Raw genomic sequence first — 72,089 nt, 5'->3', positions numbered from 1 at the left:
GCCATGGATGGGGGAGGGTTGGGGAGGGGATAGGGTGACCTTTGGGTGCCCATGGGAGGAAATGGGTGGGGTGCCCATGGGGGAAGGGTGGGGGTAGGGAAAAGGGTGTAGGGGGGTTGCACATGGGGGTGCCCATGGGAGAGAATGGGCGGGGTACGCCCATGGGAGGGAATGGGCGGGAGGGCCATAAAAGAAAGGTGTACCCCTGTCCCGCGCGTGTGCGCGGGGCGGGGTAAAAAAAATTTGCAGTGACGGGATCGAAATAGAGCCAAGTTTGCGGTATGGGCACATGGACGCGATGGGGCGCGTGGAGATGCGTGAAATCGAAAACGGGCACGTTCACGCGCGGGACAAGTCGCACGAAAACACAAAAAAATAAAGAAAAATGAAAATCTCCCAATCCGGGCATCAAAACGAAATGTCATAAAAACAAAAAGTGGGTAGGACGGCAGGGGGAAGACAGGGAAAAAATGCAACGGGGGTTCCGGGGGAAAGATAGACCGTTCACATGCAAAAAACGCAAAAAACGGGTCCAAAAACGCAATTAAAAAGTAATATCGAAAGATTCATGCAGCGAAATGAGGTGCAGAAAAAAGGAAAAATGTGCAAAAAGATGTGCCTGACAAGTCTATCACGTCAAAACATAGGTCCGACTGAGCTAAGACGTGTTCACGTGGGAAAAACCCAAAAAATAGACCTGAAAATGGAATCGGAAATTAATATTGGACTAACCGCTTGCCGGAATGACATGCAGTAAAAAGAAAAAATGTCCGTTGGAAGGGGAGGTACATGATTGTCATGTCAAAACGCAGTTCCGGTGGAAGTAAGAGGGGTCACATGCAAAAAACACCAAAAAGACGTTCGAAAACACATTGAAAATTTAATAATTAAAAATCCAGAAGGCGAAAGAGGGTGGAGGATAAAGGAAAAAGGTGGGGGAAGGCACAAGGGACACAACTGTCAAATCAAACTGGAATTTTGATGGAAACAGGGCAGGCTCACATGGAAAAAGGTCAAAAAGACGCACGAAAAAGTCTCGAGAAACCGCAAAAATTAATATTGGACAAACCGTGCATCGGAATGACACGGAGTAAAAAGGAAAAATGTCAAAGGAAAAGTGGTTGGCAGGGCTATGATGTCAGATCACGGTTCCGAAGCAAGAAAAGTACGTTCACATGGAAAACCGGCTAATGTGTGCAAAATGCTTCAAAAATTAATAACTCGAGAACCGTGCATCGGAACAAGGGTAGGTAAAAAGGAAAAATGGTCAGTTCAAAGAGATGAACAGGGATATAGGGTTGGATGTGGAATTCGGTGAACGTAGGGTGCATGCACATGGCAGGACAACAAAATCAGGGGATGAAGGAAAACTGCAAGGGAACAGCCCTGAGGGTGGGTGGAAAATGGACGGGTGGGTGGGAAGGAACCCCATCAGGGTAAAAGCAAGTCATGGCATAGAGGCATTAGCAGGTGGAGGCATATGCAAAGGGGTATGCAATGTAGACGCATAGGGACGCGTCCCCACACTTAAAACCTTAACGGATAGGGTGAACCGAGCAACAGGGACCTAATACCACACAACAGACCAACCGCTAATGTCCCCACACTTAAAACATGAATGTCACGGAGAAATAGAAGGTGTAGGGTTAGAAATACTTGGCCCATATTGTTGAGGATCAAGGTTGATTGTCGATGGCACTTCCACTGTCGTTGTCGGCTGCAGGAGGTACCAAGGCATCTTCTCAGCACACATCCTTCATGGCAGGGACCACGCGGCAACACCCAGGGAGGTAGCTGGTTGAAGGAATCACATCGAGTCGATGTCGAGGGATATTACACTCAACTCACAATCTCTCATATGGAATGAAAGAACAGTCACTCGCCCCATGACTAATATCACTCGAGGAAGAATGATTGAAACCCATATCTCGTACCCGATTTAGAAATCAACAAGGGGGATGGTGCAGAGGGAGTATGCCAGGGTACACAGTTGATGGTGCATTAGTGCATCCAACCCGTCTGGCATAAGTGCAAGGAGGAAGGCAAGGGAGCCTGACAGTGCAGTGTACAGAATAGGGTGACGTGTCCTGTCATGACGGTAGAGACCCATCCCGTGGATGCATAGGGAAACGGGAACATACCTGACTCCAAGTGTCGTAACGTCCCTCAATCTCACCTCTCGGTAAATGATTGAAGAAACTCCAGTCACACTCAGTCCACCCTCTGTCTCACGCTCTGTTGATAGATACAGGAGGGCAACCATGTCTTGAAACCCATTGATGTTATCCTCACGGTCACTTGTGCAGAGGTTGTATGCCTTGTGCGCATTTGATGGTGCAATTGTGCATCCCGCCCTGTGCCAGCATACGATGCAAGAAGGAAGGCCAGGGAGCCTAATAGTGCAGTGCACAAGAACAAATCGTGCTTTGTGCATTGAGAGGGCCGTCCCGTGCGTGCAACACTTCATTCACACTGCTCACCTCTCATTTGATTTGAAGGAAAAAACTGGTCACTTGTCCCACCCTCTGTCTCACTCTCTGTTGATAGTTACAGAGGGCAACCATACTCACTTCCCCATCCGGTTAGGATGAAAGCTCGCGTCACTCAATTGTTTGTCGATGAAGATCGTGTCGTCAGTTGTTGAAGAGGCATATCCAGGGAGGTAGCCATCAAATCAAACGTTGTGTTGGATAGGACATGTCGTCTGCTAGAGCACAGTTAAACGCTCTGCAGAGAGACCCAGGACACAGCGTACCAAGGAGGTAGCTTCGGAACTGGATCTTGGGGATATCAATTGATGAATCCACTTTCTGGACTGTTGGGTGTTGCCACCTTTTCCACAGCCAGCTTCTCGCCCAAGGGTGTTGACCACCTTTTCTTGGAACGAGGCCTGCTATGACAGGGAATTTCTTCCTTTTCTCCCATAACAGTTTTTTTTTCTCTTGTTTATTTTCTTTTCTTTTCTATTTCTCCTACTCCCAAGGGTGTTTCCACCTTTTCTCGAAGAATAGGGCGGCATGACAGGGACCTAAGTCCTTTTCTCCCATAACCGATATGTATATATTTTTTCTTGTTTTTTTCTTTCGAATTAAGCAAGGGAATGGTAGGAATACCACTTGCTAGAACCATTGCCGCTGGTGGAAAATAGAGGATAAGAGATCAGGGCTGGAAGGTGGGGTTGAGGGGACAGAGGGTTGTGTCTACCTCATCAGAAGTGGCTGAAGAACGGCTATCAGAAGTAGCATCATAAGAGTAATAGTGCCACGCCAACGAGGGAAAGGATCAAGTGACCGTGATTGTCAAGATCCCCAAGGAGGGAAGTACTTCTTCATGCGATATCCATTGATCAGGAAGGGATCATTAGAGGCATCAATGGTCTGCACTTGGACAGAGCCATTAGGGTTGACGGCAAGTACCTTATATGGGCCCATCCACCACTGTTGAAGCTTGCCAGGAAACTTGCCAAATCGTGAATCATAGGCTAGGACCAAATCACCTTCTTTGAACTCCTTGTGCTTGATGAAGCTGTCAAGGTAAGCCTTGCGTCGAGCTTGCGTGGCTTCCATGCACTGTAGAGCCATCCTGCGAGTTTCATCCAAACATTCCAGGTGCAGGAGATGGCGTTGCAGTGAATCATTGTCTCCCAAATGCTCTTTGATAGCCACTCTCAAAGAGAGCAATTTCAGTTCAACAGGGAAAATAGCTTCTGTACCATACACCAGCTGGAAGGGTATCTGTCCTGTTGATGCTTTATGGGAGGTTCTGTACGCCCAGAGGACCTCTGTAAGTCAATCATCCCAGTCACGACGATGTGCGGCAATCGTCCTTGTCAAGATCGAGCAGAGGATTCAATTCGTGACTTTGACTTGGCCATTGGCTCTGGGGTAATAAGGAGTGGACTTGCGATGGCGGATCTTATATAGTTCTGTCAGCTCTTCCATGACTTTATTAATGAAATGAGTGCCTCTGTCACTTACCAGCTCTAAGGGACTGCCAAAATGGGTGATGATATTCTCGTACATGAACAGGGCCACGCTGTTACCATCGTCCCACTTTAGGGCTTTAGCTTCACACCACTTTGTGACATAATCCGTACATACGAGGATGTATATGTTCTGCTTCCTTCTGGTGGGAGGATCAATCGGGCCTACGAAATCAATGCCCCACTTCTCAAAAGGCTTCAAAGGAAGGATAGGTTGCAGTGGCATGGAACTTGTTTTGGTGGGTTTCCCCATTCTCTGACAAGCATCACATCTTTTACAGTAATAATAGGTATCCTTATGAATGGTAGGCCACCAGTATCCTGCTAGCAGAGCCTTCCTGGCTGTGGCTTCTCCTGCAAAGTGGCCCCCACATGGCTCGTCATGGCAAGCCTTCAAAACAATCCCAATCTCATCTCCTGCAACACATCTTCTGAGTACTTCATCTTTGCCTTTCTTGTACAGTGCACCGCCTAACAGGGTGTAGGAGGCTAATCCTAACATAAGCTTCTTCCTTTCTCGACTAGAAATACCATGAGGGTATTGTTGGGTTGCCAGCAGATTGGCAATGTCTGCATACCAGGGGGTTATAGTTTCTACCAAGAATAGGGAAGCATCAGGGAGGTCTGGATCATCCTGCTCCTCGTCTGCAATTTGTGGGATACGTGACAGATGATCAGCCAGAACATGGGAACGACCAGGTTTGGTAATTACCTCAAAGTCAAACTCCTGGAATAGAAGGAGCCATCTCATCATTCGTCCTTTCACATCTGCTTTGTTCATCAGGAAGGACAAGGCCTCGTGATCCACATAAAATTTAAAGTGGGTAGACAACAGATAGTGGCGGAACTTCTCTAGGGCAAACACTATTGCCAAGCACTCCAGCTCTGTCACTGTGTAGTTCCGCTCTCTATCCGTGACTTTTCGGCTTGCGTAGTAGATGGGTTGATCCAGCTTCGAGGAGCCCTTCTGGCATAGGACCGCACCTAAGCCTTCAATAGATGCATCAGTGTGTACATGGAACTCCTTCGTCCAGTCAGGAGAAATAAACTTTGCATCTTTCCTCAGAAGCTTGTGCAAGGAGGTTGCCTTTGTTGCAAAATGAGCTATGAACTTTCTGTAGTAACCCACATGGCCTAGGAATCCCCTCAGCTGTTTGAGGTTGGTGGGTGCTATCAAAGCTGCGATCTTTTCGATCTTTGCAGGGTCTGTTGATATCCCTTGTGCAAAGACAATGTGGCCCAACAGAACTCCAGAAGAGACCCCAAAGATGCATTTGTCAGGGTTGAGGGAAATCCCATACTCCCGGCATCAGTCAAAGCATTGTTCCAAATGTCCCCAGTGTTTCCGGATCAAACTATAGACATAGAAGTCATCCAAATATACCTCAATAAAGTCGTGCAGATGATTTTGGAATGCGACCGTCATGACTCGCTGGAAAGTAGCAGTGGCATTGCAGAGCCCAAACGGCATCACTCGGTAAGCGTAGGTCTCCCATTCTGTGGTGAAGGTTGTTTTGGATTGGTCTTCTTCTGCTATCTGCACTTAGTTGTATCCGCTGAATCCATCTAGAAGGGAATAAAGCTCATGTCTTGCCACTGTGTCCAACAGTTGGTCTATGAAAGGAATCGGAAAGTGATCCTTCTTCGTCTTCGAATTCAACTTGCGGAAATCCACACATATACGAAGCTCGCCGTTCTTCTTGGGTACAACCACGATGGGTGAGACCCATTCACTATTTGCCACTGGATAGATGAACTCGGCTTCCAGAAGCTTCAGCAGCTCTGCTTTCACCAATGTGGAATAGTTCGGGTTCATTCGCCTCTGTCGTTGCCATAGTGGCTTGGCATCAGGCTCCAAATCAATATGATGCTGACATATTGTGGGATCAATCCCCTTTAGGTCTTTGTAGGACCACGCAAACACGTCCAAATTCTCTTTCAACAAGTTGTACAAAGTTGACAACTCCTCTTCTGGGAGGCTGCTACCCACCTTCAAGTGGCATTCAGTGCCATCTGCATCCACAAAAGTTAACTGCCTTTCACCTTCTACTTCACGGATGAAGGTCCCACGGACTACTTCTGGGTACAAATCCGACTCCTTAAAGGGGGTGGTATCCTCTTTTGATGTCCCACTAGAACCAACTTCTTCTTTTGGTGGAGACTTGGGTTGCTCCTTGAGATATTGAAATGGGATTAGAGCTATTTCGGGTTTGGTTTCAAGATTAGTTACCTCTTGGCTTGAAGACTCATCTTCTAATGACGAGTCTAGGAACATCACATAACAGGGACCCTCTAATGCCTGTTGGAATCGTGAGACTGGTGCTTGTTGACACGGTGCATCATCATCATCTTTTCTTGGCAAAGGTGGGTGAGGGCGGCAAGAGCCACTGCTAAAAGATGGCTTGTTCTTCTTAACCCATTTCTTATAAAGCTTTTGCATATGAGAAAATCCATTTACCAGACCAAATGGTACCATCGCCATTCTGTCCCACAGCATGAGCTCGTCTACTTCTGATGCTTCTGGAACTTCTTCTTCATATGTATCCTCTTCAGATGGGATAGACTCTTCCATCTTGCTTTCATAACCTTCTTCTTCCATATCATCTCCTTCCTCTCCTGTTTCTGTTTCTGTCTCTGTCTATGTCTCTGTCTCTGTCTCTGTCTCTGGCTCTGTAGGAGCTCTGTAAGAGAAGAACAGGTTTTCTATTTCATCTTCTGCCTCTGTCTCTGGCTCTGCTATGGCCATGTAACAGGGAGACCAGTACATCCATGCTTCTATCTCACTATCAGAAGTGATTTCGAAAATCATTCTTGGTTCAGGTAGGAAGTATTCACCCATTGATAATGGCTTGGCATCTTTTGGGAGTCGGCTTACAGTATCCACTGTTAAGGAATGTGCCACTATTTTCTTGGGAAGGATCTATTTGACAGCATCTTCGTCTGCTGATGTTCCATCTGTAGCCTCATTAGGGGAGTCAGAAGATAATTCCAAGGAGGTGGATCCATGTTCTTTTTAAGCACCATATAGCTTTAGCACCACTTTATTGGGTCCTCTACCCAAGGTCAAGGTTCCTTTGAACCAATCCGTCCTTGCTCTGGCTTCAAAAAGCCATGGTCTGCCTAGTAACAGAGGGTAGGATGTACCATAAGAATTTGGCTTCACCACCAGATAGGTTAGCCAATAATCGTGTCTGGCTACTGTAGTCTTCATATATGGGAGAATGCCCAAAGGCTTGGTTCTACTCTGATCCGCCAGTCTGATGAGCCATTGGGTTGGTTGCACACCTTGTAGGCCTAGATCCTTCATTGTCACATCCATCATAATGTTCACTGATGAACCACCATCAATCAATGCATTTGCAATAAAGCAGCCTTCTATCCACACGCCAGTCTCTGGGGTACCCGGATCTAGAAAGGCGTTAGCTATGTCCACTTCTTTTACAGGCTCTGAAGCTTTGTTGGACTTTGTTGCTGTTGAGGGAGAAATCCTTAATCCACGTCTTCTTGTCAGTATACTTTTGAATCTTTTTCGGCAACTGGGAGACAACATCAATAATTGTCAGAATGTGAGGTTTGGTTTAAAGGTATCTAGATCTCTGACCAAATCATATTCCTTAATAGGATCCACTGGCTTCTCTAACCGGTTAGGAAATGGGGCAACACCCATTTTCATTTTCTTGTTTTCTTCCAACAGGGGCATCATGGGGACTTCTTCTGCCACTTGTGGCACTTCCTCCTCTTCTATCTCCTGGACCTCTAGTCCTGTCTCTGGAACTCTCTGTGACTCTCTGTGGCACTGTGGTGCTTTGTACGGCACTGTTAGGCTCTGTTCTATTCTGTTCTTCTGGTGGAAGATTAAACTTCACTGTTCTGGCAAGAGGATTATTTTCTTTCTGGATCGGTGGTTCCTTCTTCTTTGCACGCGTGATGGCAGCAACTTCCAATTCCACTAAATTGGAGGTAGGCTCTTGGGCCTTGGCCTGACTATCAGTAGCACTGTTTTTCACTGGGGCTGGGCTCGGACAATCTTTTGCAGTGTGGCCTTCTCCTTTGCATCGACTGCATAAGGGCTTGTAATCCACTGAACTTCTGGGATTTGGACAATTTGGTGAAATGTGTCCCTTTTCTCCGCATCTGTAATACTCCACTTCTGATCTCTGACCACCGCCAAACTGTCTTCCTCTATAACTTTGAGAGGGAAAACTTCTGGGTCCGAAATTAGGACCAAACTCTCTAGGCTTGGGTCCAATATCCTGTGTTGTCATTTTGGATTCCAACAAGTTGAATCTTGCGTCTTCTTCCTTCCTTCTCCTATCATCCATCTCCTTCAGAGAACAAATATCCTCCGTATGGTTCTTCCGTAAACAGTAGGAATAGAAAGCTCCAAGGATGGTTGGTTTTCGTGTACATTCAGTGGCTAAATGGCCTGCTTAATGACACTTACCACACCAAGTATTTGACCTCATCACATCTCTTCCTGCTCCTGCAACGTTGGATATGCTAGCAGTATTCACTTTCAATGTCTGCAACTACTCTGTAATCACATCCATCAACTCCTTTTTGATATTTGCAACTGAGTTGGATAAATAATCCTTCAAGCTTTCTCCTCCTAAGGCACTGACAGTAGGGTTTTGAGGAGTCTCTGTAGTCACTGCATAAATAGGTTGGGCTGGCGTAGAGGGGTCTCTAATCTAGTTCTAATTCAGAGCTCCTATTTGAACTGTTGGTTGTTGGCTCTAGTTGGTAGGGTTCCACTATTGTTGCTAATTTGGCATTGGGGAAATTGGTTGGGACCATTGTTGTTGTGGTTGAACCATCATTTGAGGCATTGATTGTGGCCACTGTGGATTTGGCGCATTGTATTGTGATACTAGGGGCATCTGTTGGTAGGGGTAAGGGAAGGTCCCTGGGATTGCATTTGGTGGGTACATCATTCCTGGCATCAAAGGAGGTAGGACTCCTCTTCCTGGATTCATCGTCAATCTAGCTTCCACCTCATCATACAGTCTTGCACCTTCTGTTGCATCTTGCAGTGTGGCTGGTCTTTGCAGTTCCACAAACTTACAGACTTCTGGTTGTAATCCTCTGAGAAACACCCCCTTCTGAATGCCATCATCTAGATTATGGTTAGTCCATCTCTTTGGGATGGATTCCATTCGTGAGACATAAGCTTCTACTCTTTCTCCAGAGGACTGACTTAGGTTCATAAATTCCTCTCGCATCCGCTCTTCAAAACCTTCACGCCTGAATTTAGTGAGGAAGGCCAACTTCAGGTCGTCCCATGTGCCAAAATTTCCTGCTGCTTGTCTCTCATACCACTGAAATGCCGCGCCCTTGAAAGTGGCGGGGAATATTGCTAACCAATGCTCAGGGGTTCTGGTATTGTTAGCCACACATGCTACCATAAACTCTGCTACATGAAGATTGGGGTCTTCATTGTACTCTCTCTTAAAAACTGGCAATGGAACTACATTCACTGGCCTGTCATCAATATTTCCAGGACGGATCTAGCTTGGAAGTGGACCTCCAGCAGGAGGAGGAAGGGCTTGATGTGCCATTGGGACTTCTGTAAAGAATTTCGCAAGGGCGTCAAAGGCAGCTTCTACTGCGAGCTCATTCTCAGCTTTGATTTTTGCTTTCTCTCTTCTCACGTACCTCTGGACTCGTTCTAACGCTTGCCTCTTTATTGCGTCATTCATCAGGGGGTTGGATCCACTATGTTGTTAGTGCTCCACAGAGGGTTAACAAAAGGCTTCAGTCTCTGGAGGACTCTCTTGCCAACATTTATTCTACTTCTTCCTTTTCAATGTCTCTGAATTCTGCTTTCATGCCACTGCACAGAGGAAGGTATTTGGTTCTGAAGGTGTCAAAATGCATAGGTCTAAGCATTGTGGTGGTGCCATCATCATAGTAATGCCAGCTTCTGATGGTTTCAACAGTGTATGTTGTGAAAAACACTCTATCTACCAACTTCCTGTGGGTTGCTAATTGAACAAACAGAAGATTGTTAGAACACCAAGCATCCCATGTATCTTGCTGTTGAGCATCCACGAACAAATTCCAACTCTTTTCCTTCTTGACTTCGTGAACTTCTACAGACCAAGACTCCTGAAGCTTCTTCACAATCTCCCACTTGATGATGTCTGGAAACTTCTCAATGAATGCCAAATCTTCCATGGATGGTCATTCTCTTTGTTTCTGCTCTTCAGTTTGTTCCCAAACAATTTGCCACCAAGATGCAAGTTTCTGCTGCTTCAACAGGAAGAGGAAACTGCCCACCACATAGAGCATGCACCATGATGGTGATGTGTTTCCGCCATTGTGGGATGAGCTTCTTGTGGAAAGTGGCTTTAATTATAAGAAATTCCAACTCTTCAGTGGAAGAAGGAACTTTACAAACATCCATTGAATTCTTCTCTTCTTTGCAATGCCATTTCCTTCATTTTCAGCCTCTTCTGGTGCTTGATGGCAAGATTCCTCTGCTGCGCACCAAAAACATGGAGCCCCAAGAGGAACACCAAGGAAAAGGGAATTATCTTGAAAGAAAATCTATCTTGTAACATCAACAAGCTTTTTTATTAGGTTTTATATGATCACAATGAAGAAAAGAACACCAGGCACAACAAATCTTCATGCAGCATCATGTAGATCTCCCACGGATTTGATAGAATCAACCATATTCTTCAACAACTTCACAAAATCCATCAATAGAACAAAGAAAGAAAAGGAATACACCATCTTTGAATGGAAATACATCACATAGTATTCATCTTCAATGTCTTCATTGTCTTCTCTTTCAATCTCTCACATACAATCACTCTATTTTAGTAGAATTGGCTATCTTTGACTCTCTCTCTCTCCCTCCATCAATAATACATCATATCCTCACTACAATCTCTCATAATCACTCTCAATAATCCTTCTTAGGTCGTGGATACCCCTCCCAAGAGGTATGTCTGATATGAAGAGGCACCAGAGCCACTACAGTGTCCTTTCGTAGCTTACCACTATCACTTCACTCGAGTCTTTACTTGAGTCTTTAGCAGCTACTTCTTTCACTTCTTTTAGCTCTTTTGCACTTGTATTCACCTCTTTCCAAGACTAGAAAACTTTCCCAAGCTACACTCTCATCCAACAGAACACATACAAAAGCATACAGAAGGTCTACAGAGGCTCATCAAAAGCTCATCAGAGAGTTACAGAAGGTCAACAGAAAGCATCAAAACCACATAACTCATACCAAAACCATTCCAAACCATCAAAAATCACTCAATAAGCTTTCAAACAATCTCAAACCCTTTCAATCAATACTCCATCCCTCCTTACAGAGAGAAAACATAACAAAATAGAACAAAACAGAAGCTCAACAGAACCAATCAGGACCAATCAGAACATATCAAAATATCATCAGAACTTCACATCTCTACTAATAAACATCATGAGCTTAATAAAACCATTCCAACCTATCCAAAACACTCCCAAAACACTTCCAAACCAATCAATCATCTCATAAAATCAACCATTCAGCTCTCAAAAACAACAAAATTCAGCTAAAAAATAGGTCGTTTCAACACTCAACACTTTAATCCATTGCTTATACAGATTCTACATACTTTGTGGTCCATTGATCAACCCAAACGGAACCATAATCATTCCATCCAACACCCTGAGATATTCGGCCTCTGAGGTCTCTGTAGGGACATCAACAAGATCATTCTCTATCAGAGGGAATTCTTCATCTACACTTTCATATCCTGCTTCATTTTCTTCCTCATCATTTTCATCCTCTTCCTCTGAAGGCTCTGTCTCTACTTCTGTAGAGGCTCTGTAGGAGAAGAACAAATCTTCTACCTCTGCAGCTGCTTTGAACAAATCTTCTACCTCTGCAGCTGCTTCTGCTTCTGCTTTTGCTTCTGTCACCGCTTCTGACTCTGCTTCTACCTCTGGCTCTGGCTCTGTATCTGTTACTGTCTCTGTGACTGTCTTTGTATCCACTCTATCTCTGTTCTGTAGCCGCTTTGTCTCTATTCTGTCTCTGTACTGTCTTTGCTCTGTAACTGTACTGTCTCTGTACTGTCTCTGCGACTGTCATGTAACAGGGAGAACAGTATATCCATGCTTCTATTTCACTACCAGAGGTGATTTTAGAAGTTAATTCTAGTTGAGGCAGGAGGTATTCATCCATGGACAAGGATTTTGCTTTCCTTGGCAGTTGGCTTACACTGCCCACTATTAGGGACTGTGCCTCTGTTTTCTTAGGAAAGATTTGCTTAACAGCCTCTTCATCTCCTGATGTACCATCTGTTATCTCATTAGAGGAGTCAATTATGACTTCAACGGATGTGGATCCATTGCCTTTTTTCGATCCATACAGCTTCAATACCGCTCCATTGGGTCCTCTGCCTAGGGTGAGGGTTCTTTTGAACCAATCCATCCTGGCTCTTGCTTCAAAAAGCCAAGGTCTTCCCAACAGTAGAGGGTATGAGGTCCCATAAGAATTGGGTTTGACCACCAAACATGTCAGCCAATATTCTCTTCCTGCAAGGGTTGTTTTTACGAGGATGCCCAACGGTTTGACTCTGCTTTGGTCTGCCAATCTGATAAGCCACTGTGTAGGTTGACTTCCTTGCAACCCTAAGTCCTTCATTGTGACATCCGTCATTATGTTTACTGATGAGCCTCCATCAATCAATGCATTTGAAATAAAGCATCCTTCTATCCATACACTAATCTCTGGGGTTCCAAGATCTACTTCCTTTATAGGCTCCGGGGCCTTATTGGTTTTGGTCACTGTTGAGGGAGCGATCCTTAGTCCATGCCTTCTTGTCAAGATGCTTTTGAATCTCTTTCGGCAGCTAGGAGACAGCATCAGTAACTGTCGGAATGTTAAGTTTGGTTTAAAATTGTCTAGGTCTTTGACCAAGTCATAATCTTTGATAGGATCCATAGGCTTTTCTAGCCTGCTGGGGAATGGGGCTACACCCATTTTCATCTTTCCTTTTTCTTCTAATAATTGCAACATTGACACTTCTTCTGTTTCTGGAAGTGCTTCTGTATCTTCTATCTCCTGGGCCTCTGGTCCTATCTCTGGGAGTGTCTCTGTAGCTCTCTGTGGCACTATAGTGCTCTCTACTGCACTGTTCTTTTCTATACTGCTCTGTCCCTCTGTAGGTAGGTTGAACTTCACAATCTTGGCAGGAGAATCATTTTCATTCTGAACCACTGGTTCCTTCTTCTTGGTACGCGTAACAGCAGCAACTTCCAACTCGACCAAATTGGAAGCAGGCTCTTGTACCTTCTGTTGGCTATGAGTGGCATTGGCCTTTACAGGGGCTGGACTGGGACAGTCCTTTGCAGTGTGGCCTTCTCCTTTGCATCTGCTGCATAAGGGCTTGTAATCCACAGATCGTCTAGGGTTTGGATAATTCGGGGAGATATGTCCCTTTTCTCCACACCTATAACATTCCACCTCTGATCTCTGACCACCGCCAAACTATCATCCTTTGTAACTTTGAGAGGGAAACCTCCTTGGACCAAAATTAGGACCAAATTCCCTAGGCTTAGGTCCAATATCCTGTGTTGTCATTTTGGATTCTAGCAAGTTGAATCTTGCATTTTCATCCTTCTATCTTCGTTCATGCATCTCTTTCAGAGAGCAAATATCCTCTGTATGGTTCTTCTGCAAACAGTAGGAATAGAAGGCTCCAGGAATGGTTGGTTTTTGGGTACATTCAGTGGCTAAATGTCCTGCTTGATGACACTTTCCGCACCATGTATTAGAGCGCATCACATCTCTTCCAGCTCCCACAGGAGTGGATATATTGGCGGTATTCACCTTCACATTTGTAGCTGCTCTGTAATCACATCCAGAAGCTCTTTCTTGATACTTGCAACTAAGTTGGATAAGTAGTCCTTTAGATATTCACCTCCTGAAGTACTTGTAGTGGGATTTTGGGAAGTGTTTGTAATTACTGCATACACTGGTTGGGTCGATCCAGAAGGTCCTCTGTTCTGGCTTTGATTCAGAGCTCCTGTTGAGACTTGGGGTTGTTGATTCCAGTTGGTAGGATTCCACTGTTGTTGAGTTGCCATTGGAAGAACTGTTTGAGGCCACTGTTATTTTAGCTCTATGATGCCACCAGCAAACTATGATGAATATATTGCTGAACTGCTCTCTCAGCTAGAGAAGCCAAAGGAGGAAAGAAAGATAACGGTGGCCGAGTTGGAAGAAGAAAAGGAGTTGGTGGCAACCTTCCAGCTTGAAAAGATGAGGCAAATAGATATGCAAAAAAAAGAGATCATTGATCTAAAACAAGAATTAAAGGCCAAATATGACAAGGAGGAAATCTGGCAGCAACGGCTTGAAGATGAAAATCAAGAGCTAGTGGAAATGCAAAGAGAATATAAACTTTTAATCATGCAACATGAGGATTTGGCAGCAAAAACAGATTGGATCGAATGAGGTATGGAAGAGATTGTCGCAAGGGAAGAAGAAAGGAAGCAAGAAGAGGAGCAACACCATAGAGAGATGGAAACCATGACGGAAAAGTTGGTCCTTGAAAGAAAAAAGCAGGAGAGAATGAGTAGGGAATTGGAAAACCAGGAGGAGCAGAGATTCACGACCATGGCACAAAGACAAGGAGAAAGTATGGAGGAGATGAAAAAGAATGCCGAAGAGTGGGCAAGCCAAAATGAATGAAGAGTGAAGACCTTGGCGCATCACCTGGCTCTCATGGAAAAAGAGAAAGTTCTAACAGAAAGTAGACTAGAGGCAGCCCAAGTGGGCTTCAATACTCAACAACGAGCTTTCCTAAAAATACTCTGATGGATCCCACTCACATGGAGGAAGGGGAGTCCCTTGAGGTGGTGAAGAAGAAGCTAAGCATAGCATGCAGAGCTCTGCAAGCAGGGCTACACATGCCACCACAACCTGTTACAGTCGGGTTGGGCCTTAATGAAGAATGCAAGTAATTGTTGTTGGCCGGCCTAACCCCCCAAGAGATTGATGCACTGGGGTTTGTAGAGGAGGTACAGCAAGAATATCACCAAAGGGGTGAAGCTGAACTACAATTTAACGTGGGCAGATTTGAAGAAGAAGTGATCCCATAACCCCCTTCACCCCACTTTGAAGAACAATAGCAGTCAACAGACACATCCACTGAAAGAAAAACCGCCCTGAAGGAAAAGAGAAAGAAAATGGTGAAATAAACCAGACAAAGATTGAGGGCCAAACCTATGGCACAGTCATCTGCACCTCTTCCACCATGCCCAGGTGACTTGCCAGCCAACTTTCATGAAAAACTCGTATTCTGGGAGAGACTAGAAAAAGAGAAACAACCTTTTAACTTCAGCTTCCTCCTCCCCAACAGCCTAAGCATGAGTCCTTCCCCTTAAAGTAGCAGAAGAGGTAATGGGCATTGGAATATGGCTAGTTCAACAATGATTAAAAGAAAGAGAGAAGAATCCCACCCTCTGGGGCACCAAGGATGCACAATATTGGCAAAATAAGGTTTTTTAAGTGTCTTGGTCTAGCTCGGATACGAGTGCCAGCCACCTAGGGGTCCTTAAGTTAGGCACGTTTGGTGGCCTCGGTCGATCAGCTCCGTTCCTAACCCCCTATCCCTTTTTGACTCTCCACTTCACGTTTAGGGAACCTCAAGGGCAGGACATACCTAAGGAGGTAACACTCGCAGACCTATCACCCTAAGCTACACACACTGTACCTCCCTTTGCATGAACGAAGTCCTCAAATGTGGGACATCACCTAGGCTTACTTGTGGTTAGACCTAGCTCTCTATTCCACCAACACGAGCACAAAGCATTGCACGGTGAGGTAGACACTCCCCTTAGGTAGAGCACTTTCTCCTTTCAAGTCCAACAAGATGCTGCAAAGCACCAACTTCGAAGGCCCCCATCATCCACTCGACGTACCTTGAGTTCTTCATCCAAATCATTACCAAAGCTTCCCAATCAACACAATCCGCATGTGGCCCTATCATCACCCCACCAGCCACTTTCCTAGAGCCCATACCCTTTCACAACAAAGAACTTGAAGTGCCATGGGACTAGCACCCATCTCGAGGGAGATAATGTTAACCTCAATTCGAGATTGTGGAAATATGAAGCAAAGAGCAAAAAAAGGATAGAAAAAGAGCAAAGGCACAGGCAGTCCCTAAAGTTAAGCTGAGGCAAAAAGTGTAATTTTAAATGGAAGGCACCTCAATGAACTCTAAAAACTCTTATAAAATAGTGCCAGGCTCCCTTCTGTGTCATTTATAAAAGAATAGATGGGTGTAGGCTTAAGGCATGAGGCAAGAAGAGGGAAATAGGAAAAATGACCTTGCCACAATGGCCGGTCATGTAAAAAGGGGTGGGTGCCCATGGGATTTTAGGACTTGTATATAAAGTTCAAAAAGTGAATGGAAGCTCATTCTTTGGTGTGTGGCTAACAAGAGTCTGCTCTTATTCTCTTATTCTCTTCTTCCTTCTTCTCTTCACATTTCTTGTGTGTGTGCTCTTGAGAGGGGGAGTGTGAGAGTATAAGGAAGTGAGTGTATGGGAGTGAGGGATCAAGAGGGTGAAGCTCTTCACCATCTCCTCTCATCTTCTCTTCTCTTCTCTTCTCTTCTCTTCTCTTCTCTTCTCTTCTCTTCTCTCACACGCACGTGGCTATAGTGGATGGAGCTCGATGGAGGAGGCTTGAGGATGCTTGAGCTAGCATCTAGGATCGTGGAGCTATCGATGTGTGTAAGGGAGGAGGAAACTCATTTTGGCATCGAGATAAGCTCACTACACTCGTAGGTTTGACCGGCTAGGTGAGAGATAGCCATTAGCGCTCGCTTGAAATGCTTGAAACAATAAGCGGTCCGTGGGTCTTGGCGGTTAAGTGTTAGCCCACTCCACATGGACCGGACCTAAGGGTGAGATGTTTGCTCTCTTTGATGCATGATCTTGGTCCTGTGCTCATGCCTAGACCTAAGCTGATTATTTCCTCTCCTTGATGCACTCTAGCATGGCATTAGGAGCAAGATGTTGCAATTCCTATTGGATATCTTGGCATGGCACTAAGTGCAAGATAGTTTTCAGAATACCAATACAAATTCAAGACATGGGAGTTCTCCTAGTATAAGATAATTATCTCTTTTTTTGAATTCTCTTAAGTGTAGATCTTGGCCTTGTGCTCATGCTTGGAACAAAGGGTGAGATTTTTTGCTCTCTTCAATGCACGAGCCTGGCCCTATGCTCATGCCACAACCTAAGGGTGAGATTGTTTTATCTCTTTGATGCACTCAAGATTGGCACTAGGGGCAAGATATTCTAGATCTTGTTGCATATCTCTAACATCATACATGGCATTGAGTACATGATAGTTTAGAAAACATCAATATAATGTTAGGAGATGGGAGTTCTCCTTGTGCAAGATAGGTATGTCTGTGGCACTAGGGGCAAGATTTTGTAGATCTTATTGGATATCTCTAGCTTGGCATTAAGTGCAAGATAGTTTAGAAAATACCAATACAAATTTGAGACATGAGAATTCTCCTTGTGCAAGATAGTTATCTCTCTCTTGGACATCTCCTTGGTGTAGAGCTTGGCTGTGGGCTCATGCTTGGACCTAAGGGGGAGATTGTTTCCCCTCTTTCATCCAGTCAAGCATGTCACTAGGGGTAAGATGTAACTAGTCTTATTGGATATCTCCAGATTAGCATTAAGTGCAAGATAGTTTAGATTCGGGACATTGAAGTTCCCCTTGTGCAAGATAGTTATCTCTCTCTTGGAAATCTCCTTGGTGTAATGCCTAGACTTGAGGGTGAGATTATTTCCTCTCCTTGATTTTCTCAAGCCTAGCACTAGGGGCAAGCTATTGAAAATCTTATTGGATATCTCTAGCCTAGCACACTGAGTGTAACATAATTTAGATAATAAAAATAACAATTCAAGACATGGGAGTTCTCATTGTGCAATATAGTTACCTCTCTCTTGGAGATGTCCTTGGTGTAGAGCTTGGCCTTACGCTCATACCTAGACTTGAAGGTGAGATTGTTTGCTCTCTTAGATGCATGAGCTTTTCCCTACACTTGTGTCTAGATCTTAGGGTAATATTTGTTCCTCTCTTTGGATATTTCAAGTCTTGTCGGATATCTCTAGCATAGCACTGAGTGCGAGATAGTTTAGAGAATACTAATATCTTTCGTAGCAGAGCTAGCCCTACACTAAAGCCTAGTTTTGAGAGAAAGATGGTTCAGAGAATACCAATATAGTTTCTAGAGGTGAGCTCAAGCTCAACCACCAAGATCCATGGACTACTTATTGGTCAAGCATTTCAAGCAAGCACTAATGGCTACCTCTCACATAGCCGACATGCTATCCCTCTCTACGAGTGTAGTGAGCTTACCTTGATGCCCGATTGAGTTGCTTCCTCTCTCAAGAACTCCGATAGCTCCACGATTCGTGATGCAAGCTCAAGCATCCTCAAGCCTCTAACTCCAAGCTACATCCTCCATAGCCACACATGAGATGAGAGAAGAGGATAGAATAAGAGAATATAGGAGAATGAGGAGGGCTTCTCCTCCAAGATCTCTCACCCTCACAGACTCACTCCCTCACTCACTCACACTCCCTCCTGCAAGCACTCATAAGCAAGCAAACAAGGGAAGAGAAGAAGAAGAGTCAACTTTGCCACATACCAAAGAATGAGCTCTCATTCACTTTTTGAACCTTATATACAAAACCCTCTTTTTACATGGCCGACCATAGCCTAGGCTCTTTTTTCCATTATTCTCCTATCTTCTTAGCTTCTTTCCTACCACCCATCTACCTTTATAATTTGCATGGGTGAGATCCCGGCACTATTTACCGAGGTTTTGGCTACGCCTTTATATTTAAAGGTGCGCCTTCTTACTTTGTGACTTCCATGGTTACATTTTGTACTCTTGGTAGTTGTTCCCATGCTTTTAGATTTCTTTTGAGCCCACTCTCTTATAATGCGCCTTTTCCTTTTTTTCACCTTACACTTTTCATGTTGATGCTCGTGTAGAGACGAGCACAAGATCAACCACCAAGACCCATGGACCACTTATTGTTCAAGTGTTTCAAGTGAGCACTAATGGCTACCTCTCACATAGCAAACACGCTATCCTTCTCTACGAGTGTAGTGAGCTTACCTTGATGCCAGATCGAGTTGCTTCCTCTCTCAAGCACTCTGATAGCTCCACGATTCTTGATGCAAGCTCAAACATCCTCAAGCCTCCACCTTCAAGCTCCATCTTCCATAGCCGCACGTGAGATAAGAGAAGAGAAGAGAAGAGGAGAGAAGAAGAGAAGAAGGTGAGTCTTTTGTTGCCACACACAAAAAAGAATGAGCTCTCATTCACTTTTTGAACTTTATATACAAAACCCTAATCCCTTTTGGGCGGTCATCCCTTTATCCCCTTTTTTACATGGCCTACCGTAGGCCCTTTTTCCCATTGTTCTCTTGTTTTCCTAGCTTCCTTTCTACCGCCCATCTACCTTTAAAATTTACATGGGTCAAATCCCGGTGCTCTTAAAATAAATCATGGTGGGCCTTATGCTCTTTTACAAAATTTTTGACTTGCACTTTTCCGTATGGGCCTCTTCTTAATGTAGGGCTTTTTCACACTTCTTGTGTTTTTTTATTTTTGTTAGCGTGCCTTCACCCTCTATTCCGCTTTTGCCTTGGCCTTATCTTCTACTTTAGATTTTCTAGATTTTCCACCTTGTTTATTTGAGGGTCAACACCTCATTTTTTGCTTCCTTTGCTTTGCAATAAACATTAGCCCCTCTTAGTTGAGTGCCAGTTCCATGGCACTACTGGGTGGTGAGTTGGATGGTGTTGTTGGGGTAGTCAGGTGGCATTTGGAGTTTGTATATGAGCCTTGTTGGAAGGTGTGTTGGAGGGATTTATGGTCTTGGGAGGCACTTGAGTTGGCTATGAGTCCTGGTGTTGGAGGGATTTATGGACTTGAAAGGCCCTTATACGAGCCTTGGTGGAAGGTGTGTTGAAATTGAAGATAAAGTTAAACGAATCCCTGTGTGGAGAGAGGTGGATGTGCAGATCCATCTTTAAAATTGAAGATATAGTTGGATAGATCCATCATTTGGCCCTCCATGGCTGCCTTCTCCTACACTATTTCAAATAAGCTTCTTTATTCACTTTTTAACTGGGGCTTGCGTCCGCCCCTTGCTTTGTTGTGCTTGCATGGTGACATGTTGCATAAGATAGGGAGTGCATTGCATGGATGATGGGGTGTTTGAAGCTGGTGATCGAGGCCATTGGTTGTACTTGGAAAGAAATAAAGGTGCACTACATGAGGGTGCCTCTACCTTATCGTGGAGTGTGTGGTGCCCATGTTTATGGATTTGCGAGATGGGTCTAACCTTCTGCAAGCCGTTGGTGGTGTCCCACACTTGAGGGCCCAGCTTGTGCCTAAGGGAGGTGCGGTGCAAGGGACTTAGGGAGACAAGTCGAACCATAGGCAAGAATTACCTTGCTAGGTATGTCCTGCCCTTGATGTGCCCTAAGCATGGGGCTAGGTATGGAAACCCTAGGTGCAGTGATTGTGGCACTCAAGGTGCTTGTGGGGGTTTAGTGTTTCCACTTTTTCTTTCTTTCTTTCTTTCTTTCTTTTTGGGATGTAGATGATTATAGCCGGCATTTGGATGCAAGGGGTGCTCTTAGGCTCTACCTTGTTCTTCCTCAAACAATTCGCAAGGTGGTCTTAGAGAGTTAGCCAAAAAGGCATAACTCTACAGGTATTCCTTGATGTTAGCCTTTGCATTAAGAGGTGTGGTTGACAAGAAAGGATGATTACACCTTATAAGGTGGCAATCGCTCATGTCTTCAAGGATCCTCATACAAAAAAAGGGAAGCAAGGTTACCCTCATCATGAGCCTAGCCATAGCCCAACTATCTATTCCTAGGTTAATGTAAAAAAAGAGTGGGGGAAAGTGGGCTTCCTCAACTTTGTTGGCTTTTGTTTAAGTAAGAACCTAATGGTCCTAAGGTAATTGCAAGTAGTTATGAAGGCTAGTTCAGGGAGGAAGAGAAATCCTTTAGGAAGCAGTTGATGGATGGGCACAAGTCCCTTGCTCTGAAGGTTATGCATTCCTCGAGAGTGTTGCATTGATATTGTAGATCTTCGAGAAGTCGTGCTTGCCACGCATCCCCCCATCATAATCCACTCCATGTCTGCAAGGGTAGGGCATGTAGATAGGATTATTCCGTTCTTCCTATAGCATGCCGCAGAAGGCCATCCATGCATCAAAATTTGTGTCTCAAATCCTCCTCTGCCACTTTGGTTGCACTTCATAACCTCAGACAGTTTTGGCAACCTAATAAACCTTATCCTACCAGTAGTCCATGGGTTCCCACCTCCATTGTGTGATTACAATGCTCCGCTTCTTGACCCATCGGTTCGCTAGAGTATTTCCCAAACAAATGATCCTTTCCACTACCTTGGAGGGTAAAAATTAATCCAAGGCTTGTTGATAGAGGAAGGAGAACTCGAAGGGTCAAGATTGGAGCTCCCGCTGTTGCTAGATAGTTAGCTTCTGCAGTGCTAATTGACAGGATGGTGATCCTTGCATGGTGGCATGGGCTCGTCAAGAAGCTGTTGTGGCCATCGTGCTCGTGCTCTTTGCTGGGCTTGCTCCACAAGTTCTGGTCCTCTTCTTCTTGGAGCAATAACGGGCTCAAGAACCTTGGCACCTTCTAGCTCTTCTAGGGGTAGATTAGGCAAGGGCAGACCAAGCTCTCTAATTTGCGGTTCTTCTTCAAATGCATGCTCGAAGTTCAGCCCTTCTTCTCAGTGTCTTGTTCCATAGTGGGTTGGATTGGGGATAGATGGGATTGCTCTTGTTTCTTGAATCCAAGTTCCTTGAGCTCATCGGCAGTGGAGAGGTCGGCTTGTCGCAAGTAGCTATGTTGCTGCTCCTTGGTTATCCTTGGGCGGCCGATTAGGAGTGTGCATCCTTGCAGACCATACCTTAAAGCTCTAGTTGTCAATTCCAACTTCCTTTTCATTCTCTCCACCGAATCCTCGCCTTCAGCTTATGTGACATGAAGCACAGTGCTAAAAAAGGCTTGCCTCTACATGTTGGAGCACACTTCAGCGGCTTCAGCTTTGGATTCTACGAGCACCCTCTTGCACTCTTGCACTACAAGGTGCTTTGTCAACCCTCGCACTCTTTCAAAGTTGCACCTCTCCCATTGTTGTGCCTTCTCTTCCAGATCTTCCTTGCCCCCTTCCATCTCCTAAGATAGCATCATTACCACCTACTACTGCTGCTCATCCCATACTTTTAGCATTTGGGTCTTCTCTTTATCCTGGCGGTTTAACTGCTCTTCGGCTATTCTTCTACCTTGATCTGCCATGAAGAAGTGCTAGTGGGCCTGTGCGAGCCTTTTTTATAGATCTTCAGTAGTTTATGCATGGCTTTCTAGCTCCGCTAGGTGCAGTTTTCTTTCAGTCATGGCCATGGCCATTAGTCCCTTCACTTCCTGCTGGGTGTTTTGCAAGTTGTCCTACAAGCTCCTGGTTGCTTCTTCTATGGCCTCTTCCTTTTCCTTTAACATGACTCCTATTTCTCTCTCTAGGCTTCCTTGCTCCTCCATTTCTGACCATAATTGTAATACCAAGGCATCCTCCTGTCCCTGGTGTCATTCTTCTAATGTATGGTCTCTTTCTTGCAGGATCTCCCGTAGTTCTACATGCATAGCTTCCATCCGTGCCATTCGTTACCCATGCACATCGAACTACATTAATGAATAAAGACTTTAGTATGGTTAGTAGACTTGGATATAGGTTTGACAAAGTTTTGAAGCCTCTTCCATCAATTGATCAAAAGGCATTTGAAATCCTCAATGTTCAACTTAGGAGAAAGCAAAAAGAGCCACCAACACCCAAGATTGAAGAGGTTACCCATTTCGGGTTTGATGGGAGAGTTATTTATCTCTTGACTCAAGGACTCATCTTCTAAGGATGCCTCAAGGAACATCACACAACGTGACCCTTTAGAGTTCTATTTGGGTTGTAGGATTGGTGGTTATTGGCAAGGTGCATTATCATCATCCTCTCTTGAAAAGGGTAGATTCGGGCGATAAGAGCCACTATTGAGGGAGGGCTTATTTTTCTTAATCTACGCTTAGGTCGTATCTCATTTGTTCTTCCTCCATGAAAGGAAGCTTGCCACCTTTATCTTGCCCTGCCATTGTGGGTACCTGTCATTCATCATAATCCAACATTAGTATTCCTCAGATGACTTTTCAGTAAGGAGGAAATTGATTTTACTTCCACGAAGAGAATGAACAAGCTGAATTAAAGACATGAAATTTTTAGAGCAGCATCCTATTCATTCCAAAACATTTTCAACATTTTCTTTCCAACCCTTTTTCTTTCTCTATTCTTTCTTGCTTTTAACTTTGATTAAGGCTTTTTGTTTCCTTCTTGCCTATGTTTTCTTGATCACCTTCTTAATCACCTTACCCCCTCCCCCCTCGAGAAGAAATGATGAGAATCCATCCTAGGATTAGACATGGGAGAGGCAAGGGTAGTTGAGCACAGTATGATGCTATCTATTTTGGCATAAGCCAATCATAGAAATCACGGTTGTATTCCAAGTGGCCATGACGATCGAGATTACGAGGGTTAACGCATACTTGGGTAATGTAGGTTAGGACATTGGTTAGAAAATCACCCGAATTAATGTGGCTAGCCACATGTAGCTCCTCTTATGTAAGGATGCGATCAATGTAAGGATGGGCCAAGACCTGGTCATCTAGGTGTTTGTTTCGGGTGATGGCCAAGACCCTGAAAGAGGTTAGTGCTACATAAGTCGGGTCATACTCACTTTTTTTAATGGCACATCACAACCCAACATTATTCATTACTTGGCAACCCCATTTCTCCCACTGGAGACGTAGGTTACACCATTTTTGTAAGAACAATGAGTCAAACTCAATGAGGCGAGTGAGCTCCTCAAGCTCAATGGGTGAGTAGGCCTTTGGGGCTTGCGGTATAATGTTATTAGTTATCTAATGAACGTGTGCTCTTTTGAGATTTCACCATTATCGATCAACTCCTTTGAGACCTTGGGGAATGTTACGGTCATGAACTCGTATTCTTCCCAAGTGCAGGATAAGGAACGAACCTCACCGGCTGGTTGGGGTGGACTTGAGGTAGACAGTAATGATTCGAGGGGTGGCATACTAAACAATTTTGTATCTAACGATAACTCTATAGCCTGATCCACGTGTGCAGCGTTGCTTTGGGGTACTGAGGGTGGCTCTAATGGCATGGACGGTGCATTTCTTTCCTCTTACGCAGCCACTGGGGTGCCAAGTTCTCTGGACTTAGATGATTCTGGGTATCAAGCTGTTGTTTCGGTTGATATATTGGTTGGGGTTTTTAGACCGCAACCATCATGGGTTCTGTGGGCATTGCAGCTCGAGTTTCCTGGGTGTTCCCTACCTTGGCAGGAGTGGGGCTTCCTGGAGATGGGGTGGCAAGCGATGGTCGTCGTTGGGCCATGCTTCTAGGATCTCTCTTCTTGGGCACCCATATCCAAGTGTTGCCTTTGTAGTATCCTTGAGCTTGCAACAGATCTTTGGGGATCCATCACAACTTGATTGTGTATATTTTTCGATAGCCTCCGATTGGTCGCTTAGGTTTTGAATGATAGATGTTAGCCCTATGGCACTGCGTTTGATCACTGTGCGTAGGCCGTTTTTGGTACCTCGGCACCCATTTAAGCGTGAGCTCTGTGGCCTTGGGGATGGCCTTAGGTGGTGGTGGTTTTGTGGTATGGTTGGGTTGTGATAACTCATGAACCCCCTCCTTAGGCTCGGTCCTAGGTAACTCTATCGGTGGCATGGCAGGCTTGGGTGGAGCCTCACTACCCTTGCTGAAAGCTGTCATGATTCGAATGTTGCCAATGGCAAGGTAAATACAATTTAGATTGTAGTCCATGTTGCAATGTTCTTGCTTCTTGAAAGTGTTTCCTAGCAGTGATTCTTGACCTGTATCCTTCGTATTTGGAAATACATAAAAGAGGACTAGTAGGCTCTCAGACTCGATAGAGACTGTGATCTTGCACTTCCCTAGAAGTGCATATGAATTGCCCCCGAATGGGCTGAGTTTAGTGTTGGTGGGATGTAATTGTCGTTGTGTAACATGCATGTGCTTTCCCCCCCCATAGGAACTCTCCCTCCCCCTTAATTTCAAAAAAAAAATATTGATTAGTTCAAAATTTCTTAACTCCCCCTCTCTCTCCTCATTGACAGCACGTTGGGGAGAGAAAGATAGAGGGAGTGATGTCGTGTAATGGGGGACATGCAACCCCCCAGGTGGCAGGAATGGCCATGCCACCCACCTCCTCCCCCTCCTATATAAGGGGAGGCTCCTCCCCTCCCTCATTCATGGAGAGAGAGCCCCCCCTCCCTGATGCATCACCTTCCCCCCCTCCGCCAATCAACTGCGCAGCCCCTTGGGGCTCCCGGTTGGGTCTTCCCCTCCCCCCTCCAACCTGTTGCAACAGTGCCCCCTGGGCCTTCAACTGAAGCCACGCCTCCTCTGGGGCTTTCGACCGAAGCCACCCCCCCACCTGCCTCCTCGAGTGCCAGTTGGCTGCGGCCTCCCCCGTGAGCAGAAAAAGAGGAGTGGAAGAGGAAGAAGAGAGGGAGCGAGAGAGAGGGAAGAAGAAGAAGAAGAAGAAGAAGAAGAAGAAGAAGAAGAAGAAGAAGAAGAAGGAGAGGAGAAGGAGAGAAGAGAGAAGAAGAAGAAGTGGAAGAAGAAGAAGAGGTAGAAGGAGAGAAGAAGGAAGGAGAAGAGGAGGAAAAGAAGGAGAGGAGAGGGAGAGGGAGAGAAGAAGAGAAGGAGAGAGAAGGAAGGAGAAGAGGAGGAAAAGAAGAAAGGGAGGAGAGGATGTACAAATACACTAAACACACCATGTGCATGATGGGTAAGGATGATTGGGAAACTCCGCATAGTACCACACTAAGAGAGAGATGGAAGGGACGCATGCATCAAGACTGTATCATGAAGACCTAGATGAAGAGTCATGTGTTGCCAAGTGTGTTAACTAAACTTGTTTAGAACTGGAAGGATAAAAGACCCTTTGTTGGGTTGTGAATAAGGCATGTTTGTTGCCTTGATTGTCCAGTTAATGCTTGGGTTAGGTTAGATACCATAAGGTAAAACCCAATGAAAAGAGCAAGCCAAAATAGAGATAACTTACCAAGAACATTTGCTTGCATGATCTTGTTGAGAATATTAGGATCTCGCCAAGTCGTGAACGATACAGGATAGGATGCTAGGAGCATCCGGGAAAAAGATCCAAGATCGGATCCTGGGAGCATCCGAAAAAAAGGGAGTCACACCTTAGCAGTTGGTCATACAAACGACCTCTGAAATGTTCGTGCTTGTACTTAGGTACATTATTTGATCTCTTTGCTCAAGGAACTAATTGAAGGAAAACACTTAATGCTTCAAGTTAAAAGCCTGGAGGAAGAGATAGGAATAGTTACCTTCGACTATTTGCCTGGCCCTATCCAAGGGGGTTGTTAGCAGCACCGTATGGACCTAACCCGCCGTAAGAGGTCTCTAGTGGGTGCTTCTTGGAGTGGGAGGATGTTTGGGTGCCAGGGGAGGCTCTGGCTGTAAATCCCTTGCCTCTAGATCCGGCACAAGAGGCCAACGTGACTCAAGATGGGATCTCGAGGCCCGTGTACTAGTCAACGAGCGAAACTTGGAGCAGCAATCTTGTAGATTGCTGGGATAGTCTTCGGGCATGATATTGGATATACTCTAAGATTATGATAAATAAAGAACATATATTGGAGGAAAAGGAACTTGCTTGACATTGTTTTTGTGTCAGTGCCTAAGTTAGGTGAAGGAACCCGTGATTAATTTGACTAATTAAGGAAGCTGCTTTTGCATGTCAAACGTAATGTGGTAGGTAATTAGATAACTAAAGAAAATTGAGAAAAGTGCAGTGGACGTGACTTAGGTCCGTCCAACGAAAGGGTGGTCCCGGTTAGCTGGGAAATTTTCTCAAATAATGAGATAACAAGACTATGAAGATCTAGTGTCAGTAGATGTAGAATCTCGGTTTATTCTATTTTAGGGGAAAGGAATGGGACTATGCCGTATGGCATAGAGGTCGAGCTTTGCATCCCTCTCGTTTCCCATTCTCCATGAACCAAGTGCAGCATGAATCTGCTTTGACTCTATTGTTTCTACGAAAAGTGGTTCATCTAGAGCTCGATGATAGCTTCTTCCTAGAGACTTTGCTGATAGGAAAGGAACCCTGATCTCACGTCGATCCCAATTGGGAATGACCGGACACTTTCGCTCGGGGCAGACTTGGGAAGACCTAGATCGCAAACCCTTTGTCATTCCTTGCGAGTGCCAAGTGAAGCCTTCTAGACCATCTTCCCGATGGGTTGCTAAGACGTGTCCTACAAGCAGACGAGTGGACATGTTACAGTTGGTATCAGAGCGAACCAACGAGATTCAAAGATTACAAGGGAACTTTATGGAGGAAAATAAAGGGAATAAGGAGACATTAAGGGGAAGATGAGTGGAATAGAGAAGTGTTTTGTGTTGAAAACATTTCTTTACTCACTTATGGATGCTGGGTTGTAGAGTCACGAAGCATGGAGCAAGTTCTTGGTGTTCCAGATCATGTTCATGACTGCAATGCATGCTTTAGATTATCGACAGAGACTAGGCATGATGAATATTTTGGACCGCATCTATAATCCTTCACCCCTATATACCGAATAGAGATGCACGGGAGAATCAAGAATATACTACATAGCAGCCCACTGACTCGCGTACCTTCAGACCAACTTGAAGAGAATCAACTAGATGGAGGATTTAAAGATCGTGAAGCTGTTCATCTTTATTGAAGCTCACGCGAACGCAACTTTGCATGTTGGTGGTCGGCAAGTCAAGTAGAACAAGTATGTCTATGAAGAAGTGACTCGGGTGATCCCTGCCAACAGGATCAAAGTATTAGGGTGCTATGAGAAGAACGAGTATCAAAGGAAGGGATACCCCAAGCTTCCTATGACTTATCGTTTCCTGAAAATCCATGACCCCACTCCATATTATTATTCCATCCCTGTAGTAGCTGATTGTAACACAATCCTATTTTCTCCAAACTGATGTATCAATCAACTTGTCCTACGTTTCCAAAATAAAATGTACACAAAGGGTTATGCCCTCATGAATAAATAAGACTTTTTACTATTGTCTATCCTGATTGTAAATGTTGGCAAAGGTGTTAAGTGATTAAGTCACTTGGCTAAAAGCTATGCAAGTCATAATAATGTGATATGGGGAACGATTGATAAGATGTTAACATAAAGAATCTTATTGTCCAGATGCAACCCCAAGCGTAGGTTCCAAGTCCGACTCCTACACTAAGTTCAGCTGTGATTCAAGAGAAGAAGTTCCTTCTCAAATAAATTAAGCCATCCGATTTTGATGGAAAGGAAAGGATTGTTCAAGCCGATGCCGAGATCTGGATTGAGTCCATGGAGGACTACTTTGAGGTAGCAAGAACTGCACCTGCTAACCAAGACATGCTCGCCAAACTTAAGCTTACAGGCAAAGTGAGACTTTGGTGGAAACAGTGGTGCAGAGACCAAGCGATCTCAGAAGGGACAGTCACTTGGGAGAAGCTTAAGGAAGCTGTGCGAGGGAGGTATTTGCCACCTGCCTACCGGATACAAAAGATGAACGAATTCTATGACTTGAAGCAGCTAGGATTATCCCTTGATGCATATTATTCAAAGTTCGTTTCACTCCTAAAGTGCATGCCTCCAATGGATATGACACAACAAGTGTCAAAATTCTGTGTTGGGTTGAATCCACCCATAAACACCCGCTTGGAATCAATGCATCCAATGGACCTACAAGACGCACTCATTTGAGCTGCTCCAATAATAGAAGAGGTGCAGACCAAACCAAGGAACAACAAGACTTGGCCTTATAGAAATCAGAACAAGGGTATGTCCAGGGCTCAAACTAAGAGAGCGCAGGGTCAGAATCAGGGCAAGCTAGGGTCAATGCTATCAACGACTTTGTTCCTACACAAGGTAATGACCGCAATCTACGTTGCTTCCATTGCAACGAGCCCAGACACTTCAAGAGGCAGTGTCCCAAGCTTAGCAGAGGACATCGCCAAGGGCAAATCCAAGGAGCTGCCCATGGCCAAGGAACCATCATCATGGCTAGAGGGAGAACCTCTAGTGTTTCCAACAATGAGTTGGGCTATGAAGAAGATCCATCCATGGATGCTGACATTGAGAGGGCAACGGTTCACGCCGCTCTTCACAAGAAGAGTCCGAATCGCCAATTCTCGGTGATTCAAACTCCATCAGATTATGAAGGTAAAAGCTTCAAAACCCCAATTGATTGTGGCAGTACACATTCCTTCATTTCACCGATCTGGGAAAAAAGGTTAGGGATAGCCACAATAGATGCACCAACTTTACTTGTGGAGTTAGCAAATGGTCGTGAGGTCTCTTGTACTAGGCAAACTGCTAAGGTGAAATTCCTACTGGGTGGGAAGCCAACTTCGGTAAGATTCAGGGTAATGAACCTAGGTGTCCACGAATGTTAACTCTGAATGGATTGGCTAATACCCAATGATGCCCACATCCACTGTGGAAAGGGCCAAGTCTCCTTCCAAAATTCTGAAGGGGAACTAGTCACGACTCAAGGAGAGGTTGGTAAGCCAAAAATACAGCTGGCAAAAGCAACCCGGATAATAAAAGGTGTTAGAAAGGGCCTACCTATCTATCTAATTAAATTGAATAAGCTAGATCAGAATCAGGAATGTGGGGAAGAACCCTCATGGTTAAAAGAATACGCAGATGTATTTCTTGAAGAGCTGACAGAACTTCCTCCTCAAAGGGAAGTCGATCATGAAATCAAACTGGTACTAGGAGCCGAACCAGTCGCAAAGAGGCCGTATAAGATGTCCATTCCGAACTGAAAGAGCAACTCAAGCAACTGTTAGACCAAGGCTACATCCATCCTAGCAGTTCACCATGGGGAGCTCCAGTGCTGTTCCAAAAGAAGAAAGATGGAACACTTCGTCTATGCATTGACTACAGGGGGTTGAATCAATCAACCATCAAAAATAAATACCCCATTCCAAGAATAGATGAATTACTTGACCATCTTCAAGGTGCGAAGATCTTCTCTAAGATAGATCTCAGATCTGGATATTATCAGATAAGGATCAAGGAAGAAGATATCCCAAAAACTGCATTCAGTACAAGGTATGGACACTTTGAATTCCTAGTGATGTCATTCGGGCTAGCGAATGCTCCTGCTACCTTCAACAGGTTAATGCATGATATTTTTAGGCCCTATCTTGATGAATTTGTACTCATCTTCTTTGACAATACCCTAGTCTACTCTAAACAAGAAATAGATCATGAACCCCGGCTTCGCATTGTTCTTGAAACAATGAGAGCACACAAGCTTTATGCCAAGAAGAAGAAATGTGCCTTTTTCAAGCGACAGATTGAATATCTAGGATTCATTGTATCACCAGAAGGAATTTCAGTAGATCTAGCTAAGGTCAGAGGCGTTCTGGAATGGCCAACACTAACTTCTGTCAAAGAAATACGTAGCTTTCTTGGATTGATAGGATGGTATAGGATTTTCATAAAAGATTATGCTTTGATTGCAGCACCTCTGACTGATCTACTAAAGAAATAAGTAGCAATTGTATAGTCACCTACCGAACAGACCAACTTTGACAAACTAAAGCAAAGCTTAGTATCAGCACCCATCCTGAAACTTCCTGATCTTAGTAAGGAGTTTGAAGTGGTAATTGATGCTAGCGCACTTGCTTTAGGATGTGTGATTATGCAAGAAGGTCATTCGGTAGCATATTCTTCAAGGAAATTGAAGATCCATGAAAGGAATTATGCTACCCACGACTTGGAGCTATTGCTGTCATCTATGCCCCAAACTTTGGAGGCATTACTTGCTAGGTAACAAATTTTCCTTAGTGACGGACCACAAGAGTCTTAAATGAATATTCACCCAGAATGAGATCAATATGAGGCAACGTTGATGGACTATGCCAAGACCCTTAATGCGGTCAGGAAGAGATATTATTGGGATAGGCTCAAGGGTGACGTTCTCAAATATGTCACGGAATGTTTGTCTTGTCAACGCATTAATGCAGAACATGTCAAAATGCCTGGGAAATTGCAACCACTTCACATTCTCCAAATGAAATGGGAGTTCATTAGTATAGACTTCATTGTTGGCCTACCCCAAGTTCACGGAGGATACAACTTTATTATGGTTGTAGTAGATATGCTCACCAAGGTCGCACATCTCATCCTTGTCAAGACAAACTATAACGCTTCAAACATCACAAGATTATTCATTAAGGAAATATTCAAATTGCATGGGTTACCTAGAAGAATCATTAGTGATCGTGACTCTCTATTCACATCACACTTTTGGAGGGCTATCTTTGAGGCTATTGGAACTCAGCTCTGTTTCAGTACAGCTTACCATCCCCAAACTGATGGTCAAACAGAACGAGTCAATCAAGTCATTGAAGATATGCTTAGGGCATGCTGCTGTCTCGAACCCAAAAAGTGGATTCAATATTTGCCACTGGTTGAGTTTGCCTACAATGCTTCTTACCAACAGAGTATTTAGATGACCCCTTTTCAAGCATTGTATGGGCACAATTGTCGTACCCCTGTGAGCTTCTCAGATCCAACTTTGAGGGTAGAAGCTTCAAGGCAGAATGCTGGAAGACATGGATGATCAAATCAAGTTAATAAGACAAGACATCCAAGCTACCAAGGACAAACAAAAGGCTTACACGGACTTGAAACTGCAAGACAGATCCTTCATTGAAGGTGATATGGTATTCATCTGCGTATGCCCTAAAAAGACTTCACTGTCCTTGGGAGAGTACAAGAAGCTAAGTCCGAGGTATTGTGGACCTTATAAGATGGGGCCTAATGCCTACAGACTACAGCTGCCTGCAACCCTAAAGATTCATAATGTATTCCATGTTAGCCTATTGAAAAAGTATCTACCTAATCCGAACCATGTACTTGATGATCATCAAATTGCAATGCCTAGCCAAGGAGTCCTTGACCTATGGCCTGATAGAGTCCTAGATGTTAGGAGAGGCATTTGAGATCAAGGACCTTGAGAGAATACCTCATTCAGTGGAAAGATTATCCTGAAGAGGATGCCACCTAGATGGATGAAGATACTCTCAACCAACAATACCCCCAGGTCCTCTCAAGATGAGGACATCTCGATTCCTCTAAGGGGGAGAGGATGTAACATGCCCATGCTTTCCCCCCCCATAGGAACTCCCCCCCTTAATTTCAAAAAAAAAAATGTATTGATTAGTTCAAAATTTTTTAACTCCCCCTCTCTCTCCCCACCAATAGCACGTTGGGGAAAGAGAGAGAGGGAGGGAGTGATGTGGTGTAATGGGGGCCATGCAGCCCCCTAGGTGGGAGGGGTGGCCATGCCACCCACCTCCTCCCTCTCCTATATAAGGGGAGGCTCCTCCCCTCCCTCGTTCACAGAGAGAGCGCCCCCCCTCCCTGTTGTGTCACCTTCCCCCCCTCTGTGAGTCAGTTGGGCGGCCCCCTAGGGCTCCCGATTGGGTCTTCCCCTCCCCCCTCTGACCTGCTGCAAGAGCACCCATGGGCCTTCGGACTGAAGCCACCCCCCCTCCGTTGGACAGTAACACCCCCCCCCCCACTTGCCTCCTCGACTGCCAGTCGGCTACGGCCTCCCCCGTGAGCAGAAAAGAGGAGTGGAAGAGGAAGAAGAGAGGGAGAGAGAGAGGGAAGAAGAAGAAGAAGAAGAAGGAGAGGAGAAGGAGAGAAGAGAGAAGAAGAAGAAGTGGAAGAAGAAGAGGTAGAAGGAGAGAAGAAGAAAGGAGAAGAGGAGGAAAAGAAGAAGAAGAGAAGAGGGAGAGAAGAAGAGAAGGAGAGAGAAGGAAGGAGAAGAGGAGGAAAAGAAGAAGAAGAGAAGAGGGAGAGAAGAAGAGAAGGAGAGAGAAGGAAGGAGAAGAGGAGGAAAAGAAGAAGGAAAGGAAGAAGAGAGGGTGAGAAGAAGAGAAGGAAAGAGAAGGAAGGAGAAGAGGAGGAAAAGAAGAAGGGGAGGAGAGGGAGAGAAGAAGAGAGAAGGAAGGGGAAGAGGAGGAAAAGAAGAAGGAGAGGAGAGGGAGAGAAGAAGAGAAGGAGAGAGAGAAGAGAGAAGAGAGGAAGGGAAGGAGAAAAAGAGGAGAGAGAGAGAGAAGGAGAAGAAGAAGTGAAGAAGAAGTAGAAAAGGTAGAAGGAGAGAAGAGAGAAGTAGAAAAAGAAGAAGAAGAGGAAGGAGAGAGAGAGAAAGAAGGAGAAGAGAAGAGGAAGAAGAGAGGGAGAGAGAGAGAAGGAGAAAGAGAGGGAAAGAGAGTTGGAGAGTGAAGACCGTTCGAGGAGCCACACTCAAGCCACCCCCCATCGGCAAAGGGTCCCCTTCCCGCGACCTTTTTCCTCCCGAACCGGTCATCTTGAAGGCCGCTAAGGCCCGGACTATCCAAACCCCGAATAGAAATGGCTCCCAAGAAGAAAACCACGGGAAGCGTAGCTATGAAAGCTACCATTGGTACTGGTAATGCTGGAGAGGCGAGCGGAGCGACCAATGCAATAAACACCCCTACACGAATCAAACCCAGGTTCTTTAAGCGTTATAGTTAATTATGTATTATTTCTCATGGAAGAGATGAAAGGGTTAGCTACGTGCATGGAACAAGGACGAGACATAGGATTTTTGTTTACTCTAAGTGCTAGGTTGCATGCGTGAAATAGTAGCGTATGGAGTTCGCATAAGTTTATATGCATGAAATGATAGCTTTTACACACATAAAATGATAAGGTTTTTGCATTATTTCACATAAAATAATAGCTTTTAAAACAATTCAGTGCAAGAATAGTCATTTAGAATTCGTGTTTCGCAATCATGATTAAAAGAAACACATGAAATGTTAGTTTCCGTTCGTAAGATACATTTGCACCGTTGGAAAGAAACCTAGACTTTCATATACGCAAGTCACATGTGATCCGGTGCATTAGGAATAAGTATTTGTTGCCAAGTATAACAAGAGCTAAAGGTCATTTAGGATATACAAATACACTAAACGCACCATGTGCATGATGGGTAAGGATGATTGGGAAACTCCACATAGTACCACACTAAGAGAGAGATGGAAGGGATGCATGCATCTAGATTGTATCATGAAGACCTAGATGAAGAGTCCTGTGTTGCCAAGTGTGTTAACTAAACTTGTTTAGAACTAGAAGGATAAAAGACCCTTGGTTGGGTTGCGAATAAGGCATGTTTGTTGCCTTGATTGTCCAATTAATGCTTGGGTTAGGTTAGATACCATAAGGTAAAACCCAATGGAAAGAGCAAGTCAAAATAGAGATAACTTACCAAGACCATTTGCTTGCATGATCTTGTTGAGAATATTGGGATCTCACCAAGTCGCGAACGATCCAGGATAGGATGCTGGGAGCATCCGGGAAAAAGATCTATGATCGGATGCTAGGAGCATCCGAAAAAAAGGAGTCACACCTTAGCAATTGGTCGTACAAACGACCTCCGAAATGTTCATGCTTGTACTTAGGTACATTATTTGATCTCTTTGCTCAAGGAAAACACTTAATGCTTCAAGTTAAAAGCCTGGAGGAAGAGGCAAGAAGAGTTACCTTCTACTGTCTGCCTGGCCCTAGCCAAGGGGGTTGTTAGCCGCGCTGGGTATATGGACCTAACCTGTCGCGAGAGGTCTCTCCATGGGTGCTGCTTGGAGCAGGAGGATGTTTGGGTGCCAGGGGAGGCTTTGGTTGTAAATCCCTTGCCTTCAAATCCCGCATAAGAGGCCGACGTGACTCGAGATGGGATCTCGAGGCCCGTGTACTAGTCAACAGGTGAAACTTGGAGCAGCAATCCTGTAGATTGCTGGGATAGCTTTCGGGCATGATATTGAATGTACTCCAGGATTATGATAAATAAAGAACAGATATTGGAGGAAAAGTAACTTGTTTGACATTGTTTTTGTGTCAATGCCTAAGTTACATGAAGGAACCCGTGATTAATTTGACTAATTAAGGAAGCTACTTTTGCATGTCAAACGTAATATGGTAGATAATTAGATAACTAAAGCAAATTGAGGAAAGTGCAGTTGGATGTGACTTAGGTCTGTCTTACGGAAGGGTGATCCCGGTTAGCTGGGAACTTTTCTCAAATAATGATAACAAGACTATGCAGACCTAGTGTCAGTAGATGTAGAATCCCGGTTTATTCTATTTTAGGGGAAAGGAATGGGACTATGCTGTATGGCAAAGAGGTCGAGCTTCGCATCCCTGTCGTTTTCCATTCTCCGTGAACCAAGTGCAGCATGAATCCGCTTCGACTCTGTTGTTTCTATGCAAAGTGGTTCATATGGAGCTCGACGCTAGCTTCTTCCTAGAGACTTTGCTGATAGAAAAGGAACCCTGATCTGAGGTCGATCCCAAGTGGGAACGGCCGGACACTTCCGCTCGAGGCAGACTCGGGAAGACCTAGATCTCAAACCCTATGTCATTCCTTGCAAGTGCCATGCAGAGCCTTCTAGACCCTCCTCTCGATGGGCTGCTAAGATGTGTCCTAGAAGCGGATGAGCGGACACGTTACAGGTTGACCAATGAGGGTCCATTGAGCATGATTCAAGACATTGAAGTCATCTTCCTCGTCAATCAAGACATCAAAAGCGTGCATGCAGCGAGTGGTGGCCATGATGTGTAGGTATGCTGGTGCTACTACCTCTTCATCCTCGTCCTCTAGTTCGATGATGATGGCTACACGAACATTGACAAGGGCTTCTAGCATAGGGGGCTCATGCAGTGGGTGTGTGGGAGGGTAGTACTTCTTCATGCGACTGCCATTAAAGAAGCATATGCCCTCACCTTCAAGGGTTTCAAGTTCTACATTGCTTGTCGTACTAATGTTGTGCACTCGAAAAGGTTCCAACCCTCGGAATTTCATTTTATGTTAGTGGCCCTTTACCGAGTAGAGCAAAACAAGGTCTCCCTACTCAAAGTCACATTGTTTGACATGCTTGTTGAACGACATCTTTCATCATGTTTTCTCACAAATTAGGGTGTGGGTGGCTAGGAGCCGAGTCTTAGTGAGTCATTCTAATTCCATGAGGCAATTGGTCCAAGCTTCCTTCCCTTCCCATCTCTCCTGTAGTGCTATCCTCAATCTAGGGACAAAGAATTCACCTAGTGGCCGCATCTCGATAGGTGCATCCATCCTAAGCAAGGGTGTTACTAGTGGTTGGGTCATCCCTACATGTTCGTAATCCATTGCTCCCACATGCTCCTATCAGGAGCGACCGCACTCCATCTGCATGTCTCCTCTCTCGATCTCGTAAGCACTCCCTTCCTGAGGCTTGGAGTCCCATCTTATCTACTCTGTCACCCTTCCGTCAGTTTTGTACTCTATGGTGTCTATCTCTTCTTCAATTTCCTCACTAGCAGAGAGGCAATCCTTGTACTCATCATCAAAATCTCCATCTTCTAACTATTCATCATCTCCTAGACCCTCATCTCTAGCTTCTCCCTCGTTGGTGACTAAGGCCCAATTATACATTAGGTGCAGGTCATGCACCTTAGTCCAATTCCACCTAGGTTCATCCAGGAGGTCTATGAGGGGCTTGAGATTAGCAGCGGGGTTGCTGGTGGCCAATTTGCCTATTAGGTATTCTAGGATCTTGCGAGGTTCCAGCCTATTGCTAGGGATATATAAAGAGATAGGCCTTAGTTGGCTGGTTGAGCTCCTAGCCATCATGCAAAGTGGCACTGTGGGCTCTTCTTCGACACACTCACAATTTTTGTAACATGTTTGTATGTCTCCTCTTCGTCCGAGAATGGGAGATCGATGGTCACTAGAACATGCATCCAATCTTGCTCATCCTCAGGGTAAAGGATGTCATTGGTTAATGGCCCATACAATTTCTTTATTGGCACATCACCCTTGAGCATGATAGAGATGGCATCGAGATTGACAGGAGTCATCTTCCAAGTGTCCATCTCGACCTTTACCACTTCCATTTGATTTCCTAGGAACATTAGATCGTTGCCCCAGTCTTCAATGACTCGAGCATTCCTCATCTAGGGTCATCCTAGCAAAATGTCATAGTCCACTTCCTTTATGATGATGAAGTTCACAGAGAAGTGGACACCCGCAATCTTCACTAGCCAATTCTTCAAGACTCCCAATGGCCTTACTTTCATTCTGTTAGCTAGAGTGATAGTGAACCTAGCAGTTTTGATAGGTGGGTTTCCCCAAGCCTTGTGGGAGTCGGTCCGATCGGACCAGGCTAGTCTGATTCAAAGTTTGGTTCGAGTATTAATTGGGTGTCCAATTTAGTGGTAGTCCGATTGGACAAATGAGGTGTCTGACTAGGGAAGGTCGTCCGATTGGATGGGTGGGTGTCCAATCGGACTGTTGGTTTGATCGGACCAAAGGGGTTGGTTCGACTGTCAAAGTGTGTCCGACTGGACGGTCTGGTGTTCTGACTCCTGGAGTCGGATGGTCCAATTCTACTAGTCAGACAATCCAACTGCCCGACTCTGGGAATCGGACCAGGACACGATGGTCCCTGACTGCGAATCCGACGGCATGTCGCAATGATTTTTGTCCAATTTCTCCTAGTGGTCGTCACGGTCCCCCTATCATATCTTCTAGATCACATCAATGGCACATAAAGAATATCCTTACGTACGTGGATCGACAGAAAACACTAGGATGAAAGCGTGTGATCTCCTCTGTGATGATCAGCAGGTTTCTCTCTCTCACACAAGCTCTCTCTTTCACTCAGTGTGCAGAATTGAGCTCCTTCCCCCTATCCTTGGGGTTTTAGGGTCTTGCCTTACTCAGTCCTTACCTCCCGACTCACCCTCCTTAGTCATTAGGCCTAGAAGCCTATCTTTTTCTCTATTTCAGCCTGCTCTATAGCACTAGAAACCCTACTGTGTGCTCACCCTATTTTGCTCCTGTCCTACCTAAATGCAAACAAAAATTATAAGACAATATTTCTACTTCCTTAGCCTACTCATCTACACATGAGAAACCCAAAATACTTACTTGCATTGACAATTAAGATGCCTAAATCTCCTATCTACCTCAAGCTCCGGTTCAGGAATGAAACCCTTACTTCGATGCTCAATTTGAAGCGTGCAAGTGCTCAAGCTTGAATCTATTGGTCCTGGCAATGGAACCAAAATGTAGAGGGGAGCTCAAGCTCAACCAATAAGATCCACCGACCACTTATTGGTTAAGTGTTTCAAGCAAGCACTAATGCCTACCTCTCATATAGCCGACGTGCTATCCCTCTCTATGAGTGTAGTGAGCTTACCTTGATGTCCGATTGAGTTGCTTCCTCTCTCAAGCACTCCAATAGCTCCACGATTCGTGATGCAAGCTCAAGCATCCTCAAGCCTCTTCCTCCAAGATCCATCCTCCATAGCCACGTGCGAGAGGAGAGAAGAGGAGAGAAGAAGAGAAGAGAGGAGAATGAGGAGGGCTTCTCCTCCAAGATCCCTCACCCTCACACACTCACTCCCTCACTCACTCACACTCCCTCCCTCAAACACTCACAAGCAAGCAAGCAAGGGAAGAGAAGAAGAGAAGAAGAAGAAGAGTCTACTTTGCCACACACCAAAGAATGAGCTCTCATTCACTTTTTGAACCTTATATACAAAACCCTCTTTCCCTTACATGGCCAAGGTCCTTTTTTCTATTGTTCTCATATCTTCCTAGCTTCTTTCCTACCGCCCATCTACCTTTACAATTTGCATGGCGGCCCTCTTTTACAAAGGTTTTGGCTGCACCTTTATATTTAAAGGTGCGCCTTCTTGCTTTGCGGCTTCCATGGTTGTGTCTTCTACTCCTTGTGGTTGTTCTTATACTTTTAGATTTCTTATGGGCCCACTCTCTTGTAGGGTGCCTTTTCCTTTTTTTCGCCTTGCACTTTTTCTGTTAATGCCTCATTTTTTGCTTCCTTCACTTTGCAATAAACATAGTTATACACTCTTATCATGATCTCCTTGTACTATAGCTCTTTCGAGTCTTTTGGAGTAGAGCTTGGCCCTATTCTCAAGCCAAGAATGGAAAGTTTTGACTCGCACATGAAATTAGTTTACATTCTCTATTGAGGGTGGTTCTTGCTCTATCTTGGAGCTCTCTTTCGGAGCCGAGTGTTTCCCTCTGCTCATGCTCTCAAGTCTACCGTTAGAGGCAAGATGTTCCAAGTATTGTTGGATATATTTAGCCTAGCAATGAGTGCAAGATAGTTTAGAGAATACCAATAGAAATTCAAGACATGGGAGTTCTCCTTGTGCAATATAGTTATCTCTCTCTTGGAGATATCCTTGGTGTAGAGCTTGGCCTTGTGCTCATGCATGGATCTGAGGGTGAGATTGTTTGCTCTCTTTGATGCACGAGCTTGGCCTTGCACTAATGTATGAACCTGGGGGTGAGATTGTTTCCTCTGTTTGATGCACTCAAGTGTGGCACTAGCGACAAGATATTTCGAGTCTTGTTGGATATCTCTAGCTTGGTAATGAGTGAATGATAGTTTTTAGAATATCGATAGTGCAATATAGTTGACTCTCTCTAAGATATCTCATGTACTCATGCATGGACATGAGGGTGAGATTGTTTCTTCTCCTCGATGCACTCAAGCTTGGCACTGGGGGCAAGCTATTGCGAGTCTTACTAAATATCTCTAGCCTAGCACTGAGTGTAATATAGTTTAGAGAATACCAATAAAAACTCAAGACATGGAAGTTCTCCTTATGTAATATAGGTATCTCTCTCTTGGAGATCTCCTTGGTGTAGAGCTTGGCCTTGCACTCATGCATGGACTTGAAGGTGAGATTTTTTGCTCTCTTAGATGCATAAGCTTTTCCCTACACGTGCCTAGAGCTAAGGGTAAGATTTTTTCCTCTCTTTGATGCAATCAAGCCGCCTAACACTGGGGGGCAAGATATTCCAAGTCTTGTTGGATATCTCTAGCATAGCAATGAGTGAAAGATAGTTTAGAGAATATTGATATCTTTCATAGCATAGCTTGGCCCTACACTAAAGGGTAGGATGTGGCAAGTCTTGATGGACATCTCTAGCCTAGCACTAAGTGCAAGACAGTTTAGAGAACATTGATAAAAATTTAGGACATGATAGTTTTCATTGTGCAAGATAGGTATCTCTCCCTTGGAGATCTCCTTGGTATAGGGCTTGGCTCTATCCTCATGCCTTGACCTGAGGGTGAGATTGTTTACTCTCCTCGATGCACTCAAGCTTGGCACTATGGACAAGGTGTTGGAAGTCTTGTTGGAAATCTCTAGTCTAGTAGTGAGTGCAAGATAGTTTAGAGAATAGCAATACAAATTGAGGACATGGGAAATCTCCTTGTGCAATATAGTTATATCTCCCTTACATATATCCTTGGTGTAGAGCTTGGTCTTGCACTCATGCCTGGACCTGAGGGTGGGATTGTTTCCTCTCTTAGATGCATGAGCTTGGCCCTATGCTCATGCCTAAACCTGAGGGTGAGATTGTTTCCTCTCTTTGATGCACTCAATCTTGGGACTAGGGACAAGATGTTTCAATTCTTGTTGGATATCTCTAGCTTGGCACTAAGTGCAATATAGTTTTGAGAATACCGATACAAATTCAGGACATGGCAGTTCTCCTAGTTCAAGATAGTTATCACTTGGACATCTCTTAAGTGTAGAGCTGGGCCCTACGCTCGTGCTTGGATTGAATGGTGACATTGTTTTCTTTGTTTTCTCTCTTTAATGCACAAGCTTGGTGTTATGCTCATGGCAGGACTTGAGGGTGAAATTTTTTCCTCTCTTTGATTCACTCAAGATTGGCACTAGGGGCAAGATGTTCCAAATCTTATTGGATATCTCTAGCATGGTAGTGAGTGCACAATAGTTTAGAAAACACCAATACAAATTCAAGACATGGGAGTTCTCCTTGTGCGAGAAAGGTATCTCTCTTGGAGATTTCCTTGGTGTAGAGCTTGGTCGTGTGCTCGTGCCTGGACCCGAGGGTAAGATTTTTTCCTTTCTTTGATGCCCTCAAGCATGGCACTAGGGGCCACATCTTCCAGATATTGTTGGATATCTCTAACCTGGCACTAAGTGCAAGATAGTTTAGAGAACATCAATACAAATTCAAGACATTGGAGTTCCCCTTGTGCAAGATAGTTAGCTCTTTCTTGGAGATCTCCTTTGGTACAGAACTTGGCCATGCACTCATGCCTAGACCTGAGGGTGAGATTGTTTACTCTCTTTGATCAACTCAAGCTTGGCACAAGGGGTAAGATGTGGCAAGTTTTGGTGGATATATCTAGGCTACAACTCAATGCAAGATAGTTTAGGGAACAACGATACAAATTCATGACATGGGAGTTATCCTTGTGCAAGACAGTTATTGCTTTCTTGGATATCTCCTTGGTGTAGAGCTTGGACCTATGCTCATGCCTTAGCTTGAGGGTGAGATTTTTTCCTCTCCTTGATGCACTCAAGCCTGGCACTATGGGCAAGGTGTTGCAAGTCGTGTTGGATATCTCTAGCCTAGAAATGAGTGCAAGATAGTTTAGATAACACTGATACAAATTTAGGACATGGGAGTTCTCCTTGTGCACTATAGTTCTCTCTCTCTTGGAGATCTCCTTGGTGCAGAGCTTGGCCATGTGCTCATGCCAGGACCTAAGGGTGAGATTTTTTACTTTCTTAGATGCACAAGCTCAACCCTATGCTCATGCCTGAACCTAAGGGTGAGATTGTTTCCTCTCTTTGATACACTCAAGCTTGGCACTAGGGGCAAGATGTTCCAATTCTTGTTGGATATCTCTAGCCTGGCACTAAGTGCAAGATTGTTTTCAAAATATTGATACAAATTCAAGACATGGAAGTTCTCCTAGTACAAGATAGTTATCACTCTCTTGGAGGTCTCTTAACAGTAGAGCTTGGCCCTATGCTCATGCCTAGATTGAAGAATGTGATTTTTTCCTCTCTTTAATGCACGAACTTGGCCTTGTGCTCATGGCGAGGGTAAGATTATTTTCTCTCTTTGATGCACAGGAGATTGGAACTAGGGGAAGATGTTCCAGATCTTGTTGGATATATATAGCATGGCACTCAGTGCACAATAGTTTACAAAACATCAATACAAATTGAGGACATGGGAGTTCTTGTGCAAGATAGGTATCTCTCTCTTGGAGAAATCCTTGGTGTAGAGCTTGGCACTAAACTCATGCCTAGCCCCAAGGGTGAGATTGTTTCCTCTCTTTGATGACCTCAAGCATGGTAATAGGGGCGATACAAATTTAGGACATGGGAATTCCCCTTGTGCAAGATAGTTATCTCTCTCTTGTAGATCTCCTTGGTGTAGAGCTTGGGCCTACATTCGTACCTGGGCCTGAGAGTGAGATAGTTTCCTCTCTTTCATCAAGTCAAGTATGGCACTAGATACAAGATGTGGCAAGCCTTGGTGGATATCTCTAGCCTAGAATTGAGTGCAAGATAGTTTAGATAATAGCGATACAGATTGAAGACATGGGAGTTCCCCTTGTGCAAGATAGTTATCTCTCTCTTGAATATCTCCAAGGTGTAGAGCTTGGTCTTATACTGATGCTTGGACTGTGGGGTGAGATTGTTTCCTCTCCTTGATGCACTCAAGCCTAGCACTACAGGCAAGGTGTTGCAAGTCTTGTTGGATATCTCTGGTCTAGCAGTGATGAGTGCAAGATAGTTTAGAGAATACCATAAAAATTCAAGACATGGGAATTCTCCCCTCGTGCAATATAGTTATATCCCCCTTGCATATATTCTTTGTGTAGAGCTTGGCCTTGCACTCATGCTTGGACTTGAGGGTGGGATTGTTTCCTTTCTTAGATGCACGAGCTTGGCCCTATGCTCATGCCTGAACCTAAGGGTGAGATTGTTTCCTCTCTTTGATGCACTCAATCCTTAGACTAGGGGCAAGATGTTCCAATTCTTGATGGATATCTCTAGCTTGGCACTGAGTGCAAGATAGTTTTGCAAATATCAATACACATTCAAGACATGGCAGCTCTCCTATTGCAAGATAGTTATCTTTCTCTTGGAGATCTCTTAACTATAGAGCTTGGCCCTATGGTAGTTTAGAGAATACCAATACAAATTCAAGACATGGGAGTTCTCCTTGTGCAATCTCTCTCTCTCTCTCTCTCTCTCTCTCTCTCTCTCTCTCTCTCTCTCTCTCTCTCTCTCTCTCTCTCTCTCTCTCTCTCTCTCTCTCTCTCTCTCTCTCTCTCTCTGAGATCTCCTAACTATAGAGCTTGGCCTCATGCTCATGCCTGGACTTGAGGGTAAGATTGTTTCCTTTCTTTGATGCACTCAAGCCTAGCACTAGGGGCAAGATGTTCCAAATCTTGTTGGACATCTCTTTGGGGCACAACTTGGCCATGTGCTCAAGCCTAGCATTGAGAGAAAGATAATCCCAACTTTGTCTTGGTGCAACATAGTTCCAACTCTTATTAGTGATCTCTCTGGGGCACAACTTGGCCATGCGCTCAAGCTTGGCACAAAGAGTGAGATAGTTCAAAATTTTTCTTTGAGCAAGATAGTTGAAACTTCGTCTTTGGAGTGAGCTTGACCACATGGCCAACCCTAGCCACGAAGAAAGCTTGAGATCAAGTTGGGCTACATGAGCTTAATTTTTAAGTATTGAATTTAAAGATTTTGATTTCCTTAACTAAAAAGTATTTAAACTCACCACAATTCAAATGTTGATCTCCTAGCTTGATTTTGATGTCCCAAAAGTTTGGAATTCAAATTTTCCTCCTAAGTATGATATATAACTCTAGTAAAGCATTTTCTTATTTTATTAAGATTAGTTTTTTGTTTTTCCCTCTTCCATACGTTCCACTAAAGTTTGAATTTACAAAGATCGAGAAAACATGCAAACTAAACTAGGTGCATACTATGCATTGAACATTTTAATCTTTATGGTAGATGTTTCTATTGTAAATAAAAAGAAAATATTTTGAGTCAATTAATGTACCCAAATAGAAATAGTAGTCTAGTTGCATTGCTTGAACTTGGAAGGCTTGGTTTTTTGGTTGTTTGTAAAGCTATATAAAACCACACAACAAAATAATTAGTGTTAATTGATATTATTAACTATTAATGATATGTGAGAGAGTGTGTCTATGTCTTTGTATGGAACATGAGAGAGAGAGGGAGAGAGGTGAGTGGAAGAAAGGGATAGGGAGAGAGAGTGGTTGTGTGTGTGGGTAGGAAAGAGAGTGACATGAAGATAGAGAGAAAATGTATGTGGAAAAGAGAGAGGCTCTCTGTGTGGATAAGAAAGAGGGAGTGACGTGGAGGTAAAGAGAAGATGCATGTGAGTAGAAAAAGGGATATAGAAACAAACAAACAAATACACCCACACACACACATATACACACATACACTAACCTTGGAGAGCTTCAAACACACACACACACACACACACATACGCACATACACTAACCTTGGAGAGCTTCAAGCACAGAGAGTGTGCATGTGTTTTTGAGCTTGAGATGATGAACACAAGCCAATGAACGGCTCCTCAGATGATGCAAGAAATGTTGGAACAAAAAGAAGAAAATGTTGGAATGAACCTGACCGAGAAAACTAACAAAAGGAGGTTAGGAAATTGCTTAGTTACATAAAAAGCCTAGGTTAGTTTCAAAAACATCGTTAGTAAACCTAATACATAGGTTAGTTAGGTCTGAGAAATGGTAAGGTTAGTTGTTAATTTCAAAGGACAAATAGATTACGTGCAAGCTATTCGAATCATTCGTCTGAATCGTCCCTTGCACCCACCTGCAAGCTGTCCTACAAGCCAGAGTTGTGAGGAGGAGACGAGTGAATCCTAATCCACTCTCGAATATTCAAAATCAGAGATTCGGGAATATGCGTAATAGAGTATTGTCAAAAGTCAAAAAGATACACCTCGGCGCACAATGGTTTTGTAACGCTAATGTGTGGCTTGTCTCCTCTGATGTGTTTTTTTAATTAACAATATTAAAGGTCTTTTACATCCACTACTTTTTTTCCTCACGACTGTCGTCACTCTCATCATTCATGATGCCTTGTTGCTTTTATCATATTCATAATTTAATCAACCGCATTAATGCCCATTCATTTATTTAGTCTAACCTGTTCGTCATTTCTTTAATCCCACTAGACTCTAGAGTCGCCCTACTACACTCATAATTTAATCAACCGCATTAATGCGCATTCATTTATTTACTCTTTCATCTTTTACTAAGCACACATGAAGGGATAGATCATAGATCTTCATTTCTTTGCTACCATGTTTCCTTGGTTAGCAAGTTGTGCATCAAAAACCTTGCATAAGAAAAGAATTAAACCCACCTAGACCCTTTCAATCCTTCTTTTACTTGACTTTCAGCTTTAGGGAAAACTCTCCTCCCATTTGTCTCATCATGTTTTGTAGGGCTGATACATGTGGATAGCGGTCTATGGGCTTGGTACAAACACATACAATTATAAAACTTCAAAAACTCTTGACCTCTCATTATTCTCACACCCATATTGTTGATTTGACTCGCCACTCATTGATAGTTTAGGGCGGCCTAAAATTGATGGATCTATGAATTTTTTTTATGACAGATATCTCTTTCAAATGACAGATCATTACTGAATCCATACAAGTCAAATTGCAATTTTAAACCTATGCTACACATGCCTCAAATTGTTGTTGGCACACAGCCATGCTCGTCATGCTACGTATGTTGTAGAGTGTCATGAAGCCACCATTATTGTGCAACTTATGCCTCAAAGTTACATTGCTCTCGCACCTCAGTGATCACAACATATATGGCATTGTATAGCAACTAATTCGTCCAAACAACAGTAAATTTTAGGCCTTGGGTGCGAGGGCTACTACGATGGTCAAGAATTTCACCCCATGGGCAAGTTTTCAAGCTTTGAGAGCATGGTGTGTTAGACATTTGGAAAGTACACAAAGTTAAATAATGTTTTGTCATCATCTACACCATCACCTACCTCATTATTTCATGGATTTCGTCTTCGACGTGATGTGCAAATACAAAACATAATAGTACAAAACACAATCAACCTATTATACTTTTAGATAAATATCTAGATGGTTTCTCTATCAATGGCATAACAGGGCAAAAAATCTAAATGGTGATACAATGATAAACACACTCAATTGTACATATTGAGGATGTGAAGGATATCATGTATCATAAGGAAGCTAGAGCCCAACACATCACAAATGTTCAGATTGCATGCAATTCCACAAATGGATAGAATATCAATTTTATAGGGCACATTGTACGATGGATTAGACTAAGAATGTGAAGGGTGCCGTGTGCTTTAAGAAGTTAGGCACACAAGGCCTTAGTGAAACCTAGGGACCAAGGCAACCTCAACAATGCCCTTCTATTCCTACCCTCATTCTTGTAGCTGTGTCACCTCTCTCCACAAATGCCCTTCTTCTAGAAACTATTATTCCCTCCCCCTATCATGACTAGTATGCAGCATCACAATCTTGCCCCATGGTTCTTTGATTGTTCTGTGTCTCCTCCCTCCTTTGGATGTCATAAATAAAAAGTTATCCCATGAGTCTTGGGAGGCTTATCAAAGCCTTGAGGATGCATTTAGGTTCCATATTTAAATAGGATACAATCACATAATATATGCCAAATAGTGCTCCTTAGAAGCCATCATATTGGTTATAACATGTCTCTACCATGTTTTTTATGAGTTACATATCTCCCAAACCTAATTTCAAAATGCCTTGATCAAATGCTTAGTTGGCTTATACAACAATTATATGCACCGCATTGAAGGCGCTCTTTCCCTTGAAATAGTGAATTTTGATCTCTCTCTCTCTCTCTCTCTCTATATATATATATATATATATATATATATATATCTTGACATACTACTTAGAATATAGATCTAGCCATGCATATGGTAGCATCTAAAACATAAGCAATTGTACATGCTCAGAATAGTTGTACGGTGTCGATGCTCAAATGAAGGAGATGGCACCTGGTTTCCCATGTGGAAATTGTTTCAACGTAGACAATTGTATATCACAAAAGCATGGAAGAAACTTCTCTCCACATAAGGCAAGGAGCAAGTTTGAGTTACAAAAGAGTTGTTTCTAAAGCACACATTAAACAATGTTGTAATCTCCAAAGAGCAAAAAAATGTGGCCCCCTAAGCCCTCTTCTAACTTGGCTAGCACATTATCCTTTGAATCATTCATTGTTGTACTATGAAAATGTATACATTAACTTTTACATTCACATTATTTTAACCTTTTTTGTGGTATAAATCATTGCTTCCTCCCCCTCTCTCCATCAAGGGATAGAAAGCACCTCTCCTTCTTATAAGATTTGGATATTCAAGATCATGGTATCATCTTTTACCCATTGAGTCATATCCTCTATGCTTTCCTTGGATTACCTCTTCCTTGCCCTACATTTCAAGCTTTTTCCCTATTTATGAGTCCTAATTTTAGCTACTCAATGTGCTAGGTCAAATTGTTGAGTATTTTGCCATGTATAATCCAGGTTTTGTTTGGTCTTCTCTCTTCATCTTTTGGTGTTTATCTCTTGAAAGAAGACCCAACAAGGATTCAATCAATTTGCACGGAGCATTCATAGCATGTATAGGAGAATTTAAGAGTTTAGGAGCAACAAGGATGGTCCCCCAAAAGGAGAGTTCCCATAATTCCAAGTAGTACTCCTTCTAGAATGTGTTCAATGAGCTAAGTAAATCAAGTTTCAATTAGTGAAAATTTCTTGATAGTTAAAGATTTAACTTGTAATTATGAAGATAATTTCATGATGCATCAATACTCAAGGCATGGGATATAGTGTATAAATTCCACGTAAGGAAAATGTTAAATTTACACCTTATGGATCCATAATTAGTTTGTTAAGTGTTCTTACAAAGGTAAAGGAAAAGGAGTAGTCATGGAATAAGAGAAAATTATCATTGGGCAAGGATAAGGCAAAATGATAACTTAAAGCATGGGCTGTGCATAGTTGAAAATAATAGCAAGTATCATGATAGAATATTTGTTGACAGGCAAATATTAGATTGCAAAAAGGGAATCCTTTAGTAAATTTAAATGTAAATTGGAAGGACAAGAAAATGTTGCCCTCCAAGGTGATAATGGTGTAGAGATTTTAATAACCAAGGTTAAACGCCCATCAACTTCCTAAGAAAGGCAAAGTGCTCTATAGAGAGGCTTTTCGTGAGCAAGTGTACAAGATTCTGGTCAGTTGAGATCTTGACAAGGTCAACAAACTTGTACTCAATGACCCCACGAATGAAGTGATACCTCACCTCAATGTGTTTTGTCTTCGCATGGAAGACTTGATTCTTGGCTAATTGTATAGCACTCATAGAATCCGAATGTAGTGTAGGGATAGCATCTACAATACCAAGGTCAATAACCAAACGACCCAACCAAATGGCCTACTTGCAAGCCTTAGTGGCTACAACATACTTGGCCTCTATAGTAGAAAGAGCCCTGCATTTTTGCACCCTGGACATCCATGAAATAGCACCTTTAGCAAAAGTGAACACATAGCCAGAGGTGGACTTCCTACTATCTGCATGTCCTGCATAGTCAGAGTCAGTGTATCCCATGACTCCTATATCATGGCTGCCATAAGATATGCACATATTAGCAGTGCCCTTCAGGTACCTCATGATACCCTTCACAGCATCCCAATGCTTCTTGCCAGGTGTAGCCATATAACGTGCCACAACACCAACTTTAAAAGCAATATCTGAATGGGTGGCTATCATGGCATACATAAGACTGCCCACTGCAGATACATAGGTAATCTTGGCCATCTTGGCCCTCTCCTCATCTGTCTACGAGCAATCGGCCTATGATACCTTCACATGAGAAGGCAAGATAGCCAAGTGGCTTTACATCCTGCATATGGAAGCGCTCAAGGACTTTATGAATGTACTCTCTCTATGATAGATAGAGTAGTCCTTGATGCCTATCACGCGTAATGCGCATACCAAGAATATGAGAGGCCTGGTCCCAGATCTTTCATCTCAAAGCTATTCTTGAGCTGAGATTTAAGAGCATCTAGCTCATCATGATCTTTTCTTACCAAAAGCATGTCATCCACATAGAATACCAAAATCAATAAAGATCCATCACGGGCTTTCTTCGTGTACAAGCACGGATCCATAACACTACGGTTGTAGCCCTGTGACTGCATAAATGCATCAAACTTATAATACCATTCCCTAGGTTCTTGCTTCAAGCTATAAAGACTTTTCGTCAATCTGCACACTAGGTGTTCCCTGCCAGGCTCTATAAAGCCCTTAGGTTGCTCCATGTAAATCTCATCATGCAAGTCCCCATGTAAGAAAGTCGTCTTGACATCCAATTAATACATGTCCAAGTCAAGATGTGCAACCAAATCCAAGACTAATCATAGGGTGGTCATCTTAACCACACGAGAGAAGACCTCATCAAAGTCAACACCATGCTTTTTCTTAAAACCCTTTGCTACCAATCTGGTCTTGTATGCTGACCTAGGGTGTCCAGGGGTACTTTTCAACTTGTACACCCACTTGCAAAGCAAAGCCCTCTTGCCACTAAGCAAGGAAACCAAATCCCATGTATGATTTTTATGTAACGAGTCAATTTCAGACTGCATAGCTCTCTCCCAAGAGTGACTCACCCCTACGCATAGCCTCATCATAGGTGAGAAGCTCTATTGCATTTGCAACCAATATATAATTTATGGAGGACTCATAGAGGTTAGGAGGTTGTCTATCTCTAGTAGAACACCTCAATGCAGGCTGTGCTTGCTTGTCCAATATCCTATCTAACATCTTGTGTAACATCCTGCCTAACATCATGTCTAACATCTTGGCCATGAGGATCAACTGGTGCAGGTTGTCTAGCTAGTTGTGCGGGAGCAAGGGGACTCCACTTGAAAGATAAGCTTGCGTATCTCAACAACTTTCTCGGGCTGCATATGCGGATAACTTTCTGCACCTGCGGATCCCAAAGATGATAACTTTCTACACTTGTGGATCCCAAAGATGATATCCCATCTCACCCACATCTCCATAGCCAAGGAAAATGCATTTTACACTTTTAGGATCCAGCTTATTGTGTTTATCCTTGGGCACATGGCAAAAGACTCACATCCAAAGGCATGTAAATGAGCATATGAGGGAGGCTTTCCTGTCCATACCTCCTCGGAAACTTGGAAGTCAATACCACTGAAGGTGACCTGTTAATGAGATGCACGATAGTACAGACTGCCTCAACACAAAAAATTTGTGGTAAGCCTGCTTGGCTCTACGGACCCTCCCCTAAATAGTCTTATTCATACACTCAGCCATACCATTTTGGGGAGGGGTGTAAGGGGTAGTCAATTGACGCTTAATACCCTGCTCATCACAAGACTACTCAAAAGCACATGAGACATACTCACCCCCATTATCTGTCCTTAGGCATTTCAACCTGTGCTCAGACTGGTTCTCGGCTAAAGCAAGCCAACGTTGAAATAATGCCAAGACATCAGACTTCTACTTTATGGGACAACCTAAACCTTACATGAAAAGTCATCAATAAATGTAACGAAGTACTCCACACCCCCTAGGACTAACAAGGCATGGGTCCACAAACATCAGAATGCACAAGACCAATGGCTCACCTATGCGTGACACACGAGACTTCTTATGCGAGTTCCTAGTCTGCCTGCCATATAAACAATGATCAAAAGGCAGGATATACCACAAAGCACAAAGCATTTTCATTTCTTTAAGAGACATATGCCCCAAATGAGCATGCCAAAGAGATATATGTGGGATAGAACCTAATGCCAAAACATAATCAAGAGTAGAACCACATACAACCAAGGGGTAAAGGCTGCCAGACTTGGCACCTCTTGCAAGAACAAGCCTGCCACAAGTTGTCTTCCATACAGAATCACCAAAGCATATATGATAACCTGCATCATCAAGCTACCCAGTAGACATAAGGCTTTTAGTTAGTGCAGGTACATAACGTCCATTATGTAGAATAAAAGTGCTACCAAAGGAAAACTGTAGAGTGAGATCACCAATGCCAACAATAGCAAGAGACCGATCATCACCTAAGCGCACAGTACCAAATACACTACGATAGGTATGAAACCACTCACGGTAGGGGGTCGCATGAAAAGACGCACATGAATCCAAGAGCCAACACTGTGCATGCATAGACTGAGCCTCGGTCATAGCTAAGAGGCATCACATGAAGAGGCTGATAAGATGTAGTCACCATCGGACTCCTCACGCTGCATGACATTTATCTCCTCAATCTTTATGCTAGACTTTGCAGGTATAATGTTGCGATCATTGGATTTCTCATGTACCTTTTCTTTCCCTTTTCCTTTGTGCTTATCATCGCGCATCTTATGGCACTGCGACCGTATGTGTCCTGCTTTCCCACAATAATGACATGTAAGATCAGACTTACATCATAGGACTTTATGCATCCACCACATGACTTAGATCGGGTTTTCTGAGAGTCCTTCCCATGACGATCGTTATCTTTATTGCCACGTCTGCCACCTCTAATGACTGATAAAGCATGTGAACTGCAGGAAGCATCATTGTTTTTCATGTTAATTTCTTCAATCAAAAGAGCACTCTCTACATCTTGCAATTTCAGCCCATCAAGTTTGTTGCTATAGATTGCAATGTGAAATACATCCTCAGGTAAAATGCCAACTAGACACAAAGGATGCAGATTATCCTGAAACTCACAGATTCTTCATGATAGAATGAAACTGGCTAAAGTGAGCAAACAATGGGGTCCCCTCCTTCGTGCGGAGATCCATCAACTGTTTAAGCCAATACATCTGTGAAGTAGGGCTCTTCTTTGTATAAAGTTCCAGAATCTTTTCCCATAGATTCCATGCACTATGATCTTCATCTTCAACAACATTATTATGGATCTCTTCAGAGACTAATAAAATGATAGTGGACTTGCATAGTGCATCTAAATCAGCCCAATCATCATCATCCATATTTTCAAGTTTAATACATTTGTTTCTTAGTGGCTTAATCTACAATTTCTGTACCAAAACCTGCCTTATTGGAGATTTCCAATAGCCATAGTTGGTGCCATGTAACTTGGCAATGTTAAACAAAGTTTTATCTTTGAGATGACAAGTCATAATGAGTCAAACAGAGATAGACTATGCTAAAAATAACCTACTATAATTAGCAATAAACATGCCAAAACCGCTATCAGAAACAAGGTGAAAATAAGAGAAACTGCTAGAATGGCCAGCTATCCACCAAGTAATACCAAAAGAACATCAAAAGGGCATGATTAAGCTCAGTAAATACATCACATTCCGCTTAAAAGATCTTATTGTAATAAATGACAGCAGGGAGGAAATGAGAGCAAATAGTGAGCTAATAGAGATCCAATGACAACAGTGACTACCAAGTCCAATCATGCATCAAGCAGGCATAGTAGATGCAGTATGAGAGCCAATGAACATGAGCTAAACACCCAAATATGTCAAGAGAATGCTTCAGTACAACCGATACAAGCCTTGAAAAAGGTCGGTGTATGCTCAATGAAGACGGATCAAATCAGCTCATAAGCATCCAAAACTAGACATGGAAGCATCTACCAAGAAAATATCATAGTCAAGGAGGTGTAAGAGATCCTAGTCTCAAATCTCAAGTAATAGCTCAAATGCATAACCCGCAAGCTCTAGCTAAATCTGAGACCATAAGCATAAAGCTCCCACTGGCACAAACGTTAATGGCAAATGAGCACCCAAGCTCAAAGATAGCATGTAAATGCATCAGACATCTCATAGCCAAGACCATACATCATGAGAGCACCAAGAGCATGTAAGCGGTCAAGCATCTAATAGCATCCAAGTACATCATGTACAAACCCAAGTCAATCTATGAAAAGCCAAGAAACATCCAAAAGAGGTTCCAAAGTATCCAAGTACAAGCCCAACTAAAGCTCCAAGTGGCAAAGAAGCTCAAACAATGTAGGTAGCATGCATCACTGACATATGCTTCAAAGCATGTACCAACGGGCCATGCATAGACCATAGGTATAACCTATGTCACAAAGCATGCCAGTGTAATCCAATTTCAAGTAAGTGAAAACCAATACAAGGCTCAAAATGCATTCCGGAACCATCCAATACATTTTCCAACCTCCGTATACATCTGTGTACTCATATGAGTCACCCACGAAGCACCCATGACCAATAGGTAGAGCATACACTGACCAAATAGGCTTCAGCCTTGGTTATTATAGCAATAAATTCACTGTCAAAACTGAGTAAATCAATCCTCAAATGAAGCTCAAAGCCACCTTAAATCATGGGCATATGATATACCAATGTACTAGCATCAATAGTACACATTAGGAGTGCATATAGAACACCCGAATCATAGCTAAAAACAATAGGCACATAAAATCCCTATTAAAAAAAGGTTCATTCCTACTATATAAAGTAGTTAATACACTGTCAAACCAAGCTATTTCACTACCAAAATCAGCTCCAAATCTAACCTATAACATGTGCATAACATTCCCATACATGTAGACATCACTTCAACATAACCAGGCATCGTAAGACCAACAAAGCTAACCATAGAAGCATCAAATAGAGGGCTACCTTGTATTTCCAGCAAGAAAACCTCAGCCAAAATAGATTAAATGAAGTGGTTAAATTAGTCCAAAATCAACTCCAAGCAATGACATAGCATCCTCGAATATATAAGCATCAACTAGGCATAACTACCGGGCATCATCCAACCAATGGCAATGAGTGTAGACATCAAAGATAAGGGTTGCCTTGTTTTATGACAATCTGTGGGCTATTATAATACTCTAAAACTAAAGCTTATTGCTCAAATGGAATGCCAAGAGTAGAAGGATCAATGCCAAGCATCAAACCAAGTGTATAAGTGCTTGTATAGCTGCCCAATGAAGAAGATATACTGTAGGAGATGAAAAACGTGAGTTGCTGCTAAAAAAAGGGCCTATTCCACACAACATGATGCTACACCAACAAGGTGAGTGCTATGGGGGACTGCTCCAACTTACTCGAGAAGGCTCCCAAGAAGAATGCAACAGATACAAAGCTCGAACAGAGTGGCTATGGCTGCCAACAAAGAGATGACTATTGTAGGTATTCGAATGGAAGTTGAGAGTGTGCCAGACCAAGCTCAAGCTTGCAAAGAAGAAGGATCTGATACCACTTCAAGGGAGGTGAGCCCTGAAGTCCAAGAACAACTGAGAGCAAGAGCTATGGTGAAAGGAGAAAGAGTAAGAGAGAGAGATACACACACAATGTGGGAACTTCAACACTCACAATGTGTGACTAGCCTTCCCTTTATTCAAATGTCACTAAAAGAATAAAGAATGAAGTGACAATGATGGGCGCCCACCACCTGCAGTGTGCCCGTGAGGGTACTGTTAGTGGTGTAATACACAGGCAGCTAGGCCAATGTGCCTTTACCCCCAACAAAATGTATCCTACCTTCTAGTTTACACTTATCTATATTATATTGTCATTATAAGTATTTGAATTTTCACACCTAGACCTCTAATATACTTGCTCTAACGATAGCAGTGTGTGATACTATACTATTGTTATGATTCTTTGATATTAACATACATATAACCTTGTATACATGTACACATGCATAGACATACAAACAACATTTCTTGATACTGATATTAGTGTGGACTATAACTATCTACAACCATTGGAGGTTTTCTATTTGACTATGAAGCCACTAGATGAAAATAGCACATCCTATAAGCTTTATTCTACACATCAAGATCTACCATCCTACTCTTGAACATATGAGACCAACTTTGGTAAAGCCAAATGAAGTTCGATGCACTTGCCAATACAAAATCAAATTACAAGAAGCCATTGTACCATAAGAGAAACTACTATCTAATATATTTTGAAAGTCAAAGGTCTCCATGATGAAGATATTGGCCACGTGCTCAAGGGTTTCCTATAAGCAAGATAGTATTCCCTCTCTTTGAGATGTCTTTGAAATAGATCATGGCCATGTGCTCGAGCTTATGTTGACCTTCTTTCTTGGAGATGTGTTTGAGACAAAGCTTGGCCATATGCTCCTTATATCAGCTCCAGTCTCTAAGATCTGTCTCAAAGCTTGAGCACATGGCCAAGCTCTACCTTAAATCAACTCCTTGAGGTAAAGCTTGGCCATGTGCTCAAGCTTCACCTTGTAGACAAGATAGTTTAAATTCTCACTTGCATGTCCCATTAACAAACAACTTGGCCATGTGCTCAAGCTTGGCCCTACGGGCAAGATAGTTTTCCACTCTCTCTATGAGATGTCTTCGAGTCAAAGCTTGGCCATGTGTTCAAGCTTGGCCCTATGGACAATATAGTTTCAACTCTCCCTTCGAGGTTTGAGACAAAGATTGGCCATATGCTTAAGATTAACCCTATGGAAAATATGTTGAGATAGTCAATTGGGTGTTTGGTTTGATGGGTATATTTATCTATTGATATTGCATATTCATGTTTGTGTCATGCTAGCATAGTCTAAGACTATTATCTCTGTTTTATAGATTGTCTTTTACAAGGAGGAGATAAAGTTCATTTGCTATTAGACAATGAAGAGGTTGGCACTAGTTCCATATGTTCAATTTGTCCAGATGTGTATTGTGGTGGATTAAAGATTTGGATAGGCAATGCATCTGTGATAGTGAATGTATGCCATAGGACTATTGTGGTTCCTTTTCCTACTTCAGATGTGAGAGACTTGAAACATGCAATGTGGAGAGCTATTTGATGGCCCTTAATGGGTGTGAAGATAGTAGTTGATCAAGAGAGCACTACAATATTAGAGTCGCCAATTGAGGATTGTTCAAAAATAGAGCAATATGTGATGTTACTCAAAATATGGATAGCTTGCATATGTGTGGTGAAAGTACACCCTCTAATGATACTATAGTAATTGATGGCATGTCACATGTCTTCCTACAAGATGATAATTTAAGGATTCATGAGGCATGGAAAAATAGCCGTGTCACCATATGGGATGAAAGTAAGGTTCACAAGTGCCATGAAGGTATAATATTATTTGTACATCTTGATAATGCTATACATTTTGATCGCTTGAAAGAGAACTATGTTGGGGTTAGCATTGAGCACATTTTTATGGAAGGCTCTCCAAACACATGCTGTCAATAGTATAGATGTGGTTAAATGGTTGATTAATCAAGTGACCTCGATGGATGGTAGTCCACTACCATGTTATCCATTGGACCAATCAATAGAAAGAATTGCAAATACTTCAACTAGTGGAATCCTAGATATGGCTTCTAATAAACCATTCTCTAAGAAGAGAAAGTTCACTTTCATCAAGAGGATTCCAAAAGACAAGGCTCCAACAACTAATAGTGTATATACTTCTTTCACTTCAGTACATCAGGTGGCTACTATGGATTGTTGCTCTGACAAATGTTACCAACATGCAAATTGTGACACTGTAACGCAAATACGTAAGCAATTTTGGGGTCAAAACTCTGAATCTCAAACTAACTATGTGTATGATATGCTCTCCACTGCTTGGCACCATGATACTACAGGAAGGATCAAGTATGATTTCAAAATACATGGTTCAATAATTTTGCAAGGCATGATTTACAGTAGTGCATGCAATTCCCAAAACAAGTTTTTATCGTTACAAAAGCAAATTTGAGAATCAAGTAAGGTGTTATGTCCATGAAAATACATAGAGACTTAAGAGAGTTCAAGCATATATGGGAATGGCAAGATTAATCCTAGCAAAGTTTGTTGAAAGTAATGGAGAAGATATGCCAAATAGAAGTAGGACATTGCTTGATGGAGTCATGAAGATTCAATTGGTTATTCCAGACACATATAAGTAGGTTGACATTTTACGTGAGGTGAAATCGTGACTACAAAAACAAGGTTGCAATTTGGGAATATCAAAGTCAACATTCAATAGAATTTGGAATTAAAAATATTAACATGTGACATTAAGCAAGTCCAGTTAGTTTTCTAACTACACTATTTGTAGCTCTTTAAAAGCTTAATTAGAGGCCACAAAGGATATCTAGGAGAGGCAGAGAATTTCTACAAATAGACAACTACACATGACACAACAAGTAGTTTACGAGAATCTTTACTACACATGGCATAAATACCATGAGGTTTAGCCTCAAACATATGTGTGCATCATCCATGACAAGATGGACCAAAAAAAGACTGCAATCCCTAGATTATTGAACTAAGTTCCAAATGAGTTGGACTCAGCATGGCCACTCCAAGTATCACTTATTGGAGCAATTGCTCATAATCATGAAGAAGGTCACTTTTGAAAGATGAGAAGGATCGAAGCTTGCTTAGAAGAGCTATGGCAGGAGAGCAAGAGCAAGAAAGAGAGAGAGACCGAATGGGAACTCTAACAGTCACAATGTGTGACCAGGCCTTCCTTTATTCAAATTGTCACTGAAAGAATAAAGAATAAAGTGAAGGTGATGAGCGCCTGCAACTTGTAATGTGCAGTGGCAAGTACTGTCAGTGTAGTAATACACGGACGACTAGGTGGAGGCACCTTTACCCCCAACAACCCAGTGAATCTGCCCCAGTGAGGAGTGAAAAGAAAAAAAAGAAAAGACAATACAATGTACACATGTACAACAAGATGAGAAAAAATGTCATCTTATCCAACGCCCATCAATCTCCTGAGGAAGGCAAAGCACTCATAGTACGGCTTTTCGTTAGCATATCTGCAAGATTTTTGTCAGTGGAGATCTTAACAAGGTCAACGGACCTATCCTCCACAACCCCATGCATGAAGTGATACCTCACCTCAATGTGTTTCGTCTCACATGGAAGACCGGCTAGCTAAATAGCACTCGTAGAATCCGAATGCAATATAGGTATAGCATCAATCCCAAGGTCATGAACCAAATGGCCCAACCATATGGCCTCCTTGCAAGCCTCAGTGGGGCTGCAACATACTTGACCTTAGTGGTAGAGAGAGTCGTACACATCTGAAACCTGGACATCCAAGAGACAGCACCTCTAGCATAGGTGAATACATAGCCAGAAGTGGACTTCCTACAATTTGCATGTCCTGCATAATCGGAGTCTGTGTATCCCACAACTCTTATATACTTGCTACTATAGCAAATACACATATCTGTTGTGCCCTTGAAGTATCTCATGATACCCTTCACGGCGTCCCAACGTTTCTTACTAGGTGTAGCCATATAGCGTACCACAACACCAATTGCAAAGGCAATATCTGGACGAGTGGCTATCATGGCATACATCAAACTACCCATAGTTTATGCATAAGGGATCTTGGCCATCTCGGCCCTCTGCTCATCTGTCTACAGACAATTGTATGTGGACAATCGGCCTATGAGACCTTCACATAAGAAGGTAATGGATAGTCAATAGGCTTCATGTCCTACATGCGAAAACGCTCAAGGACTTTATGAATGTACTCCCTCTATGAGAGGTAGAGTAGTCCCTGATGCCTGTCATGCTTGATGTGCATACCAAGAATGTGAGAGACATGTCCCAAATCCTTCATCTCAAAGCTCTTCTTCAGCTAAGATTTAAGAGCATCCAGCTCATCATGAGCTTTCCCTGCTATCAGTGTATCATCCACATAAAGTATCAAAATAAGCAATGAGCCATCATGGGCTTTCTTCATGTAAATACATGGATCCATAGCACTCATGATGTAGCCCTGTGACTGCATAAAGGCATCAAACTTATGATACCACTCCCTAGGTGTGATGTCTATCTGATACATGCCTAAGTCAAGCTACGCGACTAAGGCCAAAACCAAGCATAGGGTGGTCATCTTGACCACAAGGGAAAGGACTTTATCAAATTCAACTCCATGCTCTTGTTTAAAATCCTTAGCAACAAGTCCTACCTTATAAGCCAGCTTGGGGTGCTCAGGGGTACTTTTCAGCTTGTATGCCCATTTGCATAGCAAAGCCTTCTTGCTAATAGGCAATGCAATCAAATCCCAAGTCATATTCTTATCCAAGGAGTCCATCTCAGACTGCATAGCCCTCTCCCAAGAGTGATTGTCACCCCTGCACATAGCCTCATCATAGGTGAGAGGCTCTCCTACATCTGTAACCAAGACATAATGAATCGAGGGCTCAAATCGATTAGGTGGACCCCTAGCTCTAGTAGACCGTCTCACTGCAGGCTCTGCTACATGTCTAGCATCATGTCCAACACCCTGGCCATGTGTACCAATTGCTGCTATTGGCTATCCAACTGGCTGTGCAGGAGCACATGGCTTCTCCTGGAATATAACCCTGCGTATCTCTACCACCTTCTTATGCTCCCTAGTCATCTTGTATTCATGGAAGACTACATCATGGCTGCAGATGACTTTCCACGCCTATGGATCCTAGAGGCGGTAACCCATCTCGTTTGTATCTCCATAACCAAGGAAAATGCATTTGATACTCTTAGGATCTAACTTAGTCCGCTTGTCCTTGGGCACATGGCAGAATGCCTCACATCCAAAGACACGTAGATGCGCATAAGACGGAGGTTTCCCAGTCCATACCTCCTCTGCAACTTGGAAATTCAAACCACTAGAAGGTAATCTATTGATGACATGCACAGTTGTACTGACAGCCTCAGTCCAAAATCTTTGTGGTAGGCCTGCATGGCTAAGCATACTGTGTACACACTCCTGGATGGTTCTATTCATCCGCTCATCCAAACCATTCTGGGGTGGGGTATAGGGGGCGGTCAACTGATACTTAATACCCCTCTCATCACATAGTTGCTCGAAGGCACATGACACATATTCTCCCCCATGGTCAGTCCTATGGCATTTCAACCTATGCCTATTGAGAATCAGAGTTTGCAGCAGTAGAATGTGTGCACAAGAGGGAGAAGAGAGCTCAAAGTACAAGAATGAAATCTTGCTTACTAAGTTGCTTAGAGTACAGCTTGGGTACACTCTGTCACACTTGATAGTGACCCATAGGCTGTTTATATAGCCCTTTGCCAGCTAGGGTTAGGGTTTCCCCTGCCCCTAGGGCTATTCACACTCATCTGCCCTTATACTCCCTTGCTTACAGTGGGTTTCTATGCCCATCTTCTAACACCCCCCCTCAATGCCAGGGTGGCATTGGATTACAAGGCATGTAAAAGATTCCCCCCCTTTTTGGGATGCCTTTATAAATCATACTTACAAGGTTGTTTTAGGTAGATGATTTAAATAGTCAAAACAGTCGATCTTCAGATGAATTGGAGACATAGTTGGCCACCAATTCTTTGGGTATTTCAAGAGTGTTGGGGCATTTACTAGTGATATGCCCTGTCTTCTTGCATTTGTTACATTTCATCTTCTCAGGATACTTCTTCCAATAGTTGTTTACAAGATGTCCTTTTTTCTTACAAAAAGAACATTTAGTGAGAACTGTATGAACCAATATTTGTTCACGGGAATTTGAAGTTGCCTGACTGTTGCTGCTTTCTTTGTGGTTCCTCTTTTCTTCATTCAAATAGGATTGAATGGTACTTGCCAAAGTAGGATCTGGAATGTTGGTGAGAATGGTTACAAGAGTAGGAAACACCTATTTTACAGCTTTTAGGAGAATAGCAATAGCATCTTCTTCAAGTATTGGAGCTTGTACAGAAGCAAGCTATGCCATAAGTCCCTTCATATGAGAAATGAATTTTCCCTAATCTTCTCCTGAACGATATTCCAAGCCAAAGAATTCAATTTTAAGGAAGATTTTAGTATTTTTGCCAGTGGCTCCATAGAGCTTTTTAAGCTCATCCCATTTTTCTTTAGCAATGTTTAGTTGATCAACATGATGAATCAGGGATTCATCTAAGTGTAGCATTATGATTACTTAAGCACGTTGGTCATCCTCTATATCAATCATATTTGCAGAGTTTACAGCTATACTGCCTTGAATAAGAGGCCAATACCCTCTCTCCATCATTTTGTATTTTATGAGTACCTACCATGGATGGAAATCCTTACCATCAAACTTTCGAATTTGAGGATGGACATCAGCATATGTTGTGGTCATTGGGAAGGTCTTACCACTTGTTAGGACAAGGGCAGTGTCTAGTCCCTTACAAACTTTTCACTGAATGCGGAAGCAAATTAGACAAAGTGAAGTCAAAGTTGCAATGAAGAGAAAGGCTGAAAATCATATAAGTGTAATATTTCAAAGTATGACTTTGGTGGTCCTTTCTTATGTGCAAGCTTCTTCCGTGGTTTAATTGTCTTTTTAGGTTTTAATGAAGTAAACCTAGACTGGACTTCAGGCTCCTCCTTGTGGTATGGCTTAGTGGATGAAGCTTGTGTTGGACACGGTTTGTCTATAATCTCAATGCTTGTTGCTGATGATTCCGAGGAGAGTATGATGACACTCATGCTATTGATTTTACTGACCAATGTACTTGAGACAAAGTCACTCACAGTATGCAATACACTTCTTGTGCATGATGGTCTATGTGTTAATTTTACACATAACCTTACAATAATATATGAAGAGGAATAAAAAAACTCACTGGGTTTTAATGAATGCCTAGTAAGCAATTAACCTGATGATTTATGATTAGTGTTAAAAGAACACTATTGTCAAGCTTAGTGAAGTGCTTGAATGGAACCCGGTTGGAAGTTGGCTTCCCGATGCTTAGTAATGTCCATTGAGCATGCCCAAGAGCTTTAGACTCTGGAATAGGGTTCAGAGACTCTGCTTCAGTGATTAGAATCACTGTTAATGAAGCTCAGAGTGTAAAAATGACAAAATGTCAAGCTTGGATCTTGTTGGCTATGGCTGCCCAAAAAAACACAGTTAGGGTTTGGCTTGTAGCAGCCAGCAGAGGATAAATTTCTCAGAGCCCTCTTAGCTGAGGATAGCCCACTTGGGGGGCTATCAAAGCCCTATGGTGGTGGGCTGAGATTGTGCCGCCTGCTGCCTGCGTTTCAGCACGAGGTAGTCGCCTGCCCAGAACTGCGCCGTTTCTGCAATCCACGCAATGCTGCTCACGACGTCGACCAATCCCGGGGTTTATCACTCCAGGCTGATTCGTCCTGAGGTAGGGAAGAAGTTCCTAGAAGAAAACAGGAGCTGATATGGCCTCCTTTGTCCTCCCCAAGTCCTCCAATGGAGGTAGGTTGCAGGCAGCTATGGAGGAAAGAAGGATAGGATGAAGAAAATGACAGCTCATGTGCACTTAGTGATAACTGATGCTAAGGAAAGCTGAGGAGATCAAAGATGGCTCTGATACCATGTTGAGAATCAGAGTTTGCAGCAGTAGAATGTGTGCACAAGAGGGAGAAGAGAGCTCAAAGTACAAGAATGAAATCTTGCTTACTAAGTTGCTTAGAGTACAACTTGGGTACACTCTCTCACACTTGATAGTGACCCATAGGCTATTTATATAGCCCTTTGCCAGCTAGGGTTAGGGTTTCCCCTACCCCTATGGCTATTCACACTCATCTGCCCTTATACTCCCTTGCTTACAGTGGGTTTCTATGCCCATCTTCTAACAATGCCTAGTTTTCTTCTCAACCAATGCAAGTCATCTCTGAAACACAGCCAAGACATCTGACTTAAGCTTAATGGGGTAAGCCCAGACTTTACGCAAAAAATCGTCAATGAACCTCACAAAATACTTTCACCAGCCATGGATTGACAGGGCATGGGCCCACAGACATCCGAATGCACCAATGCCAAGGGCTCACTCATGCATGTCCTACCAGACTTCTTATGCGTATTTCTAGTCTGTCTGCCATAAAGACAATGCTCACATGAATCAAAACGTGTATAGTCAAGAAGCGGTAAGTACTGCAAACTAGAAAGCATTTTCATTCCCTTCAAGGACATATAGCCCAAACTTGGTATGCCAAAGAGATACATATGGGATGGAACCCACTAACAAAACATGGTCAACAGAGAACCCATCAACTACAAGAGGATAGAGGCTGCTAGCCTTGGCACCTCTAGCAAGCACAAGTCTGTGATGGGTAATCTTCTAGGCAGAATCTCCAAAAGAGACATGAAACCTAGCATCATTAAGCTACCATTTGCAGACATAAGACTGTATGTAAGCGCAAGTACATGACGTACATCTTGTAATAAAAAAGTACTACCAGTATAGAAGTGCAGTCGGACATCCCCAATGCCAACAATAGCAAGTGACCTATCATCACCCAAGCGAACTAAACTAGAGATAGTGCGGTAGGAAGGGAACCACTCACAGCATGGTGTAACATGAAATGAAGCACCAGAATCCCAAAGCCATCACTGCTCATACATAGAGTGAACCTCAGTCAAGGGCGTAGCATCACAAGAACTAGTTGCAAGTATGTACTTCCCATCGAAGTCCTCAGTCTGCATGACATTTATCTCCTTTATTTTCACACTAGAGTTCGCAGGTACCATGCTGCGATCAGAGAACTTTTCTTGTACTTTGTCTTTCCCCTTCTCTTTGCGCTTCTCATTGCGCAACTCATGACACTATGGGTGTATTGGTGCACAGATCGGATGTTGTACGCTCGTGTAGTGAATGCCGGAAGGTCCCCAAGAACAAAAGAACTCTACTTTTTGCACAAAACTCAAGGTAAAAAACATGCATGACATGAACAAGAGACCAATTGGGTGCAATCTCCCCCCATGCCTTGTGTGAGCGCTCCACAAAGCATGTATTTTATGTATTAATCATCTTCAAGCTCAAATAATAGGCCAAATTACAAAATAGCAAGCTTTTAGCTTTTGAGTTTGCTTTAGCACAAAATAGAAATAAAGCTAATGGGCGGTGCCCAAAGAGTCAGGCGTACCCAATACAATGTCCAAGTACAAATAACATAATCGTGCGTCCATGCGCATACAAAATAATAAATAAATATCCAACGCCTCAATAAATAGGCGTGACAAAATATAGGCGCCATGCCTAAGGTATGCGCCCATCAAAATATAAGTGATAGATCGAATACTCGCTATCCTCCAATGCTTTCCTCCGCCACTGCTGCTATCTCTACACATCAACTGAAGCATTCACAATCGTTAGTAAAATAATACAATTAAACCGACAAAAGTGAATACCTAGTAGTCTTCAACTACATAAATAAATCAACTGGTTAGAAATCAATCCTAACCTTAATTTATTACGAGTGCGCACTCTAAACTCATAAACGTTTATTAATTTAATATGCATTTTGCGAAATCACCCGCTATGAAATCACCCATGTACACACTAAATTAATGAAATACCCGAAAAGGACAAGCGTCCCCATCAACTTCTCGCACAAAGAATCCACTTTGTGTATGAGCCCCGGTCATCAAAGTTTACGGAATCCATCGTAAAACCTCACATAATCCACCGTGGCACGGAATCCACCGTGAAATATGCCTCCTGGCATCATACCCCCGGGGTGGGATAGCAATTGACCTCAATTGCTATTAGCTCAATGTGGAGCTAGCAGAGTGGGGAAAGCATTTAAGTCTCTAGTGTGCATCGATTGTGCTTCTTCTACAGGATGGTTCTTAAATTTGACTAGATATCTAGAATATCTTCGGCCAGTTCTAGTGGTCATAAAGTCAGTATCTATGATAGCTTCAGGTTCAAGTATTTCACTCTCTTCCTCTAACAAAGGTGGGTTTTTGTAAACAGGGTATACAGGTAATTGGCCTCTAAAGGGTCGTAATAAACTAATGTGAAATGTGTTGTGAATTTTCCAGTGAGGTGGTAATTCTAACTTGAATGCATTGTCATTAATTTTGTGAATGATCTTAAATGGTCCATAGAATCTAGGTGCTAATTTCACAACTGGGTGTCTATCTACACTTTGTAATCTACGTTTTTCTATTCTCAACCAAACATAGTCATCAACTTTGAAATTCATTGCTTGTCTTTTCTTATTGGCTTGCTTGGTATATGATTGCTGGGCTTTGGCAATCATGTCTTTAACCTCATCAAAAATAGTAGCGTGCATACTAGCAATATCATCAGCACTCTGAATTCTATTTGATAAAGATGCAACAGGTGTATACAATTTATAACCATAAATCACTTCAAACAGTGCTTTCTTTATAGATGTGTGTGGTGTATTGTTATATGCAAACTGTAATAAATGCAAATGTGTGTCCCATGTCTGTGGTTTAGAAATAGTGTAAGCACGTAAAAGATCTAGAATAGTACTGTTAGTGGCTTCTGTTTGTCCATTAGTTTCAGGATGAAATGCAGATGAGAAATCAATTTTTGTGCCTAGGTTAGCAAACAAAGTAATCCAAAAGTTGTTACAAAATCTAGAATCACGATCAGAAATAATAACTTTTGGTAATCCATGGTTAGTGAAAACGGTTTTCAAAAACAATTGTGCTGCCTGTGATGCTGTTAAAGTTTTCTTACATGGAATGAAATATGCTTGTTTACTAAACCTGTCTACTACAGTCCAAATCATATCATGGTTAGCTTTAGTATTAGGTAAACCAGTAATAAAATCCATAGAAATTTGTTCCCATGGTCTTGACGGAATAGATAAAGGCATAAGTAATCCATACTATTTACCATGATGTCTCTTAACTCTTTGACAAATCAAACATTCAGAAACAAAGTTAGATACATCAGTGTCCATATGCGGCCAATAAAAATCTTCAGTTAATGTACGTAAAGTAGATATGATACCTCTATGACCTTGATATGGAGGAGAATGAATTTCATTCAAAACAAAAGATTTGAATGGAACTGTAACACATAATCTCTTTTCATAAAACATGAATCCATCATTATAAGACAGTGAATCAATAGGAATCCAGTTATTTTGAACTAATGTATTTCAATCAGCATGAAAAGTAATGTCCTGATGATAAGTATCTTTCATAGGAGTTAAAGAATCAAATGATATAACAGAAATATTATGAATGGCAGGTCTTCTACTTAATGCATCAGCCCCCACTGCATTTTCTTTACCGGGTTGATATTGAATGATAGGATGAAAACTCTGAATAAAGGCTGCCCATTTGATATGTCGGTCAGATATTTGAGGTTGGCTAAGTAAATGTCTAATACTTTGTTGGTCGGTTTTAATCATAAATTCAGAACCCATTAAGGAGTGTTTCCATTGTCTTAGAGCTTGTACTACAGCTAATAATTATTTGTCATATGTGGAATATTTAAGTTTGGAGGGTTTCAGTTTACAACTAGAATAGGCTATAGGATGATTGTCTCGCATAAGTACGGCTCCTATTCCACATCCGCTAGCATCAGTCACTACTAAAAAGAATTGTCTATTAAAATCAGGCAGTTGTAATACAGGAGCATGGGTTAATGCATGTTTCAATAAGTCAAAGGATTTCTGTTGATTATCGGACCAATGATAAACAATACCTTTCTTCAAAAGTTTAGTCAAAGGCAAGGCAAGTAATGAAAAATTACGCACAAACTTCCTATAGAAACTAGCAAGACCTAGGAATGATCGTAACTCATGCACATTTTTAGGTATAGGCCAATTCAATATTGCTTCTATTTTCTTAGGGTCAACCTTAATACCATCTGATGATACAATATGACCTAAATATTCAATTTCTGTTTTAAAGAACTCACTCTTTTTCGGATTGGCATACAGTTGATTATCTTTTAATAATTTGAAAACCAAGGACAAATGTTCATAATGTTCTTTCTCATTTTGACTAAATGCCAAAATATCATCAAAGAATACAATAACACAATGCTGATATTTCAAAAATATACGGTTCGTCATTCTATTAAATGTAGCAGGTGCATTAGTCAATCCGAAAGGCATCACTAAAAATTCATAATGACCAAATTGTGTCCTAAATGCAGTCTTAAATATGTCAGACTTATCTAATCTTACTTGATGATAACCAGATTTAAGGTCTATTTTACTAAATATGGCAGAACCTTGTAGTTTATCCATAAGGTCATCGACTCTAGGAATTGGATATCTATTCTTTACTGTGATCTTATTTAAAGCAGGATAGTCAATGCACATACGATAGTTTTTATTTTTCTTCTTTACTAACAAAACAGGTGCACCAAATGGAGAACTACTAGGTCTAATCAATCCTCTATTTAGTAATTCCTCAACTTGATTTTGAATTTCTTTTTGCTCTATCTGGTTATGCCTATATGGTGCTTTACAAGGTGGTTGTGTACCAGGAATCAAATCTATTTTATGGTCTTCTAGACGTGAAGGAGGTAAACCAGGTGGTAGATCTTCTGCAAAACAGTCTTCAAAGTATGCAACAAATTCTTTATGCCTAGGGTGCATATGATTTTCTTTAACTTGCAGTTCATTCACCCAAATGAGATAAGATTTACTACTTTTGCGTAATGCACGTTTAGCTTGAGTATGAGAAAGCAGTGGAAAAGCATTAGATGCATGCATACCATGCAATGTAATATGTTTTCCTTGAAATTGAATATTAATTGAATGTGTGCAATAATCTATATTAGGGTTATGCTGATGACGCCAAGGCATACCTAAAATAATATCACTGGACTATAATGGTATAACTAGAAAATTTCTTCTTTCAGTGTATTCACCAATTTGAATTTCTAAATCATGCACTTCCTATGTTCCATTATACCTAGTGCCTAAGAATGCTGCTTTAATGCGATAATGCGTAGGTACAGTCTGTAACTTCAATTCTTTCACTAGCTTTGCAGAAATAGAATCATGAGTACTACCATCATCATGCAAAATAATCTTTTCCTTTCCATGCACTAAACATTTCATTGTCAATAAAGAATGTGGAGTTGGCATACCTGATAAAGTATCCGAAGGAGTGGTAATGTCATCTTCATCTTCCGTGAAATCAGGCATTTCTTCATGTTCATCATTTTCCATTGCTCCAAGGTAGTTGATATGGACAGGTGGCTTCTTCGAATGGCAATTTGCTGCTAGATATCTAGGTTGGTGGCATTTATAACATACTATAGGTTTGGCTTTGGTTACATTATTTGCAATGGCAGGAAGTCTAGGAATATTAGGATTTGGCTGTGGAATTGGCTTGGGGTTTTGGTTGGTATTGGATGGTAAAGCAGGGGTTTTGCCCAAGTTTTACGGAAAGATGATGAAGGAAAACGACCTTGATTAAATCTTCTAAAATTTGAGTTGAATTGCTTAGATCCATAGTTACCATTGGCTTGGAATTGCTGTGGACGCTTGTCTCTTCCTCGAAGCTTGTCTTCAGTGTCATGAGCTAATAAAATTGCGTCTTCAAGAGTTGCAGGCTTGAACATATTAACTTCAGCGTAGTAATGCCCAAGTAGTCCAGACATATACTTGCGCTTGTGTGTCACTTCAGGTACGTCTTCAAGCATGCATAACTAGAATAATGCATTCCAAAAGCATTCGGTGTACTGAGGAATAGGCTCACGATCTCGTTGCTGAAGAAGGTCCCATTGCTTTATGGCTTTTTTATGGAATTGTGGAGGAAGGAAATTCTGCATAAACTTCTTCTTGAAATTCTCCCAGGTAGTGGGACAATCTATACTTTTACGAACCACAGTCCACCAAAGAGATGCTCTATCCACTAAATGATTAGTGACACACTTGATTTTATCTTTTTCTGCATATGTTTCCTCATAAAAGTAGTCATTAAACTGACTGATGAATGCAAGAACAGTTTTTCCCTCTCGAGTGCCATTGAAAGTACGGAATTTGAAATTTCTTTTACTTATCTTTGTTTCCTTGTGGATGGATTGAGCTTCAAGAGTCGCATCAATGGTATGTCGGATAAGGTCTTCAGATTGAGGTTCCTCTTTGTCGGTAGTCGATCTTTGTAAATTAGCCAATTGAACTTGCAATGCCTGCCTAGCTCGTCGTTCTTCATCCAACTGCATCATAATTAAGTCCAGCTTTTGCTCCATCGTAGATTCAGGAAGATCGCCTTCAGCCATTAAATCATCCATATGTGATTCCATCATCCTGCAAAACTTCAAAAAACCTCACACTCTCAAAATCCAATTAGCGGGATGAGCGTAGCTCAAGATTGGGTGTACAAGGCTTATATATTTTTATGTGTGGCTTTCACAATCTTCGTCTTTGGCTATTGCAGGATTTGTAATCTTTGAAAAATCTGTGTTTTAATCTTCTGCGCGTGCTGAAAATAGTTCAGCGAACCTGCATATGCAAACAGTTCCTTCCAATGAACAACTTTGCAATTCGAAATTTCTGCGCAGAAATAGCCCTTCTATGAGTTTGGAACAGAAGTCAGTTTTGACTTCAGGTGACTTGCCTGACTTGTAGAGTTGCAGACTTATGTGACTTGCAGAACTTGGTTGATTTAGCAGACTTGCAGAACTTGAACTTGGAGAACTTTGAAGACTTGCAAAACTTTTGTGGCTTGTGTGATTGGAAGCTTAAGTGATTAAGCTTTAAGCTTAACTGAATCAAAACAGTGAATTTTACGGGGGGGCGTTTTTTCAGCCCGGCGAAAATTTCAGAATCATACTCTGACACGCCGAATTGATGAATTGCAAGGTTTAAGCTTTTTAAGCTTAAACTAAGATTATTAAGCTTATGAAGATTATGAAATTGTTTGAGACTTATCTCTGTATGACTGTGGAAAAACGTTTTGGAGAAGAGGATGTAGGAGTGGTCCTCCGCCTGCTGCAGGCCGGTCCTTCGCGATCTGAGGATGGAAACAGAGGTTCTTGATCGCCAGGAATCCACCCGTATTGACCATTCACGATGAGATTGACCGTAGAGCTCGATCGTTCCAGGAGCTCCGCCTTCGCACAAGATGGGTAGCGATTGGAAGCTCTCGATCTCAGCTTCGCTCTAATACCACTGGTGTGCAAATCGGATGCTGTACGCTCGCGTAATGAATGCCGGAAGGTCCCCAAGAACAAAAGAACTCTACTTTTTGCACAAAACTCAAGGTTAAAAACATGCACGACATGAACAAGAGACCAATTGGATGCAATCTCCCCCCATGCCTTGTGTGAGCGCTCCACAAAGTATGTATTTTATGTATTAATCATCTTCAAGCTCAAATAATAGCCCAAATTACAAAATAGCAAGCTTTTAGCTTTTGAGTTTGCTTTAGCACAAAATAGAAATAAAGCTAATGGGCGGTGCCCAAAGAGTCAGGCGTACCCAATACAATGTCCAAGTACAAATAGCATAATCGTGCGCCCATGCGCATACAAAATAATAAATAAATATCCAACCACTACAAGATATAGACCTTATAGCGACGTTTAAAGTGACGAAAATACAAACAACAAAATTTGCCCCCGTCGTCGCAAAAAGCGTCGTTATTGACGACGCCATGGAATCGTCGCTATATGCGTCGCTATGACGCATATAGCGACGGTTACAGAGATTTGCGACGCTGATAGCGACGACAATAGCGACGCCTGCAGTAAATTTGCGACGCAAATAGCGACGGTAACAGAGAAAAAAAAAATTTGTGGCACTGCCACATATAGCACTGTGTGCTGTATGAGGGCCATACAAAATAGTTTCTGCACTGCTGCATACAAAGCGTTTGCAAACAAAAAGAATCTATACTGAAATCATAAAATTGATAGATGAAATAAATACATGATATCGCATAAAATGCGATTGGTACAATCATAAAACAATATCACTAATACATAGAAAATGTCTACATAGATCGGGCGACTAAAAACTAAAGGTATGTGAGCGCTAAGTATCCGAGGGCGAGCTACAAATCGTCGTCCCCCGAAAGCTCGTCCCTCTGCAAAGGAGCATCAAACGGATTCTGTAGAAAAAGAAACAACATATCAATCCACCATACAATAATGCATTCAAATATCTCATGGTAACTACGGACATGAAAGATGAGAGACTTACTGGGCCGCCGCGTCTGTACAATCGGTCGATCAATGATCTGAGACCGTGCCTCTCTGCATATTGAGTCTCAAGGCCTTGCGGATCACGATTTGTAATGGAGTGCTGCAAAGAAAACAAAATGCTAACTGTTAGAAACATGATTGTCAGTACAAATAATATCTCAAAAAAACAAATAAGCAAAACAAAAGAGAAACTTACAAAGTCCTCCAAATATGTCCTGTGGCCGCCACTCCCAAGATGATGTACTGATCCGGCCTCGATTTGTGCCCTCGTCGCCTCCCGCTGCTGACTCCAACGTCCTGGCGAATTTGTAGCCTCCTCCCTCAGTCGGCGCCAGTCCTCTGCATCTAACCACTCGGGCTTTGGAGCCCCACTCTTGATTGCCTTGCGTGCGTCGGATCGTCTATGTGACATGTATGCACGCATGCAATCCATCATCCAGCCCGTAGAGAATCTATCCACTGCGGCTGGCACCGGGAACTCCTCGTGCAAGGATGCTACTATGTACTCCTTGCTCCCCTCCGGTATGTTCCTCCAATGATCCAGGACGTTGTGCCGAAAAACTTGTTGGCACAACTCCCTCATGCGAGCTATCACCCTCCTCCCCTCATCATTCATGATGATAGCTCCTGACCTGCCATCCACTAGGTATCCATAATCCCTAGGAGTGTGCCTCGTATGGGCCCTCTCCCATCTCCGTCCACGCTCCTGGGCATATCCAGGAGACCCCTGAACATCCGGTGTACCGACGGGGGTACCCTCTCCCGGAGTGCCACTGAAAGGGGTGCCACCAGAGGGGGTGCCACCAAAAGGAGTGCCACCAAAAGGCGTGACATCTGCCGACGGCTGCGCAAAAGCCGGAGTAACTGGAGTGGACGTCCCCACAGGTGTGACAAATCCTGGAGGTGACCGAGCTCTAGCTGAACGACGAGACGGAGACACCGCATCCGTGTCTCCACAGCAGCACCCCCCTGATCCTCCTGCAGTCGCAGTCCCTCCCTCTGGCCCAAGTCGCGAGCGTCGAGA

This window comes from Lygodium microphyllum, chromosome 26 (genome assembly GCF_053477565.2).
Source record: "Lygodium microphyllum isolate KBCC chromosome 26, Lygodium_microphyllum_v1.1.10, whole genome shotgun sequence".
NCBI lineage: Eukaryota > Viridiplantae > Streptophyta > Polypodiopsida > Schizaeales > Lygodiaceae > Lygodium > Lygodium microphyllum.
The sequence above is the reverse complement of the archived record's forward strand: the minus strand, read 5'-3'. Positions refer to the sequence as shown.